The 72,089-nt window shown below is 36.6% G+C and overlaps 1 protein-coding gene across 1 annotated transcript; it reads left to right on the top strand.

The window, feature by feature from the left end:
* Nucleotides 1-25,577: 25,577 nt before the first annotated feature.
* On the top strand, nucleotides 25,578-61,823 carry DICER1 (dicer 1, ribonuclease III; the record flags this gene model as incomplete). The annotated part of the gene is made up of 26 exons (XM_079536717.1): nucleotides 25,578-25,721; nucleotides 26,565-26,727; nucleotides 27,171-27,301; nucleotides 28,688-28,822; nucleotides 29,620-29,780; nucleotides 30,400-30,568; nucleotides 32,533-33,005; nucleotides 36,269-36,401; nucleotides 38,003-38,245; nucleotides 38,343-38,497; nucleotides 40,493-40,625; nucleotides 41,095-41,170; nucleotides 42,264-42,403; nucleotides 44,959-45,138; nucleotides 46,715-46,928; nucleotides 47,322-47,475; nucleotides 48,098-48,280; nucleotides 48,597-48,702; nucleotides 48,794-48,969; nucleotides 49,248-50,031; nucleotides 51,874-52,029; nucleotides 55,495-56,377; nucleotides 58,148-58,416; nucleotides 61,049-61,211; nucleotides 61,305-61,380; nucleotides 61,658-61,823. The coding sequence occupies 26 exons, from the start codon at nucleotides 25,578-25,580 to the stop codon at nucleotides 61,821-61,823; spliced, it is 5,766 nt and encodes a 1,921-aa protein (XP_079392843.1).
* Nucleotides 61,824-72,089: the final 10,266 nt, after the last annotated feature.

The following is a 72,089-nucleotide window of genomic DNA, read 5'->3' as shown; positions in this document are numbered from 1 at the left end:
ATGGCGGTCGCCGCCCTTCCTTCAGCGCTGCCGCCCGGGCGCGTGCGCGAGGAAGGAGCGGAGGAGAACTGGAGGCCGCGAGGTTCGCCATGCTTTGGAGGGGGAGGCGCACACACGTGAGTTCTTGGACCACCCGGCAGCTTCCGAACACTTGCCGTGTCGCCTTGCCGCATTGGCTGATTTGTGAACCTTCACCTTTCATCTGGGTCTCGCCGCCAATCGTTCGGTTCCTTTCATGTCGCGGGGACGCGGAGCGTAAGCTGCGCAGGGTGGAATTCTCGGAGCGGTCTTGCGTCGCAGGCGCTGGGCGGCCTCCGTCGGTACGGGTGGGAGGCGCTCCGTTTGCGTAGGGCCGGCAGCGCAGGGGGAAAGGTGGGGGGAGGAGAAGGAGGAGAAGGCCGTCGCGGGCCCAGGTGAATGGAGGAACCTGACAGTTGGGGGGAGCGAGGCGGCGGCAGCGAGGAAATGGCGGTGGCGGCGGCGGCACAATGAGACGCGGCCTGTAGCGGGGCGCAGCGCCGGGCCGGCTCCGTCCGAGCAGGTAGGAGATGGCGGCCGGGCGCGCCCGCCGCTAGCCCCGGGATCTGCGTGGCGGAGCCCGCTCCGCGCCCGCCGCGGTCGGTGGGATGGCGGCGGCCGCTCCCTCCCCGCCTCTCGCCGCCGGGTCCCGGTGAGCTGCGCCCCGCCTCTGTCCCAGCGGCCGTCCCCGTCCCTACGGGGCCTCGCCCGTCTCGGGGCTGAGCTCGGAGCCCCGCCGTCGGCCTCGGCAGCTCCCGGCGGCGTGAGGGCCGCGCTCGGCTTTGTCTGCTCTGGGCCCGCGGGGAAGGCCCGGTGTGAGCTGCGGGGATCGGAGCCCGCCTAGCCGTCCCGACGGGCTCAGGGCGAGGAGCGGAGCGTGGCGAGAGCTCTCGCTGCTGGGAGCCCACCGCTAAAGACAGCGTAGGAAACTCTCAGCTCTTCGCTGTGCTCCGTCCTGTTCCAGTACAGACGAGTGAAGTAGAGGAGTGGTTGAGGCACACCTGGTGCTTTGTGAAGGAACACAAGGTTAAAAGGCACGTCAGTACACCGAGGTGTTAGGGAAAATCATAATAAAAACGTGGGCTGCGATATTGACATCTAGGAGAAAAAAAAAAAAAACAAAAAAAAAACTTGTTTTGTTTTTGCTTATTGTCGTTCCCCGGAAATGATTATTTCCAGAAATAGTTTCCTATTGACTTCACGTGGAAGGGGTTTGACACTTCAGATGATATCTTATGAGTATTCTTAATGATGAGATGTTGAATCCCAAGTTACCCAGTGTGGTGTGGCTGTGGAAGCTGTGGGTTTGAAAGTGATAACCATTTTTAAAGAAACAAGACCAAACTGGAAAATCAAAAGAATTAACTGCAGGTACTCGGTTAACATTATGGTATGTTATGCTTTATACTTTTTGTTTCTGCTTTTTGAAATAAAGTATTTCTGATGCTGTATTGAAAGGCATAGAGCATGTATCGCTTTGGTAAGTTGTGTTTTTTTCCCCCCCACAATTTGGTACAGAGACAAACTGAGATTTACTCCCTATATGCCGTAACTATTCTCCTAAATTTTCTTCTGAAGAGGAACTTTCCCACTGTCTGTGTCTACAAGACTTGTAGTTATGGAGATTACACTACAAGGTTTGGAGATATTATTAGACGCTTTCAACTGGAAGGTGCTAAAAGGTGTACGATCAGAGGATTGTTACTTTTTAATATATTAATCGATAGGATTGAAATAAATATGCTTGTTCAGAAGTGCTGAGCTCTAAATTAGGTACAGAATCATCTTAGTGGTAACGTTTCTGTGAAAGTGGCAGCTCAGTACTCAGCAGTCAAAAAGTAAAAAGCATTAGGACTGACAATAAGTGGAAATAAAAGGGTATCAGTATGCCAGCATGTAGCTCCTTGCTGGGCCAACATATGTAATACTAAATGCAGTATGGATATTTATGCTTTCTCTTCTGCCTCAAAAAGATAGTATTAGGTTAAGAACAAAGGTAGGGAGGAAGTTCATTAGGACTTCTTACACAGGGGAAGAGTTGCAAGGGGTAGGAAAAGAGACTGAAGTTTAAGTCATGAGCAAAGTAGATAGGAAGCAATAGCTTTTTTTCACCTGTTCGTGAAAGGTTCCTGTAGTTTACAAATTAAAGAAAAAAAAAAAGCGATAGAACTATATATCATGTGTAACTACAATTCCTGGTGCAGCAGCATCTTAGGAATGCCAAAGTATCGCAAACTCAGTAAACATCAAGATGACTGGTCAGTGGGAGGCCTTGCTGTTATACTCCTTCATAGTTGTCCTCCATTGGATGCTGGTAGAGGGAAGCCAACAAGCTGGGGAGGGGGAAGTTTGTCTGATGTAAGATTGTACAAATATTTTATAAAAGTTACGGTTATCTTGATGGTCTGTAGATTATGGGAAGAAAATAAGCAGAACAGTAGTTCAAAAAAACTATTACACAGTGTACACAAAATGTATGATGTGTCCCATTTCAGAAATCTGTAAGATTCTTTTTTCTTGATGCAAAGATGCTCTAGCACACCTTATGAGTCAGAGCATCTCTGGTTAATCTGTGTTCTCTTTCACTGAGAATGGACCAAATGTGAATTGATCTGTAACTGAATGCAAATTGTTGGCAAGAAAAACAGTGAAAAGACTCTTTTTAGAAGAGCAAGGAGATGCTTAGTAAAATGGATAGTAAGCTTGGAGTTGTCATATTCTGTATAAGCTTGAACTCTCATTTACAGTCTACAGAAGAATTTGGAAAAGATTGAAGATACTTTAGGAATACATTATAGTAAGTGCTGGGATTACTGACAAGTTTTATTTCAGGGCATGATCTAGTCTCATTAAAACATTCTTCAGTTATAGTGGGGTTTGCCACAATTCCATAATTCTCAGTGAGAAAATCCAGTTTTCTTTTTCTCTCGTATAGTTGGTACAAACTGTGGATACTGAGCTTGATAGATATAGTTGGCAGAGCAGAGATGTGGTTACAGTGTTCTCTTTCCTCATGTTGTAATGTATAGCTGGGTAAGCTCTGACCGTCTGTGTCCTGTCACCTTCATGTGTTCAATACTTATTTCTTCCTATTCATAGCACACAAACTTGGTTTATTGTTTTCCCCAGGAAGTGGCTTTATTTAAAAAGAAAGTAGAAGTACAGTTTTAGTACTGTATAGGACAGTAACCTCTGCGTAATTATGTGAAATGTGCTTTTAGAGCATTCCACTCTGAAGGCTAAGAATGTTTAAAGACAAAATTGTACTTTCTGCACTCCATCAAGATTTTTCTTCAATCTTTAACCTTCCCTGACTTCCATATGGGTTGTGATAGACCAGAAGAGACCTAATAGGTAGTAATAACTAAAGGTTCATTTTTTAGCTGGAGTTACTGCATTCTTTGGTTGGGATTTGAAGGTTTGGTTGTTCAAACTTTGTTAGTTGTATGAGGGAGTGGGCAGTTGCAGGATTGTCATTAAGGAGCCATTCTGAAAGATTTAATCCACAGGACAAAGCTGTGCCTACTACTTTAAAGTATGCTTTGTTATTTTCTGAAAGCTTGGTCTTGGTAGTTGCTTTGCCTTGCTTTGCCTACTGATGTTAAGAGTTTGAATGCTAAGCATTTCTGCTTTGTATTGGTTAAGGAAAATTTTTCGGATATGTTTTTACTTTTAAATTGCTGCAAGTTCTCTACTTCTCAGATTCAGAAGTGAAGCTGTATCAAGGAATTTACTTGCAAGGTTACACATCTTTTATGCAGGAATGGTGAAATGTCCTTCTTTGGTGAGGAAAGAAAGAAGAGCAGCGCTCCAAATTCTTGCATCGTAGAGCCAGGGACTTTTGTACCTCTTTTATGTAAGTTTGTAGTAGTTGTGAATCTGCTGGTTTGTGGTTGTTTTTTGGTTTTTTTTAGTGTGGCACTGTGGATCCCTTCCGACCAAGAAAATGCAATCTTTTTTTTTTTTTTTCTCTCTGTCTTAGTACTTGCTAATATACAAGTCTTGTAGAAAACCTATTCTGCCATGCTTTCCCATTCTGCCCCCCTTCTATGTGCCCATGGCTTAATGCTTATGCTGCTGCCATGTGATATGCAATAAAGAGTTTCTGCTCATGTTTTCTATCTTCTATTAATCTCTGTGAACAATCAGTTCCTTAATAGGTTCACCAGGTGTGTGTGTTTGTCTGAGTTGCAGTGGGATGGCTGCTGTGAACAGGGCAGCAGGTTGAGACTTCGAGCTGCCACTGTTTTTTTTTTTTCACTCTTCCACTTGTATGCATAAAAAAAAACGTAGGAAATCCCCAAGGCCCACAGTCCTTACTGTTAATAGTTAAAGCATTTGGTTCCCAGGGCCTGTCTCTTCTTTCAGAGTCTGATTCCTGATAGAATGTCAGCTCATGTAGAGCTTCCTCAGCAGATTCCAAGAAGCAGCTGGGTAGCAGTAAATTTCAGTTTTCTTGGAAATGCAAAAATGTAGGATTTATTTTAAAAAATAGTTTCTTCTTTGTGACAACTGGTCTGAAGGACTGCCCGCTTGCTGATAGCACAACCTTCCTTTCTATAGGGAGCAAATGTAGTTTGTTCTCTCGAGTAATTTGCTTAGCTCTATGGCTAACTTCACAATTCAAGTTTCTCCCTTATTTGCATCAGTCTTGCCTAGTCTGTGATTTAGATGAAGGTTCTTGCAGCTTTCTTGCAACTGTTGCTATCTCTTTGACTGTATTCTTGCTCCTGAGAAAATGAACAAAGTGAAGTTACTTTGTAGTTAATGTTTAAAAACAGGTAGAAGTGATCTCTAGATATCCAGGTTCAAAAAGCCCTTCTCTGAGTTCTGGCAAGTTCATTCAGGTATCTCTCTTTTCACACCTCTTACTTTCAGCTGCTGAGAACTGGGACTGTTTCTAGGTGTTTGTACAGATAGATAATCTAAGCTGATTTACTAACTGTGGCTTTATGGAACGTTCATCGACCTCTGGCACTGATATTGTTACCATTAAAGATAACCAAGTGTAACCCATCTCAAGTGAGACTTCTGCTTCCTCATTTAAGTTTTGTATTTTCAAATAGGCAAATGCATCTGCCTTGATAACTTCATGCTAAGTGGTAATAGGTTTTCTTTTTTGGAAGAGGACATAAAGTAAAATAAGAGGAATACAATGTAACAGTGTTTTGACTTCTCTCTCTCTCTCTTTCTCTATCCCTCTATTTTTTTTTTTTTTTTTTAATCTATGACCTTGTAACATCTTTGCTGAAGTTAAATGCCCATGTTGCCAATCTATGTGAAGTTATTAATCAAAAAGTGATATGATCTCTATGAAAGGCTCGAGGTGGGGAAAGGCATGCTTCTCCGTGCTCCTCCCTGCCCCTCCCCTCCCCCAACACTGAAGGTCATTTTTAGTTACTATTGCTGTCTGGCGTGATACTGCCAAATTGATCTCTCAGACTTCAGAAACTGAATTACTACTGAAGGTGGATAATGGGCATGAAAAGGTACACTGCTTTGAAAATAGGACTTTATTTGAAGCCCTGTTTCTGGCGTATGTTCTATGAGTCTGTGGGATATGTGTTTATTTATTTATTTAACTTATTAATTATTATGATGTACTCATGCTTTCCTGTTTCTGTGAGGCTAAACATGGAGAATATTGACCCAAGGAAGTGAATGGTTTCTAGCACTTAAGTAGCCGGTGTCAGCCTGAATGGTGGATATTGCAAGAGGGAAGTGACACAGTTGTGTTACTGAGCCTAGTGATTATTCTTTTTTTTTTTCTTCTCTCTTTTTTTTCTACAGTTATTCTAAACAAAGCCTGCATTTCCTCTTAGCTGAAGATGATCCCATGGACCTCACTTTAATACTTTACTACTTATAAAGAAAAGTTTTTCTTTTCTTAGTTTTTCTAGAGAATACTTTTCTCAGTAAACATCAGCCTCCTCAGTTGAAGAAACAAAGGAAGCTGTAACTGGTACTTCAAAACCAAGCTTATTGTATTATTTGTAATTAAGAAATGTATACCTAGGTACTGAAGTTCACAGGTTTGTTTATTTGCTGAATGCATCAGTTGATTTTAGTGTTGTACTCTAATCAGACTACAATTTAGTGATATCTTCTTCTGAAGAAGTGTAACCATGAATGTGTGGTGAAGAATATCTGTCCTGGGATTTGAGAGGAAAGAGTTTGAGCTATATGACACATGACAGAACTCTGGAGGAGGAGGTGTAGGTTTTATGAAGGTAATGCACAACATGGGCCTGCATTTTTACCTTGAAGTACTTCAATGCAAAAGGACTGGGAGAGTGCCAGAAACATTTATGAGCTCCCTGGGTCTTTCAAAGACATACAATCAACCTACAGGAGATGAGTAATTTTCCCTGTGGTAATCTTTGCATAGTTAATGTTCTGCTGTGTAGAGATTGAGACATAAAACCTGCCTTGATTAATACTGAACTTTCTGGAAAACGGTTTTCTTAAGTCTCTGTGTTACTTAAATCGAATAGAAGATGAATTTTCAATAAAGCAATCCATGATTTGTTAAAGCTGTCCGCTGGCTGGCACTTACATCAGTGAATAAAGGCCTGCAAGGAGTTGCTGGATGGTTTTAGAGCATGTGGTGACTTGCAAAATGATGAAGCAGGTGCTGATTTCTGGCAGTATTTTGAGCAACATGCCAATAATGCTATTAATATATATATTGACTGCCAGCTGTTAACTGTTTTTAAAGCCTTTTGTGGTTCATTCCCATACTGGTTCTAATAAATGTTTTCTTTTGTAGCTTTCATTTAATTGTTTTTGTACTGCGTATCAAGAAGTTTTGTTTCTGGAACTTAAAGTTTCTTGTCACAGTGTAACAAAGATCAGCCATAGCTGGCAACAGAGAAATTGCTGTCTGATTTTGAGTGACAGTAAGAAGCCTCTTGAACCCAATTTGCTTGTTTCCTGTAAGGTAAGCCACCTAATGGCTGTCAAAATGGATGACAACCGTCTCCTCACACCAGCTCTACTACCCGTCTGGCACCCTCCACCTCCCATACTTGATGCAGCTTGCTGATCCAGCAGGAAGCTTGCTCAGGCAAAGGAGAAAAGCGTTAGGGAGCTGAATTTTTTTTTTTTTTTCCCAGCTTGTCAACCAAGTGTCAAAGCTATTTAGAGACAGGAAAGAGCAGTGAGGAGTGGAGTTGCTTCATCTAGCACTAAATTGCCATGGGACTAGGCTGGCAGTCTCATGAAACCTAATTCCAAAATACTGTGGGTACTTTCTACTTGATTGTCTTCTGTACAAAGTGAACACTGATGTCTCTTCTCACTTGTTAATTAAAATAACTGTTTCATGTTTTTCTCAACCTTCCACTTTCTCGTTTATTACTAAGCAGTTGTTATAAGGAGGTTTATTATTGTAGTAATCTTACGGGTTTTGAGTATCAAGATAAGCTGGGATTCAGTAACTTTGAAACAAAGATAATAACAGTCAGAAAGGGCAGTAACCAAGACGGAGTACTTATGCTCTAGCTGCTAGATTGGGAAAATTCAGATCTCCTCTTATGCCCAGTTTAAAGCCTCCCATTTTTATTTAGTGGTAATTTGTAATCCTGACTTTGTAGTTTGGGAGGTATTCATGAAAATGTTTTACTCTCACAGCATCTTGTTTCTTCGTCAAATGTACTGATGTGTTCCATGATAGCAGTGTCACTAAATACAAATCAAAGCCTATTTTTTTTCCCCTTATCTAGTTTTACTACTTTCCCTTTTTTTGTAATCTCTGTGGTTAGCCTTAAGAGCTTCTTGAAGCAAAGTAGTTAGGTTTCAGTAAGGGAAAGGAAAGCATTGTCCTGATTATTTAAAATAATAATGAAATCTAATCCAGATGTTTACCAACAACGTGATAAAGACTTGCAATCCTTAATTTGAAATCAGATCTTTAGGACCTCACACTACCCATAGCATAAGTCTTTGAATCATTATGTGGGAAGTTCAGAAGAACAGGTTAAAGTAGCTGGAAGAGGCAAGTCACCTTCATAATTTGTTTGTTGTTTTTTTTTTTTTCTTCCCTCATTTGATTAAAGAACTGTTTCTTCCTACTCTGTGCTTTTACTTTTAGAGTAAATCTGGGAAGGAATTGGAGACTTTGCTTGACAATTTAAACACTCCTGTGCTTGGTTTTGTGATGAATAATGACTGCAGTTTTTTTTTTTTTTTAATGTTCTTTTAAGTAATTGAATGGTGTATCATTCAGATACATCAGTATCCAAAAAAAGTGTGAGCAGTCTGACTTCTGATGTATGGAGTCCCATTTGTAAGGTGTTGTATTAACATTTCTGTCCCACTGGATTTGAGATAAACAATATTTATCGGTTTCAGTAGCAGACATACAACTCAAAATATCACTTAGTGTATGTATAATTTGCTTATGAAATATTATCCAATACTTGCAGTAGGTGTTAGGATATTATGTAGAAGGTTAATTAAAATAAATAAAAAAGAAAACCTTTATGTAAAAAATACTCCTGTTCTTTAAAAGTTTGCATTCTAACTAGGAGTTATACGATCACAGAGATAATATTATATCCAAAACGTTAAATCCTTTTTCCTGTTGGGCACCTGAGGTGCATGGGTCTATCTCTGGCTGTAGGTAATTTGTGCATTTTAGCTGACGTTTCTGCCTAGAAAGAAAGTACCTGTACATCCCCTGACTTAGTGGTACTTGCTTTGAAGCTTCGAGTGCAAGAATCTCTGAAGTTATATGGTGGACTGGGGAAGCTGTTTCCTCTAAGAAACAGCTTTCTTCTGTGTGACATCTTTTATTACTGTTATGGCTAGTCTTCCTACCTGGCCACAAATTACCTAGAAGCAGTTGTGCCAGCATAAGACACAGTGGCAGGTGGCATGTGGGTTGAAGAGAAGAATCTAAGAGTGATGCTCATATGTTTGGCAGTGCCCTATGAAATGCATCTTACACTGTCATCTGGGGACCTTTAAAAGACGAGTCAACGTTTTATGTAACTGCTGAGTGAAAATGGAAGAGGAGTGATAAAATTCAAAGTGACTTTTCTGTATTTTGTCTATACAGGGCTATCATGTTTCTTCTGTGTTTATTCTGGAACGCTTTGACTGTACAAATAGATACAGATCTTTATGAGAATGTTTGAGAGCTATAATGAAATACCTCTTGTGACATTAAGATATGTTAAACTTCTGTATTTGCTCTGTGTTTAATTCTAATAGAAGACAAGTAGCAAGGCCACTCTTTGCAGTGACAGCTTGCCCATATGAGTTTAATTCACTTTTCATTGCCTTACTTGATCAGTCTCAGTTTCTCTAAGCTCTCCTCAATTTGATGACTGTAACTTTACATTTTTGTTTCAAAATACTTCATTATGTGTGCTAAAGGCCTTGACTCTGTTCTTTTTCCTGATCAGTTTTACTTTATGTTTGAAAGATGCTTGAAGTGTAAACTATGAAAATGACCATCTATTGTATAAGTTATATGTAGCTAGGAGAGAATCAGAGTCAGTATTTAATTTTAACTTCCACGATGCCTTTCTCATTAAGTGTTAAAGGCTATTAAAGTAATACATGCATTTTTTTTCTGAATAATATTACCTTTGATTTGTGTAATGCAGGAAAGGAGTTATAATTAATCTGTTAACTAAAGAGAAGTTGAAAACTTATCTACTCCATCATAGTTGAGAAGCAATTCTGAGGAAGAGGTGGAAAATATTTCAAATCTCCAGTAGAAGTTAGGCAGTTAATCTGTGTTAATCCTTCTGAAAGTCATTGCACTCAATTATCCCTCAAGTTAGCTTGTTAGCTTTAGCTAACAAAATTAATTGATTACTCAGTGAAACTAAAAACAATTGTATTTAAATATTTGTTTTACATAATATCAATTTTAATAAATAAAAAAAAATTTGCATTTAATCGAGTTTTAAATTCCTCCTAAATACACCATAACACACATGACAGTCAGACAAGCAGGATGTTCTATATAATGGTTATCAGTAATGCTAATTAATAAGCTAAATGAAGTAACCGATAGTAGTTGTAACAGTACCTTGCTAATATGCCAGAGGCTCATATTCATAACTTGCAGATCAGGTAATTAATATCAAGTAATTGCTTAAAATTAAAACTAAACAACCATAATGAGTTTCCTTAACTGATAATTTAAACTTTCCTAATAGAAATCAATATTGAGTTAAGGGGTGTTAATGCCTTGCATTTAATCAGATCTGCTGTACTGGGAAGTTGTAGTGCAGTAATCACTTCACCTTTAAAATGCTGTTGCTTTCCCCTGCTTTTTAACCAACTTATTTTGCGTCTTTTGACTTTCGGTACCTATTTTTATTTGAGCAGGAGTATCTCTTCAGAGCTCTGTTTGCATTCATATTTTTCTTTTTTTGCTTCTAGAAACCTGTTTATTTCCGTTTATTCATTCTTACCTAGACTGAGTTTTCATTGTTCTTTGTCATTTAAATGCTGGCAGCGTTTCTTCTGATAGTGTTATGTATTCATTACAGCTGTTCCTTCCATCCCCTTCGTGCTGCATCATGGATCTTCTTAGAGAGTCTGGATTTAATTGTCCCGTGGAGAATTACATACTCATCAATCTGATCTATTGGAATCGGTCATCTGCAGGGCATTGTGAGAATAAACAAAAGCAAGGAAATATTCCTAACCCATTGTGTTCATTGTCAGTGAAAGTATTGAACTATTTGCAGAACCACCCAAGGGTCAGATAACAAAAAGGTGTCAAGGAATGTTTCCACAGTGTGTCTGCCCTCGAATGAGTCATAAAATGTGAAACGTGGAATTTTCTCAAGTTAATCCGGGTTGGAGGAATCGTGTGGTGATATCTGCGAAAGATCATGTGCAAATCTGTTGTTGTTTTCCCTCCAGATTCAAAATGGTGAAGTTGTGTTCCAGTTCTTACCTGAATCTCTTGAATTTCCCTCCCGTCTTTCTCATATAAATCACCAAGATTTCTGTAGTGGATGTACCTGCTAAAATACCACTTTTTTTTTTTTTTTTTTTTTTTTTTTTTTTTTTTTTTTTGTAGGTCCTTGTGTATCTGCAGTAGAAGCTTAGGACATAAGTAGAGAAGGGAGGTGGTACAGGCTTTGCTGATAGAGCTGCCAGGTAGACATTATAGAACTTGGCTCTTCTTTCTGAGAACTCAGAACTGACAAAATCACAAAAAATCTGAACTGTTTGTTGACAACTGCCTGCTGCTGGCTGCTCCATGTTGCTGGGATCACACAACCTTTGAGGTGCTTGCTAATTTGCTTCTGGCAATTAGATGACTAAACATAAGTGATTTGTTAACTTCAATTCAAGCCACGGCTGATATGGTAATAACAGGACAGATATTTTTCTTTTACTTCAACTTGTTTTATTTTTCAAAACTGCTTTTATTTGATAACTGGTGCTCTGGAGCTGGAATTCTGGGTAGAGCAAAATCTACAATGATATTCTTTTAGCAGCAAAGCTCTACTGAAGCCAGTATCTTTATATTCTGTTCTGAAAACAGAATTCTCCAGTTCTCAACTGATTTAGTTGTGGGACTGCACTTTAGCATTACAAAAGAGAGGAATTCCCTTCAGCTGATGAATGTGGACCAGGATCCTGTAGGTATGCCTGTCTTTCCAGTGCCAGGCTATTCAGAGTAGAACTGGAACAGAAGGAACTGTGTGAATGCATTCTGAGTCAGGCTTGGCAGTTGGAGTACTATATTAATTTATATTGCTTCCAGAACCGAAACTAACTCATTTACAGAGATTCAGCTACTTCAGAATATTATTTCTTAGCCCTGATGGCTTTTGATGAGAATATAGAAAAAACTGGAATTGTTTAGCAAAATTCTGTTTTTTTTGGTTTTCCTTATAACTTGCCTTAATAATCGTTAAACAAGTTGATGCAATTTTCAGTAAACCATCATAGTTCTGATGCCTGAAACCATTCTTCTATTTTTGTAACAGGATAATGCCTTTTCTTATATGCAGAAATAGCTTCCAATCCAGTTTTGAGAAATAAAACGGTGACTGCTCATCTTTCCCATTTTTCTTTTTTAATGTGGGATATGGTTAACAGCAAAGCAGCTTATTTCAGTTTGTGTTTTCTTTATTATTTAACTAGGATAATCAACTTTTATTACTTTTTTAATAAACTGCCTGTTTGTTACTGTATATGTTACATGCAGAGCTAATGTGAAAAGTTAGGCTAATGTTGCACTGGATTATGAAGATACTTGTCTGTAAGGCATAGGTTTACATTAGACAGAACACTTCCTAGTAGACACACAAATATCTCAAGGATACCTGTTGTATTTGCGGTCTCCTTGTATGTGTTCTGCTACTGTGGAAGATTCACAGATGGTTGACTCTGGGATGGGTCTGGTTTTTTATTTGTTTGCTGTACTGAAAGTGTTATTGCTGCTTAACAGCATCAACAGTGGAGATGAGGGACCTTTATGATGAACAGGACATTTCCCAAGTCTGCTGGCTCTTTATCTATTTGACCTTCTACTGTCTTTCATAGTTGATGGAAAAAGTGAAAGGCATTTAAAGAGGGGGGAGAGAGGGGAGGCGGGGGTGTGAGCTTTAAGTTTTAAAAAAAGCTTATTGGACACTTGTGATCCCACATGTTGTGGAGAATGTGTTCCAGTTGTATTTTGTGGGTCTTAAATATTTTTCATTTCTTGGTCAATCATAAGGCAGTGCTTAAACTTCTGAGACTTCATTGGAGACATCTGTTAAGGGCTAAGGTGTTTGTTTCCTACGTTGGAAATCTGAAGTTATAGAACATAAGGTTAGCTCCTCAAATATTTGCAAACCATTCTGATTTTCATTACCTCTGGTTCAGGACTAAAAATATGCAAGACAAATGTCACTTGCTCTTATATGTATCTTGTCACTTCGATATGGATGTTAGCTCTCATGCTGCCACCTTTTCCCCCAAATTCTTTCAGATATCTTAATTCGCTTTCATTATCTTGGTGCCAGTTATTTGAAAGCCAGCAGTGCAACAAAGAACCTGTGTTGTGAAAACACTGTTTGAAACTTTCACCTTTAAAATGATAAAACGTAACTTTAAATTCTGACTAGCTCTGGACACTAGGCACTATACAAATTTTTCTACTTTACTGAACAGCATTGAAAAGAGAAGATTGATGCATTAAAATAGCTAATCACTAATTCATTGTAACTTGCTTAAGTCTTACAATCTTAGTTTAAGTAATGTAAAAGAATGCTCAAGTTCTACTTTTAAATGCATGTGTTTATATAGAAGGAATAGCAGTGCTTATAATATGCTGCATCTTTTAATGAGATGTTCATTGTACCCATCTAGGTATGTGTCATCTAAGTGGCTGTTTCTAGGCAGTGCCTGGTACTTAAGAGAGGTATTAAAGTCTGGCCTTCAAAAGAGTTGTGGTTCTTTTCAACCTGACTCAGACAGAAAGCTTTTAGTAACTGTTATTAAGCTAAGTTATCTTAATTCTTATAGATTCCAGATATTTTAAATTTTCTTTGAGAAGTGCCAAGTTTTCTTGTGTTAATTCCATTAACGCTGCCAAACACACTGCACTTGATTTGATTCTTACTAATCAGATTAGTATTGCTAACCCAGATGATTCTCAGCTCTTCAGGCAAGAAATGGCTCAATATGAAGGCCTTTATTTTCTGATGCTGTGCACAGTAAGTCAGTCAGCCAGCTGTGTAGGTTAAAATACAAAGTATTTCCTTTTCAAATGATTTTTTTTTTTCCATTTTGGAATTAATTCAGATTGTTTTTATGAACAGACATGACTTTTAACATGAAAAAGTCTGTTCTTTTTGTGAGGGCCATTGAAACCCTGCTAGGATTCCACGGAGAATTTTCATCTACCCCTTTAAATGTTATTACATAGGCTGTTTAATCCAAACAAATAAAGAAATTGGGCATATAGATGTCTGACTGGGGCTTGGGTTCCCTGACATCTGAAGCTTTGAGTGTCTTTTGAATTTGGGAGCATTATTATGTGCTCTATATATATTACATATATTTATGGACTTAAAATATTGCTTCTCTCCCACCTCCGCATAAAAGAAAATTCCAGCACTGTGGCTGCAAGTCTGTGGCCAGGAAGGAGTACTTACAGACATGCAAGTGATTAGAGAGAAGCCTTTATTTTTAGGAAAACAGACTAAATACTGCAAAGTCCACAATGTAATTAAATAATGTGCTAATCAATATATGATACTTATATATTTCAAGTGTTACATTAGGTATTTGTCCTACAAATACTAATAATAATAATACATATTTTTTTAATTAATCCTGCTGTGTGTGCTGAGCGATAGATGAATTAATAGTGTGACCAAAGTTAGGAGACTTGAACTCTCATTTTAGACTGGTAACAATTCTAGAGGATGATGTAAAACCCAGATATCCATAGGTACCACTAGATACTACTTTATAAAACTAATGCCTTTAGAGAAGACCTCTTGTATCATAGGACTGTGGCTTTGGATTCTGTGACAGGGAGAACAGAGGACTGTCAAACACCTCTGCCTGTGGGAGCTTGGCTTGCCACATGGAGAGGAAGGGTTTGTGTTGATGCAAATAACGAGCTTGAAAGCCCCACATGGGGTTATATTCAGAGGGCAGCTGCTGCTTTTATTTACCATAAGCAAGAATAATTGGTACTTTGGAACTGTACTTAGCTCACAGTTCCCCTCTGGATGGGGGAAAGGAGAAATCCCTGCCCTAATGTCTGCTTAATTGCCTTCCTTTCTTCAAGTTAACCTTTAGATAAACTAAATAATTATAAGAAAACAATTTGTTTCCCAATCAAAGGATCAAGTGATTAAAAAAAATCATCAATATGTTCAGCTACCCTTTCTGTTAGTACAGATGTAGTAATAATACAGGTAACTACATAAATTAGGATCTATAAGCTTAACTGTGGGTTTATTTTCAAATAGTAGCTTGGAAAAAAAAAATAAATAAAAATTGAGTATCACATGGAATAATTTCATTTTAATTGCTAAATCTATTAAATGTTTGTGGCTTTTAGTTGACTTCATTTAAAGACATGTCCTTAATATTTTTTTTTTTTTTCCTCTGACTTCCATGGAGAAGACTTCGGTTTGTCAAGTTGAGAGTATTCTGTTTCGGAGTGAGCTTGAGGTAGTATGAAGTTAGGAATCACAGTACAAACTTGTTTTATTGTTCGTAGCACAGGATAACCAAAGAAAAATATTAGGAATAAGCTTTCTGGAATAACACGTGGAAGGGAAGAGTGAGTCTCATTTTGTAATTGCCCTTTTGAAAATCCTGAAGCAGCTGTAATTAGGGAGAGGCAGGATGGTGGGCCAGAAGGACTTTCTCCTAACCACCACCACGAAGGCTGTTTCTACTTTATATTCTCTGATGCTGCAGGACTTCGATTTGCACTAAAATTTATTCTGTTTGCTTGAAGATTATTCGCTCCATCACTCTTGTGGGTTCAAAGTCCAATTGCATAGATCTTCTTGCAAAATAGGAGTGCATTTTCAGTCTTCTAGCAATTCATGAGTAATAGTTTAATTATTAACATCATTTTTAGAATGGGGAGAATAGTCATAGTTTAATTTTAAAATATAAATGGTTGAGAAAACTTTGGTGATTTCAAGCCAAGTAACAGGTTGTGCATGTGCTACTGCTGTCAACTTCATTCCCGCTTCTTCCCAGCAGTCATGTTGTTTTCCTTAATATCAATGGTTAGCTGTTGCATTAACCTGATTATTTCCTAACACCAAATTACGAAATGATGGTGAGAAGAAAATAAAAATCAAAAATGTTGATGTATTCTTTCGTATACTTTCTGATGTATTTGTAGACTTATTTTTTGGTGTTATCAAAAGTCGAAGTAGCGATCAGCCACGGTATTCAAAGATGTCTGAGGTCTGCAGGGGTGCCTGTTAGTTACTGGCAGATTGCCGGGGCACTGAGATCTGCAGAGTCACATTGTCCTTGCATGCTTTTCTTGAGGTCCTTATAGGACTTGACTGTTGGATTTTTTATTTGTTTGTTTGAACAGTGCTGCTATGTTCATTGAGTGTTTAAGGCTTTTGCAGTGTGGCTAGTTGGACAATCCAAATACTATGCTTGGAACTCTCCTCTTCCATCATTATATAAAATATGTGAACATTAAGCTCTTAATAGGAAGCTTTTTTTTTTTTTTAAAGAAAAAGATTTGTTCTGTTGATTTTCACTTCTGGAGTGTGCTTAGTGATGTCAGAGTCATTTTAAAATAAGTCGCTCTGCTTTTTTAAACAGGATCTGTAGTCACTGTAGAGTAAAATATTATACCTCTTGTCGGTTTTATGATTGACACCTCTCTATGTTTGTCTATCTGCATATAAAGCATTTATGTAACTTTATTTTTTTGTTGTAAAGTATTACCAGATCAGACCCTGATGTTTATTAAAATTTTCTGTTAAGCCCGAAGCGTTTCCTCAGTGGGGCTGGGAGCCCTGCAGCAGCAGACAGGGCTGCTGCCTCGGCGCACCGGGCTTTGTCTGGGTGCGGGCATCAGCGCCATTGAGATGCTAATGGAGGGAGCTGCTGTTTTGTAGGAGAACTTGACTGCATCTCAGGAATGTGGCCTGTCTGGTTATATGTTAGCTTCGGCATTAAAAGGGCTACTGTAATTCATGTCTGCGGATCGATTGAGGCTGCCGACTTCTGTGTTACAGCTTTGATGTGCCAGAGGAAATTATTGGGGTTGGTGGGGAATTACGTTCTCCTTTCGGTTCTCCCAAATCTGAACCTACCGATTTGTTTGCTTTCTGCTTACCATTTTCTGCTTACGATTATGGAATAAAGTGTATTTGCTGTGTGAAGCAATAGGGTATGACGAGCTTTCTTGACAAGTAATTGAGCCTTTTTTTTCTGTTTGTGTCTTTTACGTGGTAGGGTGACTAAATACTGTAATAGCAAGAGAAGCTGAAAGAGATAATACAGAGTGTGGTATATTTCTGCACCTTCAAAAGGGAAGACTATGAGAACCTATGCTTCAAAAGGGAAGACTTTCATTTGCTAGGCTGCTTTCTTCTGGTTGATGATGTAGAGCCAATAGATAAACTATTAACCTGTACATAACAGGAATCCACTGTTACAAATTTGTTCAACTCACTGCACCTTACTGGTAATTTTCTGTGTTTTGTGCAGAAAAAGGGTGCGTGTGTGCATTGCAAACATGAATTCGAAAAATAGCTCTGGGAGTAAGATTTGAGTAGGTCTATTTTGTACATTAGCACAGTACTCACCAGATTTTCTGCATGCAGTTCCCACACGTTTTTGTTGTAAATTAAAGCAAAACCAGTTTATTTTACTTTTGCAAACTAAGTCCATTCTTCTGGCTTTGTATTGGATGGTAAGTTTCTTTAAGACTTCATCATAGCATTAGGTGAAAGCTGTGTGGAGGGAGCACAGGGGAGGAAAATTGTAAATCTAGTTGTACTCAGTTGGCAATTACTTTAGCAGATAAAACAGAAAATATGCAAATATCTCCGGAGCACTTATGGCTTTCAGATGCTGACTGTCTGTATCCCCAGCCAAAAAAGGACAGATGATAATTAGATTTTGAAGGACCATGTGCTGTTGCTACAGAGCTAAATATTAAAATGCAAGAAAGCAGACTACCACATGGCACAATTGATTTTTATGGCAGTTCATGTTAAAATGCTCTCTTTTTATATTGCCTTCTAGGTTACCTAGGGTGAAACAAAATTACAGGCTTGGAAACTCTGGAAAAGCTCAGCATCAGTATTTGAGGTAAAAATGAACATACTGAAGTAATCTTGGGAGTGTCCTTCTTATTAACTTTATGGAATTGATTGGAGAAGAAATTTTTGTCAAGATTAATTTTACATTTAAGTTTTCAGTATTGATTTAAAAGAAAAAATGACTTCAAATCTTTCTAGATATAGCAAAACTAATACTTGAGATAAATGTATCATGTTAATTTTATGCTTTCAAGCTTTGAGAATACAGTAGATGTTTTGTAGATCTACAACGTTTGTGTTTTTGTTGTAGTCCTGTTAACGTATGAAATTGTCTTGAATGACTGCTAGATTTATGTGAATAGTTACATGTGTTTTTATAGGAATTAATGTGAATTGCATGGTAATAGTACTACTAATAAAATATACATATGCTGATGTGCTTAGAAAATAATGTTTTCTCTTTGTGATCAGTTTACTGTATTATGATTTGAAAGTGTGATACATTAGAAAACATTAAAAGCATTCATTCTAACTCTTAAATGAATTGTGCATGGAAAAATCGTTGTTTATTTGAAAAATGTCATAATACATTACTAGTGTATTTCATATAATTACTAATATGAGTAGGATTAGGGATGCATTAATTCCTTGCATATTTAATCTATCAAAAATTAGCTTTTAAATTGCTTGTAGTTTCGTTTCTACTACTAAATTAAAATAATATGGGTTCAGAGAGGATTTATATTTCGTTTTCTCTCAGCCAGTTATAGTGTGGTATTGACATGCCATAAAATGTTTATAAGCAAGTGAATTTCCACAATTAACCTTGATATCGTAGTTTCCTTTTAAAATAATTTTTATAGTTCAGAGGTCTTTTTTCTTCTCACTTTTCAGAGCCGAAGCTTGCAAATTATGTGATTAACCTACAAGCTGATATCATGATGTCAAAATGCAGTTTGGAAAGCATAAACACAGAGGCTGCAGAGATTAAAACGGTAAGTGCATGCTTTGTAATTTGGGAGAAACAGATTTTTATGTATCATTTTGCTATATTCTGTCTAATACATAAAACTACTTCTGGACCACCAAGTCACCATAAAGTAAGTGAGACTGCAGAGTTTTACCCCAAATTTCTTTGGAAAGAATAAGAATAATGAAAATAGCTAATTTATTTTATCTGTAGATGGTCAGATAAAGCAGTGGCATAAAGAAAAAAGGTATTTGCTGTGAAATGGAAGCCTTGATATTTCTTGTGAAACTGATTATCATTTTTTTGACATTTTTAGAAAGTGAATGTAGTGTTTAAATATTTCTTGTGGATTTTGCAATGAAATGTGGTTTTATAGATGAAATAAAATCAATTTTTAAGAAGTGGGAAGTAGGAAGATGTGTAGTGTTAGAATTAGAATTGAATTTGTTTTAGATAGAAGGAGATAAAAAGTTATTGTCTTGAAGTGAATGGCAGGTGAGTTGTTGCAGTCTTACTCTCAGTAATATACTTCAGTTTGAATTATGAGTCAAGCAAAACAGGAAAGGGACTGCCTGATAAAATTGCGTACAGTAAAAATTGAGAGTTTTGTCAAAGAGAGGGCAGACATGTATCTAGTTTCATCGGTCCTCTCCTTCCCTTGCGTTTTAGATATCATGTACTTACAGTTTTTTTTCTGTTGCACTCTGTGTTAAGGGGCTGAAAGTGAGGGAATCAGCATTTCAGCAGTTCAGCACCTGCATAGTTAGACCTGCTGTACTGGGTTTTATACATGTCTTTGTAAAAGATTAAATAGTTTATTCCACTATCTGCATGTTTGTATTTGACAAAGAATAAGCATCTTCTTTCCATTTGTTTATTCTCAATGCCTTGTGTACTGATGTGAGTACAGATGTGCTAGAAAACATGTATTTTCATTTTCTCATTTTATTTCTGCACTGGCAAATAGCTTATATTCCAAGCATATTATGCTGATAAATAGAAGCATAATTCTTTTGCTTTAAGAGTTATTTGCAATGTATGGCAGCATAATTTTGATATGAACAGTGTCCTGCTGATGCAGTTAGCTTAGCTCTGCAGCAACAGAAACTGTTTATTAGACATTCACTTCAAAGCCAAGTTTGTCCATACCTGTGATGGAGCACTTGGAGGACTTTAGGGGTTGTGCATTTATCTGACTCTGTGTCATGTTATACTTCATTTCTATTCTACTGCCAGAAATTTAGGAGGAGTCTGGCAAGCATTCCAGCTGTTAACTGTATTGCACAGAGAAGTGCTTCAGAAGCAGTTCCTTCTAATACAGAATCATAGAGCCTCAGTGTAATCCTCATCGTAGTAAGCTCTCTGATTAAACTTTTCTGAACAACAAAAAGAAACCCTTCTTTCCCTTGTGCTGTTAGAGACCAATGCTCTGGTTATACTGTTGGGTTATTTATAAAATTTCAACAAATAGCATCTAATTGAAGATGAACATTCGCAGTTAATTGATTGTGCTAGGGAGACCGGAGAAGCTGGTTCTTGAGGAATTCTTGCAACTGAGCTTTCCAAGTATTTATACATTCTGTTAGCACTTGAAAGAAATGGAGCTGAATTTATTTCTTTTCAAAGACTGTTGTAGGACAGCACAACTTGTTAGACGGTGCATCTACTGGAGGTATTTGAAGGATAACAGAGTTCTGTGCAGCTGCACTGTGTACATTAAAATATGTTAAAGGTAGCATGATATAAAAATAAGTTGATTCATCCTCTTTAATACTATTGTTTGATGGTATTTTCTTAGTTTAAACCTCTGAGCCAAATTATATTCTTCAGAAACTTAGGAAAATATTCTCCTAATGCTGTTTTACAAACCAGAAAATATGGGAATTGTGTTTTTTTTGTTAGTGTTTTTTTGTTTTGTTTTTTTTTTGTTTGTTTGTTTGTTTGGTTTTTTTTTGCTCGAATGAAGGTGAAAATACAATTCCTGGCACTGAGTGCTTAAAATGTATGTAGAAGTCATTTTACTGCAAAAGTTTTCAGTATCTATGAAACACTCAGTTAATATTTTCCATTTTCTTTAAATAACGTTTATATTGATCTTCTACTCTGTATTTGTTCTTGTAATATTTTATAATTTTCTTTTTATTTGTATATCTGTTACCCAGGAAATAATTTTGTGTTAGTTCTTTGAACAGATTAATATTACATGTTGTAGTTGACATGACTCTTCAGGTGTTCATGTAGGAGAATATTCAAGCAGCAGCTTTTGATTCCTACTTTCATGAATGGATCATGGCTTGTTTACTTTCAAGTGATTTTTCCATCTTTTCAGAGGCTAATTTCTCTCTTCTTATGCCAACAGGGATTTTAGAGAATAAAATGGAAATTCCTAGGCAAAGATTAGAACCTGCAGCACTAGAAATAGTTCTGGTATCATTAAGACTGTACCAGACAGAAACTCAGGCATCACAGTTAGAGACTTTGAAGAAAGCAGAGGAAATATATTACATTTGACAGTAACTTTTTGTAGTTGTTGATAGGAGGTATAGTTTGCAGTAACTTGCTATCAATACTTATTAAGCATACAGGTAGCAGTTAAAAACCCAAAGATGTGTTCCAAGAACTCTAGTCTCTTCTCTGCTTACTTTAGAGTATCATTCAGTAAAAGTTTTTAACAGCCCTTGGAGCTGGGTTAGATCCAGGATGTCCTATTTCAGGTGAGTGACCTACTTGGTTTGGCTCATGTTCCTTAGTGTGGTGAAACCTGACATTTTTTTGTGCACCGAAGGCCTATTTTAACTTAGATATGGTCCTGTGGCTGAAAAAACCTGCAGCAGTCTTCCAGAATTATTCTAGTCTGAAAGAATCTTCTATTAAATTTTAAATCCCAACCTTGTATCTTTTTGAAATATGACTTTAAATTATAGAATAAGGCTTTAGGTTTAACTGAAGCTTGCAGTTCAATATGTGTTGACATGAACAGGCATTAAAGTAAGGTTATCAAGATGTGCATTTTGCTGTTAAACTTTTGAAGTCAGTGGCTACAATTTGAACTTTTTTGAGTTATGTTATTAGAACAGATAAGGCCCGGTACTGTGCTGCTTTGTCCCCTTTCTCGTAACTCAGTGTAGAGCCACAGGAAGCAGGACTTCTGTTTCTTACATCTTTCCTTCCAAATTTGTTTTCAGCAAGTTCTCATTTTCTGACTATCAATATCCAAAATGACACAGTGGGTAAAGGTTTGAACATCATGGCAGATATCTTTGTTATTCACACTGGCAGAGCAGGACTACTTTTTTTTTTCTGCTTCCCACTTAGCTAGTTACAGGGTTCAGTTAACTTCTGTCCACAACTTCTGAAAGCATGCACTTTATATCTTGACTGTTTCCAATTTAAAGCCTGTTCTTCAAGTGGATGTGTTTTTTTGCCCCCTTTTTATTTCTAGATGGTCTTGCGCTGCTATTCTTTTGTTGCAGAACAGAACTTGATATTTTTCCTTGCAATTGAAATATAGACTAAATATATAATTACTTCATTATTGTGGCTTATTCCCATAATAATGTTGACATTGATCTTGTGGAGTCTTATATACTTACAATAGAAATAATACAAATGAAGGCCAGGACTAGGGAACTCCTCAGCACAGCAGGAAGTAGCATTGAAAGTTTAGTTAGGTGGACTTCTTACCTCGGTCATTATACATGGACAGGGAGTCTAAGCTATTTCAACTGTCCTCTGCCTCATGAGAGTCTCGTTGTGTTGTTTTGCTAATTCATCATGCAATCCATGAGAGCTAAATCCCATTGGTTTTTTGTCAGCTTGTTCCACAGTTCATAATAGTCTTACTGCCCTACAAAATGCTGTTTTATTTCTCATTATTTTTCAAGTTATTAAGTTGATTCCTTCACACTTCAAAAAAAAAAAAAATAAAAATTGCGAACTTTTCTTTGAGTATACATTTTTTTTTTAAACTCTGTGAGATGATAATACTTGATGGCAGGCCTTTCGTGAAGATAGACAGAAAACAAATCTGTGGCTTAGAATGTGTGATGTTTCACAGGATCTTCCAAAGCAAGCTGAACCTGTGTGTAAGTGAATCTCTGTGCTCCTTACGGTGAGGTAGCTAAGCCTACTATCATTGTCATGGAATCATATGTAGAAAAGAATGTAAGCTTCTTTGTGAATGGTAGGTCATGCATTTGGTTGTGAGGGAAATAGTCTCAGAATAAGCTTGTGTTTGTTCATGAAGTTATGTTTATGGTGTGGAAAAGAAAAGCTTAAGTGGAATAATAGAAAAGGCACTGCTGATCCAAAATGCTCTATAAAATTGAAGTGACTGGGCATAAATATAAGAATGATTGGGCGGTTACCCTTGGAAACATAATACATATTATACTTTACCTGGTCCATCCCAGCCTTGAGCAACTGTAATGGCTGTGACCAGGTTTCCTTTAAAAACAATCAAACAGGAAAAAAAAATAAACAAGAACAAAAACTATCCTTCCACATGAATTGCTGTATATAAGTAGGAAAAGTGCTGAGGCAATTTCAGTGAAATGTTGTTGTCATGAGGAAGACTTCTATGTTCTCCAAAGAAATCTGTGTGTTTCCAAATAGCATGGCACTGATTTGATTATAAGGAAGCTAGAGATATTAGAGCAGAGCCTTGTCTATTACCTTGTGTGAGGGAGAGAAACTTTCAATAGTCTCTCTGACTGTCATGCACTTAAGCTGCCTGTTCACAGAATCACAGGGTTGGAAAGGACCTCAGGGATCATGAATCTCCCACTCCCCTGCCACTGGCAGGACCACCAACCTCCCCATTTAATACCAGACCAGGCTGCCCAGGGCCCCATCCAACCTGGCCTTGAACACCTCCATGGACGGGGCATCCACAACCTCTCTGGGCAGCCTGTTCCAGCACCTCACCACTCTTTAAAAAAAAAAAAAAAAAAAAAAAAAAAAGCTTTGATAGCACCCAGGTGCTTTCTGTCAGTGGCTGAAAATGATTATATCCCAATGCAGTCCTCATGTGGGACTGATATAATTGTATTAATTACATAATGATTAACATGAGTACATATGATGTGCAGACACTTAGATCAGAATGTCAAGAATTACCACCTTTACTACACACAAATGTACATAGCACATGCACTTTTTTTTTTTTTTTTTTTACTACTTGTTTTACTTGACGTAGTGCTACGGAAACTTCAGTGAAAGAACAGCCGTAGGGCTGGTTGTTCCAAATGGGGATTCAACCAAAACATTTTCTGGTCTGACTGGATTTAGACAGCATGTAGAGTTACTAGTTTGATTGTTAGAACAGAACCTGTGTGTTCTTGTATGCAGTTTGAAATGTATAAAAGCAATTTTAGAATCTCCAGGACTCTTATATTACATCTGAAATGAAAAATGATGTATTTCTGATTTTATGATGTGATAGCCTATGTTGTTTTGTATTTGCAACTAAACAAAGCAATATCTTTTTTTGATTTAAAGAATCTAAAGGAACTCAGGCTGAAACAATAACTTAAATTCCAGAATTGAGAAAGTAAATGAGAAGTACTTGTAAAATTTGCATGTTTGGAGGTTCATCCAAAAGTAACTGGAGAAATTGGCTAGAATCTCAAAAGCGTTCTTTAGTACATCCTTTAGAAACTACATGCTTTTTCTTAAACTTTTGAATATATTTCTTCTTTCTGGTATCTTCTCACCCTGACAGTTTCTCTGTAGCTGAAATTAAAATATAAGACTATATTCCTGCAATATTAATGCACTCCTTTTGGTGAAGAATTTTTTTTTTAATAGAGAAGGAAGAGTGGTGATTGCTGAGCCAAAGGTGAAGTTTACCCTCTTTCACTTAGCATTTTTCTGAATGTTTGTCTTCAAAACAGTGATAGATTCTTATAGTGGTCTCAAAATTCTTTCCCAGTGCACAATTACAAAAGTTAATTTTCCTGTAGTATAGAACAGTAGGAACATTTCTGTACAATAAGGTTATAATTCATTCAGTTCTATAGGAAAAAAAATTGATTATAGGTTGATAATTCCTGAAAAATATGAAGCATTTCTAAAATAGCCAGTGATGAGAACTTCGTAGACCTCCAATAGGAAGCTGTTTTCTAGTACATAATTGTCATCAAACTGTTACTTAGAGTATCTTTCTGGAAACTGGTGGTCTATCTGGCAAGGGACCCATTTTCCATTAGCACTTACGGTCATCATCTGTAGTTATTTATTAAATTTCTGCTTATTCTTCTACCAATTCTGATAAAGTTATCTGTTTCATTGACAACGTGTTCTTACGAAGCTCCTCTTCTTTTTGCTTTTGGTTAGAATGAAGTCCCTGTTCTGTGCGTTTATGTGTATGCAAATCTTTGGTTATAAGACTTACTTGAAAATGCAAAACGTGGTAGATTTGCTTGTTACCTCTGATCTTGAAAATCGTTTTTCTTTCCTGAAGTTGAAGCAGCTTTATATTTTCAATGTGTTATTCAATAAACTTTAAAAGGAGATTTGTTAGAATGCAAGGGGAACTTTATCCTGAAGTGTCCAAGTGCCTAAAGTCAGCTTTGCGCATAAAGCAGCTTTTTTTTGTTGTTGTTACTTTGTTAAATACACCTCTTGAAGTGGGAAAGTTCTTTAAGTGCAAAATTGAAGTGTTCTGCTGAAAGTAATGAGATTGTAGCTCTTACTGGAAGTAAAAAATAAAGTAGAATTATGTATCCTTAGATTCTTTTGTTTTATTTTTTCCTTCATATTATAACGGTATCTAATACCGTTTTGCTTTCTTCCATAGTAGGCTGTGCTGGAACAAAAACGCAATGACAGAAACACTGGATGAATGAATGAAAAGCCCTGCTTTGCAATCCCTCAGCATGGCGGGACTGCAGCTCATGACCCCTGCTTCCTCCCCAATGGGTCCTTTTTTTGGACTACCGTGGCAACAAGAAGCAATTCATGATAACATTTACACGCCAAGAAAATATCAGGTACTAGTGATAATACTTTTTTTTATAACATTACTATATTAGTGAAAATAAATCTATGAATTTAATAGGAAAAAAAAGCGGAGCAGATGGGAAAAGTCTACAGTTGTACGTAGTCCAGGCATGTGTTTCTTACAGCTCCACCTGTTGGGACCTAGTTGTCCCTTTTTTTACTAGCTAGGATGTGTTCTGCTTTTGTGATAATTCCTATTGTCCCTTCTCAATTTGCTTTTATGAATCAAAATTTTAAGCTGAATATTCTCTTTTTCTTTGCAAGGTGTTATTAGGGATAAATACCCTAATCTTGGCGTTGTGCAACTTGATCATACGCTTACAGTCACATCTCCAGACTTGATTTTGATATGCCCACTAGTGAAAGTAGCTTAGTAATGTCAGAAACTCTGTCAGGGTACTCTGATTTTCATTTTGTTACAGAAGCTATTCCTGAATTCTGGAATTTCAGTTCTCTGTGTGCCCCGCAGAGATGCCTGAAAGCTAGAATTTGGTTAATATTACTGAAAAGGGGTTTTATCACCTTGAGTAATGTACTTGCGTGTTTGGCTGAACTAATACATAGAATTAGACTGAAAAGCTCTAGCATGTAGCTTCAAATAGTTTTGAGGAGAAATTTAGTTTTAGAAGATAAACTGTACAGTGTGCATTCATATTTTTTGGGTGAGTGACTGTACCTTTGTTATGAAAGAATAGTGTTGGTTCTTTGGCATTGGAAAGAGTTCTGCAAGTCATGTTGACCTGTCTGTAGTTTGTTTACCACCTGTATTGTTATTTTTTGTCAAATTTTATCCACTTTGCTGCAAATAAGAGCGTTGTTGTTTTTAAACCTAGGTTGAACTGCTTGAAGCAGCTTTGGATCATAATACAATAGTCTGTTTAAACACTGGCTCAGGGAAGACTTTTATTGCAGTACTACTCACTAAAGAGCTGTCCTATCAGATCAGGGGGGATTTCAACAAAAATGGAAAACGAACTGTGTTCTTGGTCAACTCAGGTAAGAAGAAAAATATACTAAGTTGCTGAATATGCTAGTTCTGTTGTCATGGGACAACTCCTTAATAGAAGTTGTGTGAAAACAAATTTGGGAGAAAATTTTGGCTGAAGCCCTTAACAGCAGGGATAATAAACTGATCAAAGAATGTGACACCTTTCACATTTTGCTGATTGTACACTCAATACAACCTCTTTATCTCTGGTATCTTTTATTTCCTGATTTAAAATAAAAGCATTAAATCAGAATTGCTGTGCAGTTAGCAGTTTATCTCCTAACTGTAGTTTTGTATGGAGGTAGGTTGCCATGTACCCCAGTTTAAGATTAGCCTAATCTGAAGATTGTACTATAAAGCATGGTGCTAGTATTAGGGCAAACATCTTGAAAATTAATGTATGAAAACACCTTCATGAGATTGAGGATTTTTGTCTGTTTTTATTTTTAAGCAAATCAAGTTGCTCAGCAAGTATCAGCTGTCAGGACACATTCAGATCTTAAAGTGGGAGAGTATTCAAGTTTAGAGGTGACTGAATCGTGGACAAAAGAGAAATGGAGTCAGGAATTCTCTAAGCATCAGGTAATGTATTAAGTATAAATGCAAACAGAGTCTACAGTTAGACCAGATGAGAACTGCTAATTTTCAGTTATACCTAAACTCTTCTAACAAATTCAGCATGCTAGTAATATGTGTATACTAATTTTGAGGCAAAACATGTATAAGAGGTACTCAGGTTGTTGTAAAAAGCTGTCCTTTTAATCCTTTTTTTTTTTTTTTTTTTCAAGTCTCCCTGTCTTGTGGTCAAAGATGATAACTGCATAAGAAATTTTTAGTGTACATATTGTACTTCAAACATCACTAAAAATGTCACAGAATCACAGAATCACCTGGGTTGGAAGGGACCTCAAGGATCATGTAGTTCCAACCCCCCTGCCTAGCAGGGCCACCAAACATACACATTTAGATCAGGTTGCCCAGGACCCCGTCCAACCTGGCCTTGAACACGTCCAAGGACGGGGCATCCACAACCTCCCTGGGCAGCCCGTTCCAGGGCCTAACCATTCTCCTTGTAAAGAACTTCCCCCTAACATCCAACCTAAATCTTCCCTCCTTCAACTTGGATCCATTTCCCCTAGTCTTGCTATTGTCAGCCCTTTTGAAGAGTTTACTCCCCTCCTGGGTGTAGTTCCCTTCAGGTATTGATAGGCTGCAATGAGGTCGCCCCGCAGCCTTCTCTTCTCCAGGCTGAACAAGCCCAACTCCCTCAGCCTGTCCTCATAGGGGAGGTGCTCCAGCCCCCTAATCATCTTAGTCGCCCTCCTCTGGACCCTTTCCAAAATCTCTATGTCTTTCTTGTACTGAGGGCTCCACACCTGGACACAGTACTCCAGATGGGGCCTCACAAGAGCCGAGTAGAGAGGGACAATCACCTCCCTGTCCCTGCTGACCACCCCTCTCCTGATGGAGCCCAGGATCCCATTTGCCTTTCGAGCTGCCAGAGCGCACTGCTGGCTCATGTTAAGTCTCTCGTCCATCAGGACCCCCAGGTCCTTCTCTGCCGAGCTGCTCTCAAGGACCACTCCTCCCAGCCTGTACGGGTGCCTGGGGTTCTTCCGGCCCAAATGCAAAACCTTGCACTTTGCAGTGTTGAACCTCATTAGGAGGTTCAACACGGCATTCCTTGACATTCCTTGACATGCTTTTTATTTCTGCCTTTTTGAGTAAGCTTTAGTTCTGTTGTCCTTGAACCATTTTTTCTGTATTTATTTTACCTTTAGTGAAACATTTAGTGATGGCCAATGAAGTATATCTAGAGAACTTAGACAGATAAGTAGATGGAGTTAATATTTGCTAATATTGTCAATACTATCAAGTGTGATGTACAGAAGAGCTTTTTCACTTTACTGTGGCCTAAGACAATTTGTACTCTTTTTATATTGATGCTTTTTTTTTTTTTTAACTTAGGTTCTGGTTATGACATGTCATGTTGCTTTGACTGTTTTGAGAAATGAGTATTTATCCCTGTCAAATATTAATCTACTGGTGTTTGATGAGTGCCATCTTGCAATCCAGGACCATCCATACCGTGAAATTATGAAGGTTAGTTTTGTACTGTGTGAACATTTCAATACTTGGTTGCAGAGCATGGGTGAGGCTGAAGGGTTGAAATGAGGAAACGAGTCAGTTTTTGCTATTGAAGAATAACATCAATGGAATCATGGTTTAGCATGCCTTTGGGCTGGATTTACTGTAATGAATTAATACTTAACTCATAATGAGATATTATAGAAAAGCAATGTAATTTACTTTGTAGTGATCAAAGAAAAATCTGGTGTTAACCTGGACTTCGCAAATTAAGGGAATTCTCAAAATTATTGTTAAAAATGTTAGGGAATGAGATGTATTAACTGGTTTCTGTATTTCTTAAAATACTGATTTTTTAAAATGTTTATAGGGCTTTTGAAGGCATATTGTTAGCTTCATGAGGTATTTGTTGGATGTCTTTCCAGATCTGTCATTAGGTTTATCAAATCATGCGTGCTTTTATTTTTTTGGTATGACTTTAGTTTTTTCATGGTGTATAAGCATTATGATATGTGTTTTATTGTAAGCATGACAAAGCTATCTTGTGTAATACGAATTGTTTATTTCTTTAAATATTTTCTAGATGGAAATATTTATCTTGAAACGTGGTTGCTGTTAAATGTTCTTCAGTTCTGTAGGTTTACTTCCAGGCAATAGAAGAAAGTATTTACTGAACATTTGATTCCCTTTCCAGTACACGCTATTCAATACCAGTTTTCAACTAAGCATAGAAACTTTGCTGATCTGATAGTAGGCTTTCAGAATGGTGGGAACAACTGTTTGAAGGTACTTCATTCTGATTTGCTTCACAGATCTGTGAGGATTACCCATCTTCCCCTCGAATCTTGGGATTAACTGCTTCTATTTTAAATGGGAAGTGTGATCCTGCTGAGTTAGAAGAGAAGATAAAGAAACTGGAGAAAATATTAAAGAGCAATGCTGAAACTGCAACTGATTTGGTGGTCTTAGATAGGTATGTTGTTATGCAGTTATGGCTATTTAATTGACTGCCTTTTTTGTTTAGTAAGGAACAAACTGTTATAAACATTTGCTATTTTAAATCTTAGCAAAGGTTGTGTGTATGTGATACCATTAGCTCTATGTGAGGTGAGGACAGAAAGGTGAACATATAAAATTGCTTTTTGGGTAACCAGTGTTAAAGTACATCTTAAAGTTAAGTAGAAAGTCTACTTGACTCTAATATTCAGATTTTATGTTGTTGAAGAAATAAATAGAATTTACATCACAACTGTTTTACTTGTTTGGCATGTAAAAAGAGGAAAAGCTAAAGTGAAAGTTGTGGTCAAATGGATTCAGTGTGCTTTGGCTTGGATATTCCAATATTTGAAGTGTAGGTAGTGATACTAACCTCATTTTTAGGAAATTAACATTAGACAGATTCATATTTTTATAATGAATCAATGTGGTATATATGGAGAATTTTTGTTGTTTTTTTTTATTAAATATATATTTAAGTTTGTAATCGTTCATGGTGGGGATAGAAATGTATTTGACTATGCTTCATACTGCCCTTGCTATTTGCCATATAACTTTAACAGGCTGAAATAACCTGATCTTTGCCCTCAATTAAGATATACTTCTCAGCCATGTGAGATTGTTGTAGACTGTGGACCATATATTGACAAAAGTGGATTGTATGAAAGACTATTAAGGGAATTGGATGAGGCACTTCATTTTCTAAATGACTGCAACATATCTGTACATTCAAAGGAAAGAGATTCTACGTTAATTTCTAAACAGGTAAGGTTGTAAGCTGTATGAAAACCCTGTGGAATTGAAGTCTTACTATTTTTCTTTGCAGCGTATATTATGTTACAGAAACTTTCTGAGTTAGCCTGGTATATCTGAGCAAAAAGACTTCTAATTTTCATGTTCTACTAACAGTGCAGATCTTTTCATAAATTAATGGAGCTTGAATGTCAACTATTCATATGTAGTGTTCAAACGTAGATCAAAACCTCATGTGGTTTGAGAATCCTGTATTCAGATTTGCTTAAGGCACAAAACATCCTGCACCATGATTTCTGAGGGCAAGAGTCTTAACATCTTTGGATAAGTCGGTAGGAAAAGAGAAATTATGCCACAGGAGTTATTAGGAAAAGCAGTGCACAGTTGTATTACAGAATGCTGAGTGGGAATTGAGGTATAAAATCCAACTAGCTCTACAATTTCCACAGTTTATTCTAGTGAGAACAGTATGTGACTAGTGGAATGAAACTTTAGCCTCAAGCTTGCCCCTTGTTTTTGTGCAGGATGGCAGAGTAGAATATAGGTGGCATGGTTTGAACAGAGACTTGTTGCACATGGGGTGTGGAGTCCAGAAACCATTTTTTTTTTTCCATTGAGATTTGGAATTGCATCCTCAAGTGCAATTGTGCAGGTATTAAGTTAAAAGTGAATTATTTCTATAACCATCTGTGATGAAGTTGGAGAATGTGTTTCTCTTTTCATCTAAAAGTACTTTAGTTTAATGTTTCTAGAAACTCAATATTCTGGCAGTTAAAGACTACTTTGGCCAGAGAGGGGGATAGTAAGTAATTCAGTCTATCTTTCTACTTCTCTGTAGTTTATCACATCTGCTTGTAACTTTTGTTCTAGACTTAAAATGCAGTAGGGCAAAAATTCATAAGGAATGTTGAAATCCCAATCCCAAGTATTTGCACAATCCAGAATAGCGAATTAACTGCTGTGCTTCTAATGTACATTGCCCTCTGTGCTTCTTCCTGATCCAGTAGCTCTACAAGAAGATGGAGGCACCTATATTAAGAAAAATAAATCAATTTTCCATTTGATGTGGGTAGAATCAACCCTCTGTCTATTAATTAGAATTTGTTTAGGAAACTTTTACTCTCAAGTCTCACAGATAATAAACTTCAGGGAATATAGTATAAAGAAGGCAACTTGTTCTGTGTTTTCTTGCAAGAATGGAAGAAGGAAGGAAAACTAGAACAGCAACTGAAAACTGATATTCTGATTGTTTTGAGATACTTCCATTGTAATTAATATGTGTAGTTCATCAGTATACTTGTATGTTATTTGTGTATTTCATTAGTTGTTTAATACTGGACCACTTGATTCTGTGGGAAGAAAAAACTTGTCATCAGCTATAATGCTGTTTGTACTCCAGTGTCTTTGTTATTTTTTCCAAGTAGTAAATAGTCCCATTTTTTTCTGTTCTGCCCACACACACCCTTTTTCCTTTGAAAGACTTAACAGAACTATGCAATTTCATGTTAGGTATTTTTGAAAGCTTGACAATTATCGCTAATGAATGAAGTAAGAAGTACCTCGTAAAGCATTTATCTTATTAGTTTTGTGTTAAACATAACAGATAATACTTTTGCTTTGCTTATTGAGCTGCCTCAAGAAGTATTCCCATTTTTAGCACAATTATCTGAAGCTAATTTCAAATAGTAATTTCATCAAATTGCAAAATACTACTTAAACTCTTTTGAGGCTCAGAAATGTGCAGAGCTCAAAGTTGAGGTTTTGCGATTTAGGAGGGGGAAAAATGGCTCCATTAAATACCAATATTCCCAAGGTTGCCTTAATGACAAAAGCCAACCTTAAATATCAAATAGATATTTAATATAGAACGTATCACAATATTCATAAGCACTATGATGTGAGGAACCAGAGCTGTCTTACGTGCATAACTTATGAGTGTATTCTTTTGAACTGATACTTGAATTCATCTGTTGTAGATATTGTCAGACTGTCGAGCTGTGTTGGTTGTTCTGGGACCCTGGTGTGCAGATAAGGTAGCTGGGATGATGGTGAGAGAGCTACAGAAGTATATCAAACATGAGCAAGAGGAGCTGCACAGGAAATTTTTATTGTTTACAGACACTTTCTTAAGGAAAATACATGCACTCTGTGAAGAGCATTTCTCACCTGCCTCACTTGACCTGAAATTTGTAACTCCAAAAGTAATAAAGCTGCTTGAAATTTTGCGCAAATACAAACCATACGAACGGCAGCAGTTTGAAAGTGTTGAATGGTATAACAACAGAAATCAGGATAATTACGTATCGTGGAGTGATTCTGAAGATGATGATGAGGATGAAGAAATTGAGGAGAAAGAGAAGCCAGAGACTAATTTCCCATCTCCTTTTACGAATATTTTATGTGGAATTATTTTTGTGGAAAGAAGATACACAGCAGTTGTTCTAAATAGGTAAATCTTCTTTAAAAACAAAAAAAGGCATGTTCGGCTGCCAGCACGTGGATGTTTATATTGTGAATATGGAAGGAATTGTCTTTTCTTTTCAGAACTCTATTTAAAGTTGCATTAGGAAATTATACTAGAGCTGTGTCAAGAAAGAATAGCAACAACAAAAAAAATAGGTTGTGTGTGGATGGGGAGAGCAAATGTATTTGAAAATTGTACTCAAGGGTTCACTCTGGACCTGAGTTTGCAATTTGATTTGTGTAGAAGATGAAATATTGTACCTTAACTGTAAAATAAGAGTAAACTTATTTGTATTAATTGGTCTTTATATATTTGGAATGGATGCTGGAAATTTCTCTAACTTACTGAGTGCTATACTTCTGGAAATGTTACTGTTAGCTTACTAAATCATGTTATTACATGATACAGGCCTGCAGAAAAGCAAATTTATGCTTGCCAGAATTCCTCTGAAAGTTTACCAGTACTACACTAAGCACTTTCCTGCAGTATTCACCAAGAAAACTAGGAATCCTGGAATTTTTGCCAAGATATACTTTGGAGTAATCTCATTCCTTATCAGTTCTATTCCTGAGTATGATCAATGATAGATATAATTAACATTCTTAATTCTTAAACACCATTTGACACAAACTGATTTATATCTTGGGGGGAAGGGAAGGTGTAGGGGTTTTTCTTTTTTGGTAGTGTGCTAAATGTACTTTGCAGTCTGCTTATTTAGTTCTGGATAACTCTGAATCTGATGCTTCTGTTATCTTTTACCTGACTGAGTAGTTTGAGTTGCATAATATAGTCTTTGATCTACAGACTTGCCTATGTGTTTTTTGTGCCCTTTTTTGTTAACCTTTCTACATTAAATATGTTTGTATAAATATGCAATATAATGCAAATCATGTACTTCAGTGGAATTAATGCTCCTGAAGAAATAACTTTGAAAGATTATGACATTTTTTGCAAAGTTGAGATGGGTGTTTCACTACTGGACAAGAACAGAATTGTTAAATTTCAGCTATCTGTTAAACTACAAATCCTTTAATTTCCAGCTTTTTTCATCAGGTGTTCTCGTAGACAGACTTATGTGCTATTAGTATATATTGAGTGCAGACACCTACACTCAGTCTCAGAATTCCTGGAAGATAAGCAGACTTGAGCTGGTTGACAGAAGCCTGTAGGCCTTCTATGGAGATGCTTAAGTTCAAGGGCCTCTGCTGACTGCAGCTGTATGTACAGGAAGAGGTACTGTTTCCTGAATGAGGAAGCCATGAGAGTTTGAACTCGTGTATCTAAACCTCTCAAGCTTCCAGTGGATCCAATATGGATCAGAACCAACTTGAGATACTGTCAATTTAAACAAAAATCTATATTATGGTAAAGCAAACTTCATAAAATAGTATTATAGTCATGTAGTAGTTCATGATCTAAGGAAGGGCAACTCTTGTGGAAAGCATTGGGCTTTGTAGAAGTAGGTCATTTTGTTTCCCGCCCTTGCCCCCTGAAGCAGTAATTAGAGCTGATCTTTCTTTGGAGAACTTTGGAGAACAGCAACAGCCACTGTTGTAAGTACTACAACAGGCTAACAAACAGAAACAAAACCAACAAATCTCCCCTCAGAAACCAACATTTTTATTAATACGACACAGCTGATGAAGCTCTTTTGTTTTGTCTGTATAATTGAGTCCTGTTCTGAAAAGGAGCTTAGAGGAGCTAGAAATCACTTCCTAAAGCTCAGTATCCATCCATTTTCATTGAGGTGCCTCACAGCTTTCCTAGAGGAGGATCTGAAATTATCTCTTTGGAAAATGGTGCCTGTTAGCTATCACTACTTGTGTTTTCTATTAAACCATGAGGTTAAAGTCTTAAACATTTCTCGAGCTTTCCAAATATCTACACAGTGGCATGTTTATTCAGTTGCTTTTGATTTCTCTCAATTTCTGTAATGAGTGGGACACAAAGAACATTTCAGTTCAGTAGTAGTTGCTCTTGAAGCTACACAGCTTGGTAGAAATGCCACACAGAAAAATTAAAAATAAAAGAAGTGTTACAGTTGTAACTCCTAGTTTCTTAGAATGTCTGTTGTAAGAGCCTAGGCTGCATACAAAAAATGAATCTGTTCAGCCTCAAGCTATTAAGAGCAAATTTCAGTACAGGAGGAACCTTCTTGTTTTTTTTCTGTAAGGATACCAAGCTATTTGTGAGTTTTCCATTATCTTATTTTCCCTGTCCATTACAATTTCAACACAATACAAAGGAAGGAAGTTTTCTAGGTGCACATAAACTATTAAAATCAGTGACTTGAGTAGTACGTACTCCAGTGGGAGAGAGAGGAAGGAGAGCATAGCCGTTTTCCATTTGATTGGCAGCAGCTAGCTGGCTATTCAGTCAAGGTGCAACAGGGAGGGGTTGGAATTACTGTTGGAGGTATATGGAGGCAGGCTTTCCTTGGACAGGAGGAAAACCTCTTAATGAAAATGAGGGATGTACTGTAAGAACTGGTACTGGGATGGCTATACTGAGATATGCAAGAGATATAATTTTGTTAAGAACCCTTGGTTTTATTGGTTCTGTTGTCAGAAAGCTGTGTGGCTGAGAAATTCCATACTCTCTCCATGCTGAAAACAGGTCAACTAAGGGTGCTACAGCATTAACAATTACTTTGATTGAGCAAGCTAATCATGCTTTTAAATCCACAAATACATTATTCTAGATTCAGTGCTTTATTTATGCAAGCAATTTTCTCTCATCTGTGAAACCAAAGCATTGCCAAGCGCAGCCTTTTTTACTTCTTTCTATAAGCTGAAGACAGATGTAGAAGAAGAACACTGAATGAACACTGTGTATTCAGGAAACATACTTTTTTGAGGGAGCAATTAAAGGTATTTCTGCTAGGGTCTGTCCCTTACAGAAAGTGAGCTAAAATGACATGAGTAGAGAGTTTGTTAGCAGGAAGCTTTAGAGTAGTAGCTTGGTTCTAAAAAAATCTGTTTTCTAGCCATGTATTTTACCATGATGGTTCTAGAATGTATATGATACATACATTTGTATGCTGTGTATGGTCTGTCTTTTATTATCCTTGCAAAGGCTTTCAGTAAATCTAGTGTTTTAAGGAAAGAAGGCTAGCTTATATTTTAGCATAATGTTTAATTTTTGCACTTCCACATTTTTATTCATTTTTAAATGAAGCTATTGCAAACAAAAGATTGTCTTCCATTGTCTGGCTTGTGTGACTTCTAAAAAGCACATGATATTTTTAGGTTGATAAAAGAAGCTGGCAAACAAGATCCAGAACTGGCTTACATCAGTAGCAATTTCATAACTGGACATGGCATTGGCAAGAATCAGCCTCGTAACAAGCAGATGGAAGTAGAATTCAGAAAACAGGAAGAGGTAACTTCAAGAAAAATAACTGAAACTAGCAGTAACTTCAGTACTCTTCTTACACACAGAATCTGGAAACAGTCATTAGAATTTTGGGGAATGCCTGTGGTTTTATAGATATGATTGCTAATTTGAGGTACAGATGTTCTTCATAAAAAATAACAGATGTTTAGATAAATTGTATGTCACATTGCACAAACAAAACTTCATGTAAAAGCTTTATTTAAAGTGATGCTCATTTCTTGTCAGGTCATTAGCCATCTTTTTTTTTTTTGTTTTTTTCCATTGCATTAATAGTATAGTAATACTATACAGCAAATTAAAGTTCCTAGCATTTTTAACAGTCATTAGGTTTCTTTTGTTTATTTTTGCTAAAAGAGCATTTGTTAAATCTCTAAACTATATCAATGTAAAACTCCATGGTTCGAGCACGTAAGGTTTTTGGAGATCAAATGCATTTTTCTCCCATCTGGGCTGGGTTGTCAACTTTCTGACTTTTGTGATGATATTGTTATCTAGTACCTTTTTTTGAAATCATTGTATGCTTTTATCAATTTGGCCTCTTACATGGTGAGGAGAGAGTAATGTTGAAGTCAGACTTCAAAAAAATGCATAGTAATGCAGCAACACCAAAATTTTAACCTAATAAAGCTCCTGAAATGTAGTAGGTCAGGAGTTTAATAGTGAATGTACTTAAAGGAAAAAATGTTATGTCTTATAAAAGTAATTAAGTTAATCAAGCCTAATAAATATCTAATAAAATCACACCTTTTTTTCAATATAAGGATGCAAAAAAAGACACTTCTGTCATCCAGAATATAAAGTCTTTTCAAACTACCATGGGCTGAATCCTCTAATGTAGGATAGCTACAGTGATCATACACTGCTTGTATTAAAACTTAAAATCCGTGAATGTTGATGGCATCAATTATTTAACAAATTTAAAATATATAGTCTTTAGTATTATGGGAGCCTCTCTGTATACATTATCATGGGGTAGTCTGTAGAAACTTTTTAGGTTTCTTAAGACGTTTACTTCTTTTCTTGAATTTCAGATCTAACTTGTCACAGCTCCTAATATTCCTGAAAATATTCTTTATGCTTCTTCTGACCTTTTTTCTTCCCTATTCTCCAGGGGAAAAAAAAATAAAAAAATAAAAATCCTTATTGGTTAGAAATATTAAAAATAGAAGTACCAACTCTAGAATGTGTTGATCTTTTATTTCCATCCCAAAAGAGTATGTTTCAGCCACAGAAATAATTTTTAGGAAGAAAAACCACTCTCCTGAAGGCAGTATTTTATTATATTGTATTTTAAAAATTTAAATAAATAGGTGTGATGCTTTTGTTGCCTGACAGTAGATCCTTAGAGTTGCTTAATTCCTCATATCAGGTGTAATTCCTAAAAATCTGACTACTCTGATAAAATAGCCTTGCTGTGTCTTGTAAATACTAGTAACTTTATATCTGCATACTTAATCAAGTTATTTGAATGTCTGATCAATTCCTCTTAGCTCTAATAGCTTATTGATGAACTGAGTAATGCAAATGGTGACAGATCAGTCTCTCGATTTGTTGTTGTCTCAAATTTGTCTTCCTTACTTTTACAGGTTCTTAGAAAATTTCGAGCACATGAGACCAATCTTCTTATTGCTACCAGTATTGTAGAAGAGGGTGTTGACATACCAAAATGCAATTTGGTGGTGCGTTTTGATTTGCCCACGGAATACCGTTCCTATGTGCAGTCAAAAGGAAGAGCTAGAGCACCAATTTCCAATTACATAATGTTAGCAGATACAGACAAAATTAAAAGTTTTGAAGAAGATCTTAAGACATATAAAGCAATTGAGAAGGTATGTGGTCAAAGGACTATACCTACTTTTATTAAATTAATTGCAATGTGTTTTAAAGGAAAAATCTTTTACCGTGTTCTGTTCTTGAAATGTTAAGATCCTGAGAAATAAATGCTCGAAATCTGTTGATACCAGCGAAATGGAAACTGAACCCATTGTTGATGATGATGATGTGTTTCCACCCTATGTGCTGAGGACAGATGAGAACAGTCCAAGGGTTACTATCAACACAGCTATTGGACACATAAATAGGTATGAGGGATGTTCACTTTTACTACTTTTCTATGAATAGAAGTTCATTACTCTGTTTTGCAACAGAAGAATATAGACTTGGGCATTGTGCACATTTCATCTTGGAAATCTTGACAGGGTGTTCCAAAGAAAATTGTTGTGGAAGTTCGAAAGTATGGTTTGCTTTTTTTCTCTTTATTCTACAGAAATTCTAACTCTGGTAATGAACATAATAACAGATTCCTGCTTAATTAAAATCATCCTGTAGATAAAAGCTGCCCTGAAAACATTTAGTTTTGAAACAGGTAGCAAGATTGTTTTTTCTCTTAATAAGGTAACATTGAAAACCAATAAGTGGCTTACTAAAACTGTAGTAAAATGTTCCAATTGTAAAATTCACTCTTACAAAGTCTATGTGTTGTTGTGTTGGAAAAAAAAAAAAACAACAATGCTTTAAGCTGAACATAGTACCATTCTGCTAGACTGGAGAGTGTGTTTCCAAGGGAACTAGCCAATAGTATATTAGTAAAGTTATGGTAGCTAGAAAAGGCCTTTAGCGACAGCATAAGGTGAATGTTAGGACCCTCTTCCAAAAAGGCAAACAGAAGGAGCCAGAGAAGTACAAGACTGCTCAGCTGTTTAGTATGAATCCTTTTGGAACACGTTTCCATAAGTGCAAAAAAGTGGTGATTGGCAACAGCCAACAGTTTCGTCAAGAGCAGCTTTTGCCTGTCTGAACCTGTTGTTTCATGTGTGATGATGTGCTTGACTCTGTGAACAAGGGGAAAGTAGATCACGTAAAATCCTTCTATTAACTAAAGCTTTTGATGTAATTGCCATAGGACATCAGCAGACAAATTTACATAGATACAGATCATTTGAATGAGTTGCCTGGCAAATGAAATTCAGCAAAGCAGTCAGATTGAGACGGAGTGTAATGGTAGACTACTCAAAGTGTATCTGGCATGTGGTTATGTGTGGTATTGTTCTTGAGTCATGAGAAGGTCCAGTGCATGTCACTGTCATGGTTGCATAACAAGTTCCTTGACACATTTGATCTTGACATGTATTTGAGAAGCAGAGAATGTGATTACAATGGAGGAAAGGTCTGGAGATAGAGAAAAAGATGAATGGAAACTCTGGTACATAGGATGGAATAGTGTCATAGAGTTATCTCTGGATCTGTCTGTGTCCATGATCGGAACAGCCTGAAAAAGAGAGGGAGGCGTGGGAGGAAATGTCAAAGGTTTACGGGGCTGGTTCAGCCCAGTTCTGTGACTAATGGGGAAAGAGGACCCACAAACTTGTACCCAGGGAAAGTGAGAAAAAGTGGAAGGGTAGATAGATGGGTGATGGGCCTAAAAACAAAATAGCGGCAACAATCTGAAGAGGAAAGCTAATTTACTAAATACAATATCGAGATGCAAGATAATGCTATATAATTGGAATTGAGGCTTATAAATAAAATAAAATTAGTGAGAAAGTGTCCAAAACTGAAGGCCTTACTTAAAGCTGAAAGAGAGATGGCAAGGGAGCACACACTGCCAAGACAAGAAGCAAAAAAAGGGGCAGTCTCGTGAGTTGTGAGCAGTTTTAGGTTTCCATCTGAATGGAAAATGCAAAATCCTCTGGAGCATGTAGTTCTGAGAACTGGGTACTTGGAAAATCAGCAATCCATGGAACTGAAGCATTAGCTTTTTAACTCCAATACTTTACATGATGTTATGATGTGCAATACTGATAACAAAAATCATAAACCCATGACATATAGTCATTTTTACAGTAGTTGTCATTGCAGCCTTGGAACTATCTCCTTAAAAACTACTTTTGCGAAAAAGGACTTGGAGGTCTCCTAATTGGCAGATAGTAGAACATAAGTCAACATTGTACTCTTGCAGTGCAAAATGTAGTGTGAAATGGTCTCCTGTAGTGTTTGTGCCAGTAAGGTTCATAGAAAATGTCTTTAAGTTTCACTTTGCAAGTTTTGTTTATTTGAAAAATCTCTTGTCAATTTAGGTACTGTGCTAGATTACCAAGTGATCCATTTACACACCTAGCTCCCAAGTGTAAAACCAGAGAACTACCTGATCATACATTCTACTCTACTCTCTACCTGCCAATCAACTCACCTCTTCGAGCGTCAATTGTTGTAGGTATTTGGGGACAGAGGAACATAAGAATAAGTGAATTTGTTGGTATAGATGTGTGCATGCCCCATTTTTTAAATTGATGTTTTTCAATATTAATGAAAGTCATATGACTTTCTCTTCCTACATTGTGCTCTGTAACTGCATTTAAATCTATTTCTGTTATCTGTTTTGCAACAATTACTGTCTTTTCTGTGGGCAAAAGTATTTAGATATATTTAGATATCCATCTCAGTGCTTTTTTTTTTTTTATGAATGTGCTTAATTGTTTTTCACCAGTGGTATTTCGAATTCAGAAGCTTGTAACTTTGATTTCTGTAGAAAAACAATGTAAACTAGCATATCTACACAACACTGTCATCAGTATAATATTTTATTAAGTTTTGTTTGCTTAGTGTTTTTGTTAAACTGTTTGTTTATTTTTGTTTGTTAATCAACTAAAGACTTCAAGAAATATTTAAATGTTTGTAGGGTCCTCCAATGAGTTGTGCAAGATTGGCTGAGAGAGTTGTAGCTCTTATTTGCTGTGAAAAACTGCACAAAATTGGTAAGGATTTGAAAAGCAGTATTTCTTTGGTAAATAGTTTTTTTTACAATTAAATATTGAAGATGATCTAGATGTTATGTATATACATGAATTTCTACTGAAGCTGTCTATTCTTACATCCTTTCAGTTTGTTTTTTATATCACGTAGTTTATAGTTTAGCTTACACCATGTAAGCTAAAGTCATTTTCCAGAAGAATCCTGTTATTTAACTTAATTTTGTCTTAAGCAGCAAATGCAACTTTAAAAGCCAAAGAGATTTCAATATTGAATATATTCAGTGTAGAAGGAAAAAGAATTTCATTCTCTAGAAGGTGTTGGTTGTAGATCAGGATTTAGATACTGCAGGCAGAAAACAAATTGTTGGTTTTTAAAAGTGAGTTTGAACAAAGTATTAAAAATCCAGAGTCCCAGACTGTACTTTTTACTGCATCTTAAGTCATGATCCAGAAATAATGTTGCAGGATTATTTCAACTGTCTTGTCTCTAATAGGCATAATGGAGCATATTCTTAACTACAAAATATTTTAGAGAATGCCATCAGTGCTCTGATGCAATACGAAAATATTTACATTTCTTTTAAATAAAAACTTTGATGAGTCACACCTTTTGATGACTGAATCCATACCAGTGAATTTATCCAGAATAATATTTCTGTGGCCCAGCTCCGTGTTGACTGCATAGTTAACAGTATTATTTCCTATTTTAGAATGATACATGAATATCTATCTGTTCCTTCTTTGTTGCTATAACTTAATGTGAGTGTTTTTTAGACAAGTATTTCAGTTACCGCTTGCTTTTTGTGGTCAGACAGTTGAATTTTCTTGGGTATTTTCATAAAGAATTCAATTTTTCATTTGCTATTAACTTTATATTAAAACATTTGTTGTAATATTTTATATTTTAAAATAAATACTTAAGAAAAATAACCTTTATCATTCTTTTCCCAAATTTCACTTTTGAAGCCTTGAAATAGTAAGTGAAATTTAAAAACTCAGGTCAGGTGTTTTCCTGAGCATATGTGGATGGACCTTGACAAGGCGAGAGTGTGATTGTTTTAATTGCTATTTATTTGTAATCTTTCACAATACCTAGGTGAACTGGATGATCATTTGATGCCAGTTGGAAAAGAAACGGTTAAATATGAGGAAGAGCTTGATTTACATGATGAAGAAGAAACCAGTGTGCCAGGAAGACCCGGCTCTACAAAAAGACGACAGTGCTACCCTAAAGCTGTTAGTATTGCTTAGTGCTAATGTTTATTCTTATCTGATAAGAATGTTTTGGAACAATTCAATTTGTAACAATTGTACTTTTATAGTTTTGATTGTATGGAAACTTGCATTATTATCTAAATTAGCTTATGGGAGCATGTGTTATAGAAACTTGCCTGTAGTTCAAAGAATGTACAGTTTCTTCAAAACCTGGTAACTGTTTTTCCTAGTACGGTGTAAGGATGGCAGCAGATATAGTTGTTTTAAACCCAAGAAAGGCAGCAGTCACAATCTGGTCATAAAGAAGGAGTTGCTTACTCCTTTCTGAAGACCAGGGCTTGCCAAACACCCCAGAGAATATGGTCTCCAAGTAGAAATTCTTCCCTTGCATCTGCCAGCCCTTGAATGAGATTAGATGAGACCTTGGGTCCACTCCTGGTCACACAGGTCAGTTGCTTCCACTTGTGCTCCCAGGGCTGGGTACACCCCTTCACCAGGTACTCAATATCTGGTTCAGGCCATGACCTAACAGTTCCCATACAAACTGTCATAACTGGAAGGAAGAATTATCTGTTGTTGATAATCTGTAAATACTTAAGGTGTCTGGTAAATGTAGTAGAGCAATAGAAGAATTACGGATTTTCTAGAAAATAATTGAAGATTGATGGAGATGTTTGGAGGTCAAAATTATGTGCAAGCCACTAACCAAGTGCAGAAATTGCTCCTTTACACTATTTTTAATGTTTTTTAGATGTTTGGCTTAATTCAGTAACTGTATTGCTCCAACAAAGATTTTCATATTTTTTTGTTTAACCCTTAGAGTATCAAATATACTTATAATATTTTTACTTTTAAATATTACTCCTAAAATACTAAAAGGTACACATGAGATAGTTGATATTTCTGTGTCATTAAGTAGCTTATGCATAAATTTGTTACACCAGGTTTCAGCTACTTAAGATTGTATGATTGAAATTACTATTATGGTATTTGTGAGGAAAATGGAGGAAAGTTTTGTCAGAGTACCTTATGACTACTCAGGAACCTGCCTCCTTCCCCTGTAGTTGTTGATTTTTGCCTTGTGGTCCTTTGAATAGGATTGGTAACAAACAGTAGTATCTGGTAGTCGCTTCTGACAATCTTTGCATTTCATGAAGAAACCTATAGCCCTTGGTCACATCCGAGAACGTCAGCATGTAGTCTCAGAGTAGTAGTTTTTGTGCAAGAACTCCATTCTTGGTTTCCTCCATGTACTCTAAATTCAATAATAGCTTAAATGATTGGTTATTATGAAAGGTCGGTAAAGGAGACTGCATCATCATAAAGAATATTATAGAGCGAATTACAAGATTAGGAAACCTTTTTTTTTTTCCTGCAAGACTTATTCACTTGAAACTTTGCAAGGTGTTTCTTATCACCACGAAGGCATTTCAGTCACCTTCCCTCTAGTGATTTTTCTGAATTAAGGCTACTTGTAAAATGCATGACGAAATTCTGTCTCATTCAGAGGGGCTGATTTGTCAAGTAACGCATCATTCTTTCACAGCTATGTTTTTTAATACAGAATCTGAGAATATTTTCCCTCACTTCAGTCCCAACTTTTCACATCTGGAAAAAAAGCTTTGGCAAATGTTTAAGGTCTACAAGATCCTCTTGGGTTTAATATAGTTATTAAACTTATGAGTAATTTTCCAATAAGCCAAGGCCTTAGTTTTGGTACAGTCTAACTTTAAAATCCATGCGTACATGTATTGCAGTTTATTTCTAGATAAGCAGAAGGATAACTTTCTGAGATCCATAAAGTAATGAACTCCTACCAAAAGTAAGGGATGCTCTATGATAAATATGAGCAGCAGAGTTAAAAATGCTCCTGGCTGTTGAGAACATTCAAATTTACAAGCTATAATAATAGAATACTTTTAATAGAAGACTTTTACAATGTAATGCTGGGCAACACAGGCCGTGTATAAAACTTTGTTTTTTTTGTTTTTTTTTTTAATTCAAATTGTATTTAAAGAAAGTGATGTTTTAAAACTGCTTATCTAGGGAAAAGAATTTGTGTTAATAAATATGTAAATTCAGCCAAACTTATAGGAAAGCTGAATTACTAGTTTGTATGTTGCTTCTGTCTCCTTCCCTCCTCCCTTTATTTATTTTCCTTCTAGTATTAAGAGTGAAAGATGCTGGACATAGAGTGCTCCAGATTTACTTGCTAAATTTAGAAATTGGCATCAAAAGCTTAGTTGTGTTAATAGTGAAGTTATGTCTGTACTGTACAGTCAGACTTCCGTTTCTAACACAGTGGATGCAGTGGAAGGTTAGTTGTGTAACGTAGAGCTAATTTCCCTTAGCAAACAGGTAGATCTGGCTGCATTGTTCTCCTTTGACATGAGTTCCTAAGTTCCAGGCCAGGTTGCTGATGAGATGTTTTTGTGTAAGAAAGAGCTTACCTAAGTCTAAATTTTCTTATTCCTTGTTTTTAGTAGTACCTTACCAAATAAGCATAAGGAGGCTTGTTCAAAGAATAGTTTTGCTGATTTAATTGTGCTAATGTTTTTCCATTTTATGATTTTTAGATTCCAGAATGTTTGAGGGATAGTTATCCCAAACCTGATCAGCCCTGTTACCTGTATGTAATAGGAATGGTGTTAACTACTCCATTGCCTGATGAGCTCAACTTTAGGAGACGAAAGCTATATCCTCCTGAGGATACAACAAGATGTTTTGGCATATTGACAGCCAAACCTATACCTCAGGTAATGAATTTAGCTACTTTCTTTCATCTAACATGCTTCACAATCTCATTTTCCAGGCTGAAGAGTTGGAAATGACTATAAAAGGCAAGAGACATTTGAATAACAGCTTTAATATGTTTTAACTTTTAGTTAGACCTCAAAGATGGTTAGACTTCATGTGTGTAATAGGAATGGGAGTGTAATAGGAGTAGGAATTTAGTAATAGGAATGGGAGGGTGGTTGAACTAGATGATCTTGCAGGTCGTTTCCAACCTTGCGATTCTGTGATCTGTGATCTTTTCTGTGTCCTTTCCAACTGGTCTGTACTGCATGAGTACGCTTATATCAAGCTACCTTTGGAAAATAAGTGATATTATATCTAATCCAGTCATCACTTTATTTTCTGTCATTAGTGACAGAACAAGCTGTTCTCTTGTAAACAAGCTTTGAAATTAAAAATTTTCATTTTTTATTATTTTGCAGTGGCTCCAAATGTTCTTTTTTTTTTTTTTTTTTTTGTCAAAGGTATGATAGAAATGGAGTTTCAGCTAGGGAGATGGCCTGAAGTATTGCCTCATCTTTAGGAAAGCTACAGTAACAAGCCCTTTCAGTACTCCTCTGAGTATTGCTGCAGCAGCAGAAGTATGCTGTGCTAAAAGAAATTGACACAAAGCTGTGAATTGTAGTTACATCTGAGAGGAGTTCTGTGTGGTGAGAGTGCAGATGAGATGATTTAGTTACTGCACTCTTACCTGAAGTGAGTACTCTCAAATTCCATCCTGGCTTAAAAATGTCTTTTGTGACAAAAATACCAAACTCATGGTGAATAAGTGACAGTGAAACCACATTGTAGATCCATCTATAGCACTTTTAATGGAAGCACATGGATGGGATTCCTATTATTAAATATGAGAATTTTTAGAGGGTGTATAGAGAAGTGATTACTGAAGATAACTACCACTGCTTAAAACAGCACACTCTGTTCCTGCCCAGCCTGCATTTGTGCTTGGAATTGCCCTGATCCAGATGCAGGACCTTGCACTTGGCCTTGTTGAACTTCATGAGGTTGGCATGGCCCCTCTCTCAAGCCTGTCCAGGTCTCTCTGAATAGCATCCCTTCTCTCTAGCATGTCAACTGCACCACTCAGCTTGTTGTCATCTGCAAATTTGCTGAGGGTGCGCTCAATCCTACTGTACTTGTTGCCTGCAAAGATGTTAAATAGCACTTGATCTGGTTTGCTGTTAGGTGAGACAGGCAGTATCTCTGATGCAAATGCTAAAGTAGTAATGTGTCGCTGGAGAATGCCAGCTTAAGCAATTTAGGCTGTTGTAGGTAGGGTACCTCTGGAGTTATTTCTTACTCTTTAAAGAGGCTGGGATATTAGACAATTGGTGTATGGTCTGCCCCCAGCCTTGGAAAAGACATGAGTGTTGTTTCAAACAGCTGGCAGACCTTCTGTCATTAGCACTGTGGTAGCAAAGTGTTAGCAGGGGTCTTTGCATAGAAACGTCTGAACTACACAACTAGTGCTCTGTAGAGGAATCCTATTTTGAATCTTTCCCTTTTGATTATGTTTGTTTCTCTTCCCATATTTAGATTCCTCACTTTCCTGTGTATACTCGCTCTGGAGAGGTTACAATATCTATTGAGCTTAAGAAATCTGGTTTTACTCTGTCTTTGCAAATGCTTGAGCTGATAACACGACTCCACCAGTACATTTTCTCACATATTCTTCGTCTTGAGAAACCTGCACTAGAGTTCAAACCCACAGAAGCTGATTCAGCCTACTGTGTTCTACCTCTTAACGTTGGTAAGAACAGAGGTGTTTTTTTAATATTGACTTTTAATTCTTTTAATTAAGCAAAACATTTTTTAGTATTTATTTTAAATTTCAGAAATTAACTGCTGAAATAATGCCATATGTGGTAGTATGAAATCTTATGTCAGTTTTGTTTTGATTTCTTATTCACAATTCTAAGTTTTAACTTAGTGATGAGTTGATTTACAGCAAATTTCAGTTGACTCAATTAGGGTATATAATCACACACATATGTGTGTATATGTATGTATCACAAGTACAGTAGAAATACAGAATAAGAAAGCACACTGAATAAGAAAAAAAAAAATGTAATTTGCAACTTGTCAGAAAATCTCTTCCTGAAAAACTCTCCTGTGAATAACTTATATGTTTTTCTTTTTGAAGTTGATGACTCCAGCACTTTGGACATTGACTTTAAATTTATGGAAGACATTGAAAAGTCTGAAGCACGTACAGGCATTCCCAGTACACAGTATACAAAAGAAATGCCTTTTATTTTCAAGTTAGAAGATTACCAGGATGCAGTTATCATTCCACGGTGAGTAGCAAGTATTTCTATTATTTGGGCATTCTACAAAACAAGCATGGCTTTGAATAAAATAAGAAAAAGGAATTTTGTAAAAGCTTAATTATATAACATATTCTTCAGTGAAGAATTTCGGATTTTCACATAGTATCCAGTGAGCATCACAAAAAGGTGTTTCTCAATCCTGACTTCAGTTTTCTAATATTGTACCTCTATTAAAATAATTATGTTGCCTTTGGAAAGCTATGGTGAATTTACTACATTAGGTATTTGAATTTTTGTATTTTAATCTTATTTACCAGTGTGGACAAAATACATTTTTTTGTATGAGAATTCTGATTCTCTGAATTTTACTGACTCTAGCACAAAAAGGAAACCAGATTAAAAAAAACTAAGTTATCAAGTTTAATTGGTGTTTGGAATTAAGAAATCAGCATTCACAGAATTAGTCTTGAGACTGTTATCAATATATTTGATTTTGAAGTTGTAGATCACTCATTTACTTAACTAGTGTTTGAAAATAAAAGCCCCAAAGTGAGTTATTTAGTGGTTTATCACTTAATCACATTCAAGCATTAAGAAACCATCACAGGCTTTACTCTAAGGATAAAACATGCTAAACTTTTTTTTTTAGGTATCGAAATTTTGATCAGCCTCATCGATTCTATGTAGCTGACGTATACACTGATCTTACTCCACTCAGTAAATTCCCTTCCCCTGAATATGAAACTTTTGCTGAATATTATAAAACAAAATATAATCTTGATCTGACCAATCTCAACCAGCCACTGCTGGATGTGGACCACACATCTTCAAGGTAAACAACAATCATGTTTCTGTATGATACCTGAAATATGACAACAGAATGTCATTTTTTTTCCTCTGTGTGATAAAGTTGAAGGTTTGTGCTTTCCAAAATACTGTCTTTTTTCTTGAGTGATACCTTGCATACGTTATACAACTGTAACTTGAGTCTGTTCCTTGTATTCTTTCTTTTTTCTAGAAGTAGCTTTGCTTCATTTCATAATGCATTACAGGTGAATTCTGTGAACAAGTCATCGCTTCAGAAAGTGTAAGCTAATAAGTTTTATTCATTATATACTTATATTAAACTATTTTCACATGTATTTTAGACTTAATCTTTTGACTCCTCGCCATTTGAATCAGAAGGGGAAAGCACTTCCACTAAGCAGTGCTGAGAAGAGGAAAGCAAAATGGGAAAGCCTGCAGAATAAGCAGGTAAAATACAAGTATTAATTCAAGTTGCGTCTGCATTAACAGTAGCCTGGAAACTACCCTTAGAAATAAAATTATATTCTTCCCATCTCAGATACTGGTTCCTGAGCTATGTGCTATACATCCTATTCCAGCATCTTTGTGGAGAAAAGCAGTTTGCCTCCCCAGCATACTGTATCGCCTGCACTGCCTTTTGACAGCAGAGGAACTAAGAGCTCAAACAGCCATTGATGCTGGTGTAGGGGTTAAATCACTACCTGCAGATTTCAGGTACGTATTTTTTCAAATATGTTTAAAATCTGACTTTATTGAAAACAAGGGAAAAACTTACTGTTGTTGTGAGAATTGGAGATTGATAGTCTCTGTTTAACTCAGGTTAATCAATGTTTTCAGTGAAACTGATATTTAAAGACTTGATCAGAAATAGTGAGCACAGCATCTAAATTCACTTTTTTCAGAAAAATAGTACTTTTTTTTAACAAGTATGTGCATGTAGTTATCTATCATATTTTTTTCTTCTTAACAAAGTCAGCATGTTCTCTTCACAGATATCCTAACCTGGACTTCGGATGGAAAAAATCTATTGACAGCAAATCTTTCATCTCTATACCTAGCTCCTCTTTGGTAGAGAATGAAAATTACTGTAAGCACAGCACAATTGTAGTCCCTGAAAATGCTGCACATCAAGGTGCTAATAGAACCTCTTCTGCAGAAAAACATGACCAAATGTCTGTGAGTTACAGAACACTGCTTGATGAGTCACCCAGTAAACTCCAAATTGATGTCTCAGCAGAACTTGCAGCAATTAATGGTGTTTCTTATAATAAAAATCTTGCCAATGGCAATTGTGATTTAGTTAACAGAGACTTTTGCCAAGGAAATCAGCTGAATTACTGCAGGCAGGAAATACCTGTACAACCAACTACCTCATATCCCATTCAGAATTTATACAGCAGTGAGAACCAGCCCAAGCCCAGCAATGAATGTACTCTACTGAGTAATAAATACCTTGATGGAAATGCTAACAGATCTACCTCAGATGGATGCCCCAAAATGACAGTGACCACCAGTACTTCGACAGCTCTTAATCTTTCAAAAGACAAAATGGATTCTGAAAAGAACACTTCCAGTGGGTACTCCTCAAAAACTCTTGGTCCTAATCCTGGTCTCATTCTTCAGGCTTTGACTCTTTCAAATGCTAGTGATGGATTTAATCTGGAGCGACTAGAAATGCTTGGTGATTCATTTTTAAAGCATGCCATCACTACGTACTTGTTTTGCACTTATCCTGATGCACACGAGGGACGGCTGTCATACATGAGAAGTAAAAAAGTAAGTAGTAACAATCCAATGCTATCACATATAATATTGCATATTATATAAATATGAATTACATATATTGTATGTATATGTAATTACATATGTTGTATTGCGTGTGTGTATGTATATATACATATATATGCATGTATGTATGTGTGTGTGTGTATATATATATATATATAAAAACACAAGATGAGGCAATTGATGCTACTATAGCTGTAATTGAAATTGTTTTTTTACAGTTTGTTTCTAAATCTAAAGCAGCTAATAAATTGAACTGAAAGTTCTGGGTTAGTGAGAACATATTTTGTGGACCAAACTTTTTAGTTGTTTAGAGTAGAAACTCTTAATGGGAGCACTTGATTCAAGAGTTTGCAGCACAGAGCATTAGACTGTAGCTTTACTGGCCTTTTATTTGTTTCCACAATGAGTTGCCTTCCACAAAAAAAAAAGCTTTTTGCATGATCTTACAGGAATACTAAAAATGAAACAAACAACAAATTATATAAAATTGTTAAATAAAAAAATTATAAAAGTATGTTAATGTAAATGTTAGTGAGCAAAGTCTTCACTTCTGCTGTTACAGTTTTAGAATTCTAGAGTCATAATTGTTTTTTCCATGTAACATAACTTAAATTTAATGTTGAGAATTTGATTGACTACTTCTAATAAAATGCATCACTGAGGATTAAATGACAGAGTAGTCTAGTCTTGGAAAACGAGGAAGGCTAAATAACTTCAAATAAAAGATGTGGAGCTCTTGGAGTGGGTCCAGAGGAGGGCTACTAAAATGATCAGAGGGCTGGAGCACCTCTCCTATTAAGAAAGAGTGAGGGAACTGGGCTTGTTTAGCTTGGAAAAGAGAAGGCTCTGGGGAGACCTCATTGTGGCCTTCCAGTACTTGAAGCGAATGCATAACCAGGAGGGGGAACAGCTGTTTACATGGGTTGATACTGATAGAACAAGGGGGAATGGTTTTAAACTGAGACAGGGAAGGTTTAGGTTAGATAATAGGAGGAAGTTTTTCACTTGGAGGGTGGCGACACACTGGAACAGGTTGCCCAAGGAAGTCGTGGATGCCCCGTCCCTGGAGGCATTCAAGGCCAGGCTGAATGTGGCTCTGGGCAGCCTGGTCTGGTGGTTGGCAACCCTGCCTGTGGCAGGTGGATTGAAACTGGATGATCACTGTGGTCCTTTTCAACTCAGGCCATTCTGTGAATGCAATTGGTATTTGAGTTCAGATTTCAAGACTTGAAAAAGAAATGTGGAAGTTGTGCTTAAAATAAGAAATGAAGGTCAGAAGTAGGTAGTTCTAAAGTAAAAGAAACTCTTAATGCTTGTGTGTGTTTTTCTTTTCGTTTTAAAATATTTTAAAAGCTTTCGAGTCTATCAGAATAACATCTGGATTATAATTTAAGATTTTTTATGTGGAAGTGTTTTAACATTTTCTATTGCTAAAGCTTAGGTCAATCTACCCATAATAGTAATCATTTTTCATTCCAAATCTAGCTTGAATGTTGATTGTTAATACTGGTAATTAATGACGCTTGTCCAGGCTATATTTACTGTTATTCTAAAATTAGTAGTAATTTTACTTTGCAAAGAGAACTTAATCTAAGAGATTGAGCTGAAATTGTCACACCTAATATCTTTAACTTAAATAAATAAATCTCTGCTATGCTGTGAATTGGTTGCACTATGTTAAGAAATCCGAACACTCTTTAGAGATCTAAAGGAAATGCACGATGGTAGAAAATCAGACCTGACCTCATAAAATCGTTTTGGTCCTTCATGTATTAACCTTTTCTTCTATAAATGCATGTCCAGAGATTTATCAAAGTATTTTTCCTGAAGGTCAGCAACTGTAACTTGTATCGCCTTGGAAAAAAGAAAGGACTGCCTAGTCGAATGGTGGTATCGATTTTTGATCCCCCTGTCAACTGGCTTCCTCCTGGTTACATAGTAAACCAGGACAAGAGCAACACTGATAAATGGGAGAAAGATGAAACGGTAAGAATTCATTTAACAATGTTGATGAATAATTATCTGCATCTGTCAGAATACTTTAATGACTGTGATCAGTATCCTCTAACTCCTTCCTTCTCCTGTCCCTTACATATTTTGCTACATTTTGGAAAAAAAAAAAAAAAAGACAATCCATTTATTTTTCTCATTTCTATCTAAAACTTAACCATAATTTAAGGAAAATGAGCAAGCTGATCCCGAATGGAGCCCGAATAGAACTAAGGAAATTTGTTGAACATCATCCAATATGTACTAATAGAAAAGCAGGAAAGAAAAGCTTTTTTGCTTTAGTTAAGGTACTCTCCTGAGTTTACTTGGTCTGAAGTTTCTCCTGGAAATTTTAAACTGAATTATCATTATTGGTTTTGCTGTAACATTTGTATGCAGAAGAAATTTTGTCTGCTTTTTAATAAATGTTTTTCCCTTTATAGAATATATGAGGTGTTGTTATTTTTCATAGTGGTTTGGAGAATGAAGTTTACAGCTGGCTTGAGAAAATACTGCTTGCTGTTAGCTAGAAAGCGAGGATGGCTGAGAATTACTCTTCATCCAAAAATAAAATGCAGACACTTCTTAGTGCCTATTGCTAAAAACTTCAGAATGGCAAATCTTAATGAAGAAGTAAATTATTTTCTGATTTAACTCATTTTATGTCAAGAGTAGAAGTGGATGTTTAGGAAACACCACTGATTACAGCAGACAGTGGTTTAATTTTTAGGTGCTTGAAAATAATTTGGAGGTTAGGAGGGAGTGTAGGGATTTATTTTTTTTTTCCAATTCGAAGACCACACTCAGATTGAAGAACCACCAGAGGGCATATGAGAGGGCTGTTAGGTAGATGTACTGTGCAAATAAATATTTATTGCAGAATAAAACAACTTGATTATTGTGGTTCTGTATTGTGCCAAGATTTCATTTCAAAGAGACTTACTGTTTTACCTTTCTAAAAATAAAATAGTACAGTTGGGATAGGCAATAATCATTACTTTTAAAAAGCTCTCAGTTCTCCATAGCTTTTCAGTGGCCTCTTCCTCTTTCACTATTTGTTTAAATAAAATTATCAATTTCAGACCGAAATAAGGAGGTTTTTTTATGCCAAGTGGTGAATTAGATTTTCTGTTATCTTAGATTTAAATTTTATTGTTTATCTATGGATCTAGAAATCTCATTTCATTATGACAAGTTATTGTTGAAACATCCTAATCAAATGTTGGTATTATTGTGTTGGCAAGCATTAAGATCTTTCCTGTAGCAGAATGATCTGTTATTTTATCAAATAGCTGATTTCCAAACAGCAAGAAAAAAAACACGTAGTTTTATTTAGCTTGTGGCCTTGACTTATTCAAAGTTAATTTTATGTTCTCTAAGAAAAAAAATTCTCTTCTGGGGTTAATTTTTTATTATTTTTGAAATGCTTTTTAATAATGAAAAAACATAACTGTCAGAATTATATCCTGACTCGTTTAGCTACTGAGTATACTCATCACTTAATTTTTCATTTTCTGTTTTTGTAATGTGAGAGGCAATACGCAGGCAGTGTTAGGGTAGGTTACTTAGCTGTCCTGTTTCTTCAAGTTATTTAATTTGTGAATGAAATTACAGCAAAAATGCAATGTATCATTTTTAAAATATTTACAAGGACTGTCACTGAACTCTTAAAAACGAATGCTTCTCATTTTTATTTTAGTGGCAGGTGGGACAAGTGATATTTGATAAGAAAAAAAAAATCAGCTCAGTTCTAGGTGGTTAGAAAACTTATGCTGCTACTAGTTTCTAGAATACGTACTTAACAAATTTCTGCAATTTTCACTGAATAATTAAAGTTAGTGAAATCCCTGCTTTGGGCATGTGAAATGGGTAATTATAACAGCAGAATTTTTTTGATAGAAAATAGCTGGGCCATGAATTTCTATAGTCATTCCCTCTCCCTTCCTTCACCTTTCCTAGACCTGGGGCTGTCACATTGTGTTGAGGAAGAAGGTCATGATCCAATTGGTCAGTGGATGGTTTCAGGGGCTTTCTGGTCACTACAGCTGCACATCCACAGCTCTAAGAACTTGTACATTTGGCCCAAATAGAGGGCTCCCCAGTTTTAGCATCTGGTTCACAGATTTGCAAGATTAGATAGCTGAGACTACAGCATACCATACATAGATTGAGGGCAGATTTAGGCTGTTTCACTTGATTCAAAATAGTGTTGGCTTTCAAGACCCAATCCAGAAAAGCACTTTGAATCTGATCTTGCTCCGATCACATTCAGTGGCAGAATTCCCATCGACATCAGTGATGTTGGGTTGAGCCTCTGAATAGTCCTTTTGATATAAGGACGGCTACTTATGCATTTAGTTAATATGTTAAAGTGCTTTCCTGGACTGGGGCCACAGCAAATTGTACAGCATCGTATTGCTTGGACGTATCTGTGTTCAATTTACAATTTATTTCAGTGTACACCGATTTGTTCCATGTGAGGAGGGGAAAGATATGAGGCATCATTACTTTTATTGTTGTGGATATGTAATAATGTATTAAAAATGGTGACAAATGCAACTTTTAATTAGACAAGGTTATGGGTATAGTCTGAAAAAAAAAAAAAATACCTATCTAAAGGATAGGATTAATACTGGTTCCCATTGTATCATTGTCCTACATCATGATTTAATGTATAGGTTGCTGTTCAGTATCAAAAAAAAAAATCTATATTGCATAACTGTCATTTATGTGCTTTTCCATTCTTAAACATTCTCTATTGAAATCTTGGTGATGCAAAACATTTGAGAAGCTGGGGAGGTTTCATATGTGTTAAAATGAAATGTTATTAATTTGGTTTTCTTCTGCTTCTAAGCAGATCACTTACTGAATTCCTAACACAGACAGTCAGGACAGTCTCCCACACATTCATTTAATTCTTTCCAATCTCTATTAGACTCCTCTTTTGGTCTGTAAGAATCAACTACGCTGATTGACTAAACTTTTAATTAGCTTGCTGAGTAGACTACACGTTATTTGCAACTTAACTGTATTTGAGAGCACAAATAAATATATTTTGCTGATTCACACAATGACTATTGAAGTGCTAAAGTCTAAGTGGTTCTTTAGTTTTCTTCAACATACAAATAATGCACTTAGTGTTGTTTTTTTAAATCAGTTTCATGTGCAATGAATAAACATATCAGCATGAGTTCTTGTGAAACATAGCATGTGTTGTATGTAAAACATACAAAACCTTTATTATTTAACCTTTAGCACTGTATTCCAAGATAATTATTCTAGACTTAGAATGCTAGTGTTAATTGAGGTTGTATTGTGTACCTGAGTAGACAATATGCTATTAACTAAAAAAGTCAGGCTTATTAGCAGATACTACTCATATCCAATTCTTATGATAATTCTGGAATAAAATCATATTTTCCTCTTCAGTAGCATGTTGGGTTTTTTTGTGTTCTTTCACAGACAAAGGAGAATTTGTTGGCTAATGGTAAACTTGACTATGATGATGACGATGAAGAGGATGAAGACCTAATGTGGAGATTGCCCAAGGAAGAAACAGACTTTGAAGATGATTTTTTGGAGTACGATCAAGAGCATATCAAATTCATAGATAGTATGTTAATGGGATCGGGGGCTTTTGTGAAGAAAATTTCTCTCTCTCACTTTTCAACCACTGATTCAAATTATGAATGGAAGGCACCCAAAAAGTCATCCCTGGGTAACGTTCCGTTTTCATCAGATTTTGATGATTTTGACTATAGTTCTTGGGATGCTATGTGCTATCTGGATCCTAGCAAGGCTGTTGAAGAGGATGATTTTGTAGTCGGCTTCTGGAATCCATCAGAAGAAAACTGTGGTGTCGATGCAGGAAAACAGTCTATCTCATATGATTTGCATACAGAGCAGTGTATTGCTGACAAAAGCATTGCAGACTGTGTGGAAGCCCTGTTGGGCTGCTATCTAACCAGCTGTGGTGAAAGAGCTGCTCAGCTTTTTCTGTGTTCACTGGGGCTGAAGGTGCTCCCTGTAATTAAAAAGACTGATTGGGAAAGCACTCTGTGTGCAACCGGAGAGAACTGTAACAGTGAGCAGAAGAATCTTTCACCAAACTCCGTTTCTGCTTGTATACTTAATTCAGAGCCTTCTCTTTATAAAGACCTGGAGTATGGTTGTTTGAAGATCCCACCAAGGTGTATGTTTGATCACCCAGATGCTGAAAAAACCCTGAATCACCTTATTTCTGGTTTTGAAAACTTTGAGAAGAAAATTAATTACAGTTTTAAGAACAAGGCGTATCTTCTTCAGGCATTTACTCATGCCTCATACCATTATAATACCATTACTGGTAAGTTATCTTAAAGAAAAGTGTTTTTTCTTGTATAATAAATATGAGAGAGAGTTTTTTGTATTCCCATATATTGTATTCCTTTTTTTTTTTTTTCACATCTGATGTACTATTTTAAGAAGTCAGTAGTCTCTAGATAAAAATTGTTATAAAACAGTATCTTGCCCTGATTTAGAAGGGAGATACTTGTTGAAGCTATATCTTAATGATTTTTCATAGTTTTTTAATTGATGGAGATTCAGGATGCATATTTGAGACTCTGTTGTTAATGCACGTGACTAATGTTAGGTTTTCAGTTAGCTGTGTTAAATTCATATGTAATTGCAGAAAATCTGAAAGTGCTGATCGTGTTTTCCAAATATTTTAGCAAATTGTCACATAATTTAATCCTAAACATGTTATTCTTTGAGTATATATCTAAGACTAAAAGTAGATTATACAACATTTATAGAGACTTCAGTTTTAAGTTGGAATTTTGAAGGCTTAATTTAAGTTCAGATATTTTATTGAGTAAATGTTTAATGTAGAAGTTTGAAGTAGTTTACTAAATCCAACTAAATATTAATTTCAGGTCAATTGCTTACTGTTCCTGTACATGGTCTAACAGCAGACTAAATCTGTAGTATTCTTCAACTACTTTTGCTTTGTCTAAATTTTTCCCCCATAGTGAATTGGTTCCTTAGTCCAAGAAATAAGAAATCATTTCCTTAATTAAAGAAATCAGTCATTTTGAAAAGCTAGTACATTGAGAAATAGTGTGAAACACTGAAGAAACACTGAAATGTTCCTTTAGTTTTCTGTTTGAGATAGTACATTCTTACTTTTGATAGAAATTTCACAAAGCTTATAAAATGTAGATTATTCCTTTTTATATACTATCAAGGAGAAATATTGAGGCATAGCAAGTAGATGAAATTACTTTGCTTGTAGCAGGAACTTTTGATTCCCTTCTCTTTACCATATAAGATAATTTAGAATTGCTGTAACAGCTAAGTGTTTGGGTTTTTCTTCAGGGGCATTAGTTGAGATCTTGCTATTTTAGATAGCAAGGTCAATCTTCCCGCTAGCCATTTCACTGTCAAGTTACTGTTGTAGCAGTTTTGTCTTCCTACTCTTCCCACCTGTTCCTGTTTGCTTTTCAAGATCATTTTGGTGGTGGTGGTGGTTTTATTTATATTGTAAAAATAGATCTCCATAGCTCTCCTTTCCCATCTGCCTTGTCAGTTATCCAAACAACGAAGATATGCTGATGTCATTTCTCAGTGTAAGTGAACTCATTCTGAATGGGAATCTTAGTTCAATGTGTTTCAAGAATTGTGTGGCAAATTACATTAAAAAAAAAGAAGAAAAAACAAAGCTCATCGTATCTCACCCCACTTTTAACGAATTGGCTTTTTAAATTCATATTTACAGCATTCGTTGTCATCCCTTTCAGATTTGTACACTTTTCTCAGCAGAATAGGATGACTTTGAACATAAGCATTAATTGATTATATACAAGTGTTTTGCTAGCCTTGACAAATTAACATTTGGATCAAGAGTATGTTATTAGATAAAACTGTTTTTTTCTTATTATAATTTACCAGCAATCTTTTTAAGGACAAAGATACCTGTTTTAAAGCATGCTTGCTCTTCCCTCTGAACATTGGTTACTTTGTGGAATTTATACGGCAGTGTACCAAATCTCCTTTCCAGAATGGCCTGGAAAGAATGTGTGTGTTAAACTTTAATTGTGTTGTTGTACCTTCTTTTTATTTCCAATGCTTTAAGATTGTTACCAGCGCTTAGAATTCCTGGGAGATGCAATTTTGGACTACCTCATAACCAAGCACCTTTATGAAGACCCACGGCAACACTCACCAGGAGTTCTTACTGACCTGCGATCTGCTCTAGTCAATAACACCATTTTTGCATCGCTAGCTGTAAAGTATGACTACCACAAGTACTTCAAAGCTGTCTCTCCTGAACTGTTTCATGTTATTGATGACTTTGTGCAGTTTCAAATGGAAAAGAATGAAATGCAAGGAATGGATTCCGAGGTTAGTGGTGATAGAAAAGAAAGAAAATGTTTTCAGTATCTGATTTGTAGCATGTTAGATTTCTTATCGTGATGCACATTTTTGTAATGTTTTAGTCTTAAGCACAAAGCAGCCAAAGAAGCAGGTGGCTCTCAGTAGTAAAGCATACAATATGTGGAGCAAAATACAATATTCAGGAAGTATAGAGTGAGTAAAAACATCAGAAAAATAAATTGAGACCAGTTTTGCCTATAGATTTTTTCAGTGACAGTTGATTTCTCTCACTCTTTCACCTTTGTGTTGTTCACAGTTTTTTTTTCCCTGTGCTTTTCCTAACTTGCTTCTCTGATTGGAAGCTTACTGTACTGAATAAGCATTAAGTCACACAGTGCTGACTCAAGATAGTCTATCCACACGACACCAAAAACAGTACTAGCTTGGCAAAATATTGGGATTATTTAATGTAGCACACCGTAAAAAATGTTCACTGTTTTTTTTCTGGATGACTTTTGCTGGAGCAGGTGTCACTGCACTCTGCACAAGAACATTTGAAATGCTCCTAGAAGCTTTAGAGCTGCTAGACAAGGAAACACAGGCATCATTTAAATAAACCACTTGAAAAAGAGTTTAGCTGAAGACTTGCAAACTAATCATATTTGAGATATGTAATGAATGTAAATGAAATATTTGAATTAAATATAAATACTTGAAATAAATGTAAATGAACATTCTTTACTGAAGAATGGACTAAACCTGTCTCATTTAGATAAGCATCTCAGAAAACATATGAGTGCAAGGGCCTGCTGGGTGAAATTTTAACTAGGGTCTTTCAAGAGATAGACTTTCTTGTAATCCTTTTTAAAAAATAATATCTAGTAGATTTTCCTATTAGTTTGTCTTCTGAAAAACAATTACTAACTTAGAAAATATTCTGAGAATATTCTTGCTCTAAATAAACATGTTGTCCTTGACTTAAGTAATTTCTTCTTTTTGATAGACAATTTAAAGCTCAGGAATCAAAAGCCTTCAGTTACTTATGTGTTTACAGCCCTTGCATCTGCTAGAGAGTGAAATCCATGTGTTTTATGGGAAGGCTGAGAAAACTAAGAAAAGAATAAGAAAATTTTTATTGAAATTTAGATAAGAGTTTAGCTTTCTGATGAGAAACAATTATCTATGTTCTTCACAATACGAGTAAAGAGGTTAGAATATCAAGAGTTCATAATAGTGATTTTTAGCTTTGTTCAGTTTTTGCTGGTGTGCAAAAAGATGGTCTAGAAACTTCGATCCAAGTTGCAACCAAATTGTGAGATAGCTGTTTCAAATAAAATTCTTGTTTCACTCTCCCCATGCCTGCTCCCTATCTTGGTCTGGCACTGAATTACTGAAACTCTTATTTCATCACAGTTAATGCACAGAGTCTTTGTTTCTGCAGTCCATGCCAGCTATACTGGTTTCCATGTGTGTCTCCACATCATCTGCTTTGCTTTTTTAAATTCTCACTCCTGAAACATCTGTTGCTCCTTGCCTTATTGATCTTAATTTCTCTCTCCTTCTGCTATTTAAGTACTGTATAATTCTAAAGTGTTCTAGTTTGAACTTGATAAGAAATACACTCTTCAGAACACAGTTCATTATTTTTTTTAATCATCATAGTTCCATTTCAGAGGATGTACGCATCAGGTTTGACTTACTGTTTGATTTATTTTAGGGAGAAATGTTTTAGAAGGGACTAGCTTATGAAGCATTGTAGTGACTGTTAAGAGATCTGAATTGCATCTTAAACCCGAAATAGGGGCTGCCTGCTGAGGAAAAGACAAAAATATATTTCTCATTAGGACAGTAATATTCCAAAACATTTATTTGTCTTGTATTACTTTACTTGCACTAAAATGAATACAAATTATATATATTTGAAATATTTGTAATTAAGGAGTGGGTTAACTCAAGATCTGCAAGACAGACGCCATAAGTTTAGTTTTAATAATAATTTACTTTGGACTTAAATTAGTGCAGTAGCAAAAAAACCACTGCCTGCTATGTTTAAAAAATACCTAAGCGTACCTGTTAGCTCAGTCTAATGTTGATGGTTATCAGTTAATGGCAGATTACTTTACTAATGCTGCTTTTATGCATGGTCTTCTGGGTAAACGAAGTAAGAAGTGGTGCATCTGACTTTCATCCACAGGCTTGACTTAAAGATTTTAAAGCCTCCTTCTAGGAGGTCTTTAATGTATGAAGTCTTCCTTTGTTATGAGTAGCTTTTGACTATTGATTGATAGAACCGAGTCTGTTTCTTATTGGAAAAAACAGACCCATGGTGACATGCTACAGAATTATTACAGGAGGAATGCACAAAGCATGTTAAGTCCTCTAAGCAATGGTGTTTGGGGACTTTTTTTTTTCCACATTTGAAAAATGATATATCCAGCAACTTGGTTTCATTGGGGGATAAAAGAATAATTTCACTGCGGAAAGCTGTCAATGAAAATAAGCATAAAGGAAGCAGCTCAGGGTAGGATATAAGAGAACTTACATTTCTGAATATCATTGTTTTATTTTAAAAGAAGCAAATGTCTCTCTTTTCTCACCCTCTGCCTCTCTCTTTTCCCCCACCTTGTTTTTGTTGTTTTTTTTTTTTAATTGCAAACAGCTCAGAAGATCTGAAGAAGATGAAGAAAAGGAGGAAGACATTGAAGTACCAAAGGCCATGGGGGATATATTTGAGTCCCTTGCTGGTGCCATTTATATGGATAGTGGAATGTCTTTGGAAATGGTTTGGCAAGTGTACTATCCAATGATGAGGCCATTAATAGGTATAGTCAGCTTTCTGAAATAAATAATAAAGTGCCATCTGCTTTGAAGAGAACAAAGGTCAATTTTTATTTTTATTTTTTACTTTTTAATAGAAAAATTTTCTGCTAATGTGCCCCGTTCCCCAGTGCGAGAGCTGCTTGAGATGGAGCCAGAGACGGCCAAATTTAGGTAAGACAACACTTTCTTCAGAACAAACCATCCTAAAATATTCTTAAGATGTACTTATGAACTACAGAGAATGTTTTTAAAAGTCATGAATGATTTTTAATTCCTTTTGCACCAAAAAGTTAAGGTTATTTTTGTATTTGTTTTTGTAAGTTTTCTGAAAAAAGTAGTGATTTCTGTTTAACTTCACTGCTTTTACTGCTGTAGAAAAGAGAATATCAATATTTCACATTAACGTGCCTAGACAGTAAGTAAGTAATTACTGTGTATATTTTTGCAGTCCTGCAGAAAGAACTTACGATGGAAAGGTCAGAGTAACTGTGGAAGTTGTAGGAAAGGGAAAGTTTAAAGGTGTTGGCAGAAGCTACAGGATTGCCAAATCTGCAGCTGCAAGAAGAGCACTACGAAGCCTCAAAGCAAATCAACCTCAGGTCCCAAACAGCTGAGACTCCTCTTAAAATAAATAAAATGGGGAAAAACGCATATGAATAAAGCAAATTTTTTAAAATGTTGATGTTGAGAGGAACAAATTGGAAGACAGAATTTAAAGTTTGTTTGATAACAGAATAGATAACAAAACATTTAACATGTATAAAATTTTGGAACTAATTGTAGTTATAGTTTTTTGCGCAAACACAATCTTGTCTTCTTTCCTCACTTCTGCTTTGTTTAATCACAAGAGTGCTTTAATGATGACATTTAGCAAGTGTTCAGAATAATTGTTGTCAGGTCTTTTTGGTTTACTTTTATTGTCAGTACAGCTTTGCTTAGTGTTAGAAGGCCAGGGAGCTTATGCCTATTGCAGTTGCTAGATGTATATATAGTAATCTTGAAATTCTTCAATCTGTGCACTAGTGCCAGTCATAAAGCAGTTGATAAACTGTACTGGATGATTGGGTATAAGAAAGAATAAGTGTGCCAGTATTCTCGTTTGTTTTTTTTTCTCCTACATGTCATCTTTTTACATTAAGATGGCATTCCCAATCATTATTGCACTTATTTGTTAGGGACAGATTTTAATTGAAATGGCTGGCATACTGGTAGAATGAGACTTCAATTTCCTTATGCCACATAGTCTTGCATTAAAAAAAAAAGAAAAAAAAAAAAAAGGTTCTTGCCTTAAAAATAAATAAACCCTCATTAATAACCTTTAATTTCTGATCTTTTTTGGAACAAACTATTTTACATTCCCGTCATTTTATTATGCATTTTACAATGATACAGCTCTATATTTACAGTACAACTCATTACTATAGCTGTGAGTTATTACAGGATAATAATAGAAATCGTATTCATATATATGTAATTAGGTTATTTTTAACAATTCTGAGGAGGTGGTTAGTCTACAGATTTTTTTATACCATAAGCAAAATATGGTCTTTGGCTAAAATTCCAGTTTTACACAAACCTGCAAGCTAGATAGTTCCAGTACTGGAAACAGTAATGAATAATTGTACAGTGCAAGCTGTCATTCTAACAAAATAACCTTAGACATATCACACCTAAAATATGCTGCAGATTTTATAGTCAATTGGTTACGTATTTAACAAACAGAGCACCTTTACACTTAGAAATGTTTCCACGTAAATTTCTTACTGTACTTTTCAGAGTTGCATGCATATTTCACCTACCAAAGCTGTGCTGTTAAATAACGTGAAAGTTGATGTTTGAGATAACTGCCGTACTTTTGATACATCTGTGATTTAGGTCCTTAATTTAGAGAAACTAGCTCATTGATGTTTTGATCTACTGGGGAAGGGGGGAAAATCATACATTTATTTTTTAGGCTTTGCCTATACTTCTTTAATTAGATTTATGTAGGCACTCTTCACTTAAATACCTCAGTTCTTTTTTTCTTTTCTTTTTTTCTTCTTTTTTTGCATGCATTGTTTTTTCTGTTTTGGTGCTATGTTTATATATTATGCTTGAAAATTTAATTTTTGCACTGTAACTATAATACCTCTTAATTTACCTTTTTAAAAAGCTGTGGGTCTTGTATTCCCACCAATATCAGTAGAGGTTTGCTGCAATTTTGCCCTGTTAATTATGCTTGAAGTTTGAGAAAGCAGAGCAAGGTGTTTTAACATTTTCCAGCACAATAGTTTGAACTTGATGCTGTGTCTTATGTATTAAATTACAGATAAATACTGTATTTCCTGCTTTTAAACCCTATTCCTTTCCTCACAAAATGCACACTAAAACAAAACAAAAGCTGTCAGCTCTTGCTTTCTTAACAACAAAAGAAAAAAGCCTTAGTGGCAAGGGGTAGGCATTAAGCTTTTCTGAAATACAGTTTTCAAAAGTTCATGTATTTTCTATCTCAGTCTTTTTTTTCTGAATTCTGCAAGAAGGCCTATTCTTATATTTGAAAAGAACATTATTATAGTAAGCAGAATGAGAATTAAAATAGTAGCTTGCAAAACAGTTCTTGCATTTCTTTGTTACTTCAGTAATGAAAATGTAACATGAAATTACAAGACCCGCAAGTCTTGGTGTGTATAAAAAAAAAGATGTAAATGAGATGGAGCAGTCTAAATTTTCAAAGGTAAATTGCTTTGAGGTAGCCTTTTTATAGAAGAAAATGGATTACCAATTTAAGTTATAGCTCTTCCTTTAGGCTAGGAGTAAATTTTCTTAGAGAAAATACATGATCGTGGAAGTTGGCAATTCTGCATTTCTCATCAGATTGATCAGACCATCTATGAAGCGTTAAGTAGTTTTAACTGCGTTACAAAAGAATTAAGGTTAGGCTTTGAATGCTTACGATTTCTTACTGACTGTTTCAAGGCTATAGATTCTCAGGGGTTTCAGGTGATTGTTAGCAGTAATGTGGTACAGAGTGTCTGCAAAGAAACTGAACCAAGTTTGCTCTGTATTTCAGAACAGTTTAATGATCACTTTGTTACTAGACAAAGCCTATGAATTGGAAATCTGAAATGTGTAGTGGCTGACTATAAAGTAGTTTCTGCTGCTGATGCGTTTTTAAATGAGTTTTAAATGCCGTAATGTTTTCCAGTGTGACCTCATTGAAATATTTTATATCCTTTGAGATAGAAAAATCATAGTAGTTTCCATGTTATACATCTGTGTGTTTTACCCTTCAGTTGATATGATTTTGATATCGGACAGTGTATGCTATTAAAGACCTAAATCTGATCATTTGAAGGTTGGGATGGAGATCACTTGACATGCTGTAAGCACAAGTGTACGCAGACTGTTGCAACCCATCTTCAAAAGCAACCACACGGCCACACAGGCTCATCTTAAAAATAGTGTGGGGGTTAGTTGGCATGAACCTTGTTTTTTTGTTTTGTTTTGTTTTTTATCTAAGTCCTGTTATACTGTACTTTAAACAGTCCTCCTAACTATGCTGCGTTTTTATTTTTATGGCTTTTTTTTTTGCGCTGTTCTGTTCATGTAGCACAAATAAGCATTGCACTTGGTACCATGCTTTACCTCATTTCAAGGAAAAAATGCTTAACAGAGAGGAAAAATGTGGTTTGGCCTTGCTGCTGTTCTGATTTACTGAATTTGAAAAAGATAATTATATGCCTGCAATGTGTCATTTACTTGCACAACTTAAATAGGTCATTTGCAATGTCTGTGGCATTTTTACTGTATGTGGGTAAATACGACAAAGGAGTGTGACAACTCTTGGTTGTATTTTAAAGCTATTGTTTTTTTTACTACATCATTTTACTGTTATGTGAAGTAATTAACATTAGAATGACCTCTGACACTCCAGTAATTATCTCTGAACAAACCAACATATTATGCATATAGCGTAGTTTCTGCAAGAAGATGGTCCTTAGAATTTGGTCAACCTCAATTGAATCTCTGCTCTGTCTGAATATCGAGTGTCCAGTAGCGACTTCTGAAGTGTTTGTTCAGCTTGATGCTGCTAAAGTCCGTACAGAAAAAGCCTGTTAATTTTTAGTCTCGTTATAGAATGTGTTGTGACTGCAGAGTACAGAACTTAGGGAAGAATTCAGACTGGTTGCAGTGCTGGGGAGAAATACAGTGTTGGCCCAGGGATGATGTATGATATATATATATATATAGTAGAGTTTGGATTCTTCTCCTTGTAAGTAAATACAGAACTATAAACTGGAAAATGGGGGGGTTATGTTACTGCATATGAGATAACTATGCTACATGCATTTATCTGTGTAGAAAATGAAATCTTTGTTTCCCAAGTCACAGCAGCATCCATAATCTGAAAGTGATAAATAGTGTTGAGATCTGCTGTGATGCTACACTTGCTTCTGTCTGACAGTATTCTGGGTTTATATGCTTTAGGTGGGATTCTCTGCAAAAACATTCTTTTGGAAATCTCTGTATTTTTTATATGAGTAAAGTGAGAAGGATTTTGATTTTTGGTACTTACTGACATTGATCCTTTTCCAAATGCTCTGATTTTCAAGAAGCTGATTTCTTTACCTTCCTACTAGGTTTAAAACTAAAAACACTACAGTTCGTGACCATGAAATGTAATCTAAATATCAGCTGTAACTTTGTAACTCAATCTGAATTATGTTAGCAAATATCTAGAGGTCATTGTAGTATACTCCACTAGCAGTTAAAATTAACTTTTATCAAAGCTAACTACATTTCTTAAAAATAAATTTTATCCAATAAACTCCTCGGGTTTTTTCCCTCTTTTATTTGAATGGCAACCACAGACTACTTTAATTGCTTTGTAGATGCACTCAGAATATACTGCAGCAGCAAGTTAGAGAGAAAAATGTTTGTGGAAAATAATTGGGAATTGCAGGCATTTTTATTGTAAATAGTTTGACTGAAAAGATGGTTAAAATCAAGTAGAATGAATAACAAATATAATTTGATGGACAATAAAATATTTACCATCACATGCTGCAGCTGTCTTTAAGGGACATAAAATGTAATTCATTCATACTGTAATCTTGCTGCAGAAATTTGCAATCTGCACCTTATGGATCACAATTACCTTTAATAGTTTTTTGTAATAATTGTAGCTGAGTATATCTCCAATAAAGTTATGGTCTGTTCACCTTGTATTGTCTTTTCTTTTTTAGTTCCTTTAATCTTTTCATGAATCTTCTAGAGTTAACAGAAATTTTTTTTTGTCTCAATCTAAAATTAAAAAAAGTGAAAGCATTATTTCTTGACCTTGTTTAAATACAAGTCTGTCATCTTCCTCTGATGAATGAACTGTCTTCATATCTATGTGAAGACCCTTCAGGGATGCTCAGGTTAAAAATGGTGGTGTATGTGCTACTGTTTGGTCTCTGTGTTGATGATTATATCTGCAAAACTGCTGCTGGAGCTAGGAGGCTCCAAAGCATAGGGCTTCAGAATGCAAGCTTGCACAATTCAGCATGTTTTAAGAGTGAAGTGATCATTTGTGCTAATAGTCTCAAAATTAATTAAAATTGTTTTCTTCTTTAAGTATTCCACTTATCCTGTATATGGAAAACATCTGGAATATTCTGACAGGTGCACCAGTGTTGTTTGGCAGTGGGTAACCTTTTGCTGAGCTGTAATGAAGCAAGCAGTTCTCAGCTAAGGATCCTAAGGAACCCTGTGGATCTCTTAGGGCTTTCCAGCTATTTTCCCATTCCCCAGCATTGATTGGTAAGGCCCTTCAAGTTCCACTAAGTTATGTAAGCCCTCACCTCTAAGTGCCAGTAACTGGGTCAAACTGCAAAACTTTTCCAAGGTATCTGACAGAAAAATGGGCCTTATTTTTTTTTTTTAATGCTGATGGCATTGTCTTCCTGTTCATTGTGGGAGAGGAAGGCTGGAGGGACCATCTACACTTGTCTCAATGAAAGTGATCCATCAATGCAGAATGACTGTGATGACTGGTGCCAATGGCGATGCTCATCATGGAAGTACCAAGGTTGGAAAAGAGCTTCAAGAGCAGCCCCCTGTCCACCTACTATCAATATTTCCACACCAAACCGTTTCCCTAAGTACAACATCTAAACATTTCTTGAACACATCCAGGTACAGTTACTCAGCTACCTCCCTGGGCAGCCTGCTTCAGTGCCTGACTGAGTAGTTATTTTCAGAAAATAAATTTTTCATAAAATCCAACCTGAATTTCCCCTGCCACAACTTGAGGCCATTCCCTCTAGTCCTGTCACTAGTTATGTGGGAGAAAAGGTTGACCCCCACCTCACCACAGCCTCCTTTCAGGGAGTTGTAGAGAGCCATAAGGTCTCCCCTGAGTTCCTTCCAGACTAAGCAATCCCAGTTCTCTTATCTGCTCCTCATAAAGTTTGTGCTCCAGACCCCTCACCAGCTTCATTGCCCTTCTGTGGACACGCTCCAGGGCCTCAATGTCTTTCTTGTAGTGAGAGGTCCAAAACTGAACACAGTACTCGAGGTGTGATCTCACCACTGCTAAGTACAGAGGGGTTATCGCTTCCCTGCTCCTGCTGGCAGCACTATTTCTGATCCAGCCAGAGTGCTGTTGGCCTTCTTGTCCACCCGAGCACACTGCTGCCTCATGTTTAGCCAAGCGCCAACCAACACTCCCAGGACCACTTCTTCTATACTGTCCACCTGGTGGAACATCAGGCTTGACTTAGTGATAAATCTGTTTTCTTGATCTGCAAAGCAATATAAAAGCCATGAATAAAAGGAATAACTTCTTTAGTAGCATTAAGATTCGGGTATACATTTTCAGGATAGTTACCCCCTTTTTATCCTGACAAAACTCAGTGGCTAGTCCATAGGAAGGGAAAAGAGAATGCCTCTACATTACCTGAAGAAGAATTTACAAATACTGGTTTCTCATACTCCTTGCAGGAATAACTGTTCCATAATTACATAATTAGAGCTAAGATATATGTTTAGTTAACTGCTACTTTTCCTAAGTAAAACTATTCAGGAAAGGGAATTTGAAAACTGAATCACATTATGAATATGCTTGCCCTAAGAAGAGGTAGTAACAAAGCTAATCATAACTTTGAACGCAGAAGTACTGAGGAGGAGCTCTGGGGCCTGGCTGTGCTTCCCTTAGCCCTTCTGCTGGAGTCCAGGTGCAGAATCTGTTCCATAGAGGAAATCTCTCTGTCAGCAGACAGAGGTAGTAATGACATGTAAGTGTGCTTTATTTTTCTCATAACTATTATTATGTCTTTCCTTATCGTAGGATGTGAATAACTCTCATTTTGGTAAGTAAAATAACCAAGGGGCTTCCATATGTTATGAAAACAGTATCATTTACTTTGCAGCTTAACCATCTTCCACTTACCTGGCTTATAGTCTTCTTTCAATATTACTTTACTTTTTTATATATTTTATTGGAAGCCCCATGCTAACTCTTAAATTGAAGTAATTTTCTTCTGTTAACTTGAAAATTTCCTGTAGTTTTGGGTTCCTGTCCAACTTCAACTGAAGTCACGGGGAAGACATCCACTTGGGCTCTGTAATTTGTGTGTATTTGAACTTTACACAAAAGTCCTTCAGGTATAAGAAATAGAAACACTGAATTTCAAGTGAAAATTGAGAAATGCAGCCATATATGATGGCAACTGCTCCTTTGTTCTCGCTGTAGCATGACCCGGTGAGTCACTGGTTTAGAAATTACCGTTTTCAAGGCGAATCTAGCTGGAATAGCAGGGAATTACATTCCTGCCAGTAACTCTCAACACCTTTCTCTTAGCTCTAGGCAAAAAGAGCCCTCATTATACAAATGAGTGTGGCACGGACAGCTGTACTCATTGTCTGGGCAACTGGCTGCTCTGTGGGGCTGGGCCAGCAAAAAGCTCCCCTAAATCAAGGACAGAAGTTCCCTGGACTCTGCCTCCAACAGCAGTATTCAAGGTTGTGGTAGTGGAGACGGTATCTGCACTTGGAAGGCAGAGTAACCATTTAACCATTCTTTCCTGAACCAAACGCCTTTGCCGGGCTTTAAATGTTTCTATGGGATTTATCAGCCAAAAATGTTTCTGTATGGCATCCTTGGTGCTCATAAGGGACTGAGGCCTTAGCAGGTACAGAAAAGCAGAGAAGAAGGGGAATTCAGACCTTACTGGCCCACCTTGCAGAGCTGAGTGAAGCATTATAAGAGTACCCCTCACTTTACTTAACATTTAGTTGCAAGTCACCAAATTAGTGTACAATAGTGATACAGCAATCTCTGTAGACAGTTTATTATCAAGAAATGCTGGTTTACGGGCAGTTTCGCTAAGGTGAAGGTTTATTTAGTGCAGCAGTTAAACACATTGCAGCATGGCACATCAGCTGCAGGAACTAAACTAATCAGTACATAATCTGGACTAGATGCATAAGCAGTTGATTTTTGCATAGGATATGACACGTTTGTGTATGTCAGGGGATCCCAGGAACTGCACTGACTGAGACAAGGAGGGGTGTGGACCTGCAGCAAAGCCCAAGACGTATCAAGAAATAGAGACAGCTGTAGGCTGGAGACAATACGGGAGAAATGCCACAGTTCAGAAACAGGTTAGATACAGAGAGGGAAGGGAACTGAGCTAGGCAGCTTGGCTCATAAATCAGCTTCCCAGGAAGGGGTGGAGGAGGGCTGAACAGTAGTGGAAATGGGCAGAGCAAATATTTGCTTGTTCTAGCATCCAGTTTAAAGGCATGAGCGGGACATACAGAAGGGACTGGGAAGTGGAGGCCAGCTGAAATAGAGCCTTCCAAGAAGCAGAGGTTGAGCTTAGCCACCAGACAACGCAGAAGTTGATTAGACTTGGCCACTACTAAGATGCCTTAAGCTTCCAGTATCCCTGAAGTTAGTCCACTGGGGTTCCAAACAAGTCCTATTCAGGAGGAGGGAACACTCAGGGCATTTCAGAGCTTGTGATGGTTTATGCATTAGCCCTGTGCAGACTATGCATCATACCTACAGCAGTGAAAACCACCCTGCAGCCAAATCAGCTCTTTGGTGAGGAGAGCTGTGGTCTGTCTGCAATACTACCAGAAAAGGTACAGTTTGAGTAGCAGTTATAGTTAAAATGCCAGCTGGGACTCATCAGCAGGCAAAGAGGATGCCATGTTTGATGGGTGGGAAACTGCTTTTGCTGTTAGAGGTAGTCTAGTTGCTATCTTCTAGTGCCAGACATATAACCTTAAAATCAGAGAATGGCTTAGGCTGGAAGGGACCGTAAAGCCCATCCAGTTCCAACCCCCTGCTGTAGGCAGGGTTAGTAGCCACCAGATCAGACTACCCAGGGTCCCATCCAGCCTTACCTGGAACTTCCCCAGGGAGAGGGCACCTATAGCTTCTCTGGACAGCCTGTACCAGTTGGCTCACCACCCTGATGTTCTTCACCTTATTGCTGCTCACCTCACAAGCTGCATTTCCTCATCCCCTACGGCAGCATGACCTGTCTCTTTTGAAACAACTTCCCTACCCTGAGCCCTCACTGAGACAGTGCATCTCAAACCATGGGAAAGTTATTGGAGCTCAGTGTTTTCACTTGTATTGCTGAAGTCCACAGGCAGGACAACATCTGATATTGATCGTTCAGGTGCCAGCTTTAAGTTTTTTAATAGATGACTGAACATCTTGTCTAACCTAATACTCAGAAGTTGGTTCCTTGCTATCATAAGAGAGGTTCTGAAAAGCTGTAGTAAGACCAGATCAGAGGAGATTGCTTTGGTAATGATGACAAGTGTGAAGCTGTGATTAAAATCAACTGAAGAACATCAGCATCTTTCAGCACAGTAGGTAACAGCAGTCTTCAATGATCATGTGCTAATTGGGTCAATAGCCTAGCTAGAAATCCATGAATCTACCTAATTTTTCTCTAAAAATGTATTATTTTGGGACAGTTTCACTTATCTGCCCACCACAGAGGTCTCCTTGCTTTCCTGGAAGTGCACCTGATGTTGTCTGCTAAGGACAGGGGGATTCAGCACGACAATACTGGAAGTGGGAAGTTGGTGAGGTAGAGTGGATCACAGAGACCTAGGGTACAGGCGAGGTGAGGGCTGGGGCCTCCTTTGAGCTGCAGGCTAGAGCTGGGCTTGCATTCAGGACTGGTAACTGACTACAAGTATGCCCTGCCCCAGCACACATCCTGGCCCAACTGCCTGCACTCCTCTCTCACCTGCTGGGACTTTATACTGGGCTCCAGAGGCCCCACTGTAATTTTCTCCACTCCCCATCCCCAAGCATCCCTCTAGGCTGTCAGTGTTTATAAGTGGTGTGCACAGAATTCGTCTTCTGCTAACCCCCCCTCTACTCCAGAGGCAGCTGTACTTCCACGGCACATGAAGCAATTTCTGTATGCACAATTTTAAAGTGCTTCAGGATCCTGGGGGAGAGGTGCTACGGTATGAGTATGAGATATTATTAAAACAGGAATCCACGTAATGGGTGATAAATTTTGATACTGTATGTTTAATATAATATGACGGTTGTAAATCCAGTGAATTACCATAGGTATTTGCTGTGCAGTGTGTTTATGAATTGTTTGGGCAAGTGTTTTTCAAGTCCCAGGTTTTCACACTAAATGTGAGTTATAGGACAGTTTAATAATATTCCTTGCTGAACTCCAGTATGCTACAATTAGCTGCAGAAATGCTATCACTGAGAGGCTGAGCCCAGTTGCTGCTTGCTTTCATACATAACAAGGTAAATGAAAAAGCAGTGCAGAGAAAGGAGATATGCAGAAATAAGCTTTTGGATCTGGCTTTGATCTCCTAGAAGCAAATATCTTTTAGAGCAGCAGAAATCAATAGTTTTG

The sequence above is a fragment of the Tetrao urogallus genome, assembly GCF_951394365.1.
Source record: "Tetrao urogallus genome assembly, chromosome: 6".
Lineage (NCBI taxonomy): Eukaryota > Metazoa > Chordata > Aves > Galliformes > Phasianidae > Tetrao > Tetrao urogallus.
The sequence above is the reverse complement of the archived record's forward strand: the minus strand, read 5'-3'. Positions and strand labels throughout refer to the sequence as shown.